Raw genomic sequence first — 72,089 nt, 5'->3', positions numbered from 1 at the left:
GTGGTGGATCTGGGGAGGACGGAGAGAAGCCTGGTGTGCTGCCGTGGGGCGTGGAGTACGTACTTCCGAGAGGCTCAGGGAGATGAGGCCTCAGAGACGCCGTGTGGAAGATGGCGTGTGCCTGTGGCACGTGTAGTTGTGGTGTAGATGGACCACCATGTGAGCCAGAATGAAATGGGTCGGTAGTAAATGGGAGGTGGAGAAGAGGCGATGAAAACTGTAATTAATGTTTTTGAAAACTTTGGTTTTGAAAAGGAGGGATAAAACCACTGTTGTAGGGAGTAGTTTTGTTTTTATTTTTAAAAATGGCAGATACTAAGCTTGATTTAAATGTTGATAGAAAGGGTCCAGTAGAGAGGGGGAAGAAATAGAGATAGAAAAACAAGAGAGGATAATTACCACCATAAGGAAATACAGAGAGAATGGGATTTAAAATAGTTATGTTTCTTTAAAATATTACACGTCAATCTGGAAAAATATTCTACTCCATGCTAGCTCATGGAACGTCTCTTTGTAGTTCTCTCTCTTCTAATATTAATTAATTTAATTTTAATATTTAATCATTTAATCATTTGTTAACTATGCTTTGTCCTGAAACTATTTGTAACACTTTTTACTAGTAGTCTCTTATATTAACTTAGCATTCCCCTATTACAAATAAATTTCTAGATCATATCAGCTCATATGACTAATAAAATTTTGATTTAATTGGCAACTTTCAATAGTAGGTATCTATTCTCAGGTGGATCCTTGTTCTTGGGACTGAAGGAACTTATGCTGTACATTAGAGTATATCTCTTGATCCTCTGAATCTGGAGGGAAAATAAAGAATAGAGGCAGAGAAAGGGAAGATGGCCGCTCCATCCAATCACCAGGTGTGGCTACTGGGACCAAAGAGAGTGCAGGGAGGGAGCCAGGAGCAAATAAAGCCAAGGGCTCCTCTGGGTACTGAGCTAAGGCAAACCAAAGAAACAGTGTCAAAGAGCTCTGAGTGACAGTCCTAGAGGGAGCTCAGAAAAGAGCTTTTCTGATCCATGAAAAGCAAAGATGGTATCTGATCATTTTGAGGAAGGTCATGCTAATCTTCCAGAAACACGAAGAAGTCACAGGATCTGAATAGATAATCAGAGTCCTGTGTACCCTTGACATCAGAACATCAGAGGATGTTCACCTTTGAATCTGAAGTATTAAAGCAAAAAAAAAAATCAATTAAATTCTTATGTAACAGCAATCGATATCTAGAATGTATAAATTTAAAATACTTCATTGGCAGAAGCAGGAGAAGAGCAGCAGGAGGAAGAGGAAGGATGGGGGAGGGAACAGGAGAAAAACTTAATTTCACTCTTAATGATGACTCGAGCCCTGCCTCTCGATTGATGAATCCACGGAACCTGTAGGATCTTATCTGGAATTGACATTCTCTATTGTGATTTTGCTTCAGTTTGTTTTAAAATTTTCTTTTTGCTTCACTGGAAAGGAAAGATGATGTTCAGTTTAAACATGTAAAGTATACAAGTTGCTTTGTTGAAATAATACTAAGTGTGTACACACACAGAGAATTTATCACAAACCTTTATTGAGATATATTAAAGAAGACTCGAATATATGGTAAGCTAAAACATACCTTGGATAGGAAAATTCTGGTGAATGTTTTGGAAATAAAAGTTGAATTTATACAGATCCTGTGACCCAGCGGTTCTGTTTCTGGATATGTGGGTCAGGGAAACTCTAATACACATGAACAGAAAGGGAAGGCGTCATTATCAGCATCATTGCTATCATCACAGTGAACATTTACTGAGTACCGTGCAGTTACAATATTGAACGTGAGCTATATGGAATAGTACCTCACGTGAGTTTGTACCATATGAAAATGCTGATATTTGACTCTCCTTGGCCTACAGAAATCACAATTACATATGCTTCAAGCTAATATTCATCTCGATATTCTTATGAAGTAGATTTCTCTCCATTTTAAAATGGGAAACTGAGGCATGGAGAGATTAAATAACTTTGCCAAGGTTGCGTAGCTATTGAACGGACTGCCATGTGTCGAACTCATGCAGCCTGGCAGTGGAGTCCACTGCTATGTTATACTGCCTCTCAACTTGAAAAGAATATTCAAACTAAGGATGTACTTACTGTATGGTGACTAACATAACATAATAAAAAATTATAAATAATAAAAAAAAAGAAAAGAATATTCAGGGCAATGTATCTCCGGATAGCAAAAAAACTGAAAACAATACCAATGTCCGTTAACGGCAATAGATAAACAGCAGGCACGTTCGTAGACTAGCGTCCTACAAAATAGCAAACTTGAGTAAGCGAGAGTTACTCCTATCCGATTGAGCGACAAAAAGAGAAGTTCCAGAAAAATATATAAAGTATGATTATTTGTATGAAGGTGAGAAACATGTAAAACTGTATACGTTGTTAAGGGACAAAGATGTATATGACATGTGGTTAAAGATATTTATGGGAGTGACAAACACCAAATTACGATGGTGGTTAGCACGTGGCGGAAGGAGAGGAGGAGATATCAGCTGTGTTGTGATTTCTTAGTTTTAGTGACGTTGCTTGCAGTCTCATTCTTAAGGCAATTCTGCAGTCAAAGGAAGACTCACAAAAGCAACGCTAGGCAAACGATTTGAAGGATAAAAAGATAAGAGCACTTACGAAGGCATCATAAAAAAAGACAACATTAAAAATTTCCAAGATGTGAACAGGAACTGTGATATGATCCCATTTTATCCCATTGAATGTAAATTTAATCTACATTTGCATATATGTTCAAAAGAGGGACATGAAATAGGAATGCCAAGATCTTAACAATGGTTGTCTCAGTGTGATAAGATGTCAGAGTCATTTATACACGCGCAATTTTCAGATGTTTCACAGTGTACTTGCACACAGACAAATACACAGCATTGCAGACAAATGATAAAACACAAGGTCTAGTCCACACGTACCTTCCCTTCCGGCTACAGGCGAATGCAGTTTCTGCTCTCATTTAGGGTGATTAGCAATCAGTATCTCCCACCAAGTTCACGCGTCAGGTTCGAAGTCCAGGTCTGGCAGGTCAGTCTAATTAATTATTTAATTAGGCCCCGTGGAATGGTTGGGCTGAGACCCTGTCTTCTTCCAGGATATGCTTACATCTTTGACACGCTGGAAGCCATTGATTTTAACTAGAATGGTTGGGGGAGGGAGAAGCAGCTTTGGTAACTGGGAGAAAGAAAGAATTTTAAATTCCAAGTTGGGAATATATTTTAGGAGGATGAATAAATAGCATGGGAAACAGGTTATTAAGAATACAACATGAGAGGGGAGACTTGAAGTTCTATGTGGGGGGGACAATTTAGGACAACAGGAGGCCCTATCCCTCCCTCATGGAAAGGGGTCTGTTCCACACACGCCCCGTGAACTGTGAGTGAGCCTTGAGTTACCCCAGAGAGGACCAGAACTTGGCAGTGCTCTTTTTCATGAAGAATTCAGATGAGCATAGATGCGAAACTGCCTCATTGCCCAGATAGAGAAGTAGAGAGTTTGTCAGAGAGGAAGCCGTTGTCCCTGCCTCTACTGGGAATCTGGAGGTTTGTTGTGCCACAAGGCTGGGATTTCAGCCGCATCTGGAGTCAGCGTCTTGCAGGGTCAGTGACCTTCTCCAGAAGGGCAGATGACAGGTAAAGCTGTCCAGACGGCTTCCCGGGGAGCCAGAGCAGAAGTGCAAGTAAAGTGTCTGGGAGGCTTGGGGTCTCCTGCTGACAGCCCAGGTTGTAAGCAATTGCTTCGAGTACTCCTAAAAATTCCTGGAAGACTTGACGAAGCTAATTTTTGGTAACGGAAAGATGGATGTTCATTACTAGTGAATATATCTTGTTGTGTGAGACCACGGTTACCAGGAGAAATATGGTTACACTTACTCTGTGGAATTCGAAACTGTGTGTGGTATATACTAAAGCACGTTAGCGGCGCTCTTCAGTGTTGTGAAGGATGACTTTTTACAAAGTTACTAGAAATTTCTCATTTGGTTTGTTTGTTTGTTTATTTATTTATTTTTGTGATCACAGAGTGAGAGAGAAAGAGCAATAGAGTGTGAGGGAAGAAAGCCAGAGAGAGGGGCGGAGGAAAGAAGGCAGACGAAAGAAAGAACTTGAGTTAGACCCCGGAGCAGAGAGGATGGGGACGAGGCACGGAGACCGCTGATCACTCTTCCATCTGTTTTTATAGAAGTAAACAGTCGTTCGGAGTGAAGACACAGGCCTGAAACTTGAAAGCTGAAAAGGGCTTTAGATTTCATAAATTCCAAAAAAGCTCGTTATACTGATGAGGAGACACATCTAAAGTCTTCCTCAGAAGAAGAGTATCCGAGTGAACAGATGCCCGTCGAATGTCATGTGTTAACGGAAGGCTTAATATATGTATTGTTAGCATTTTCTGAATTGAGTTTCCAGCAAATTAGTGGCAAATGAATCATCCATAATTACCCGCGTTGGATTAAAGGAGAATGTTTTCCTACTTAAAAGGTAGGCTGGGGTCAGTTTTATGGCAGCATTATTGATGTTTGTGCACACAGACACCTGGTGGCCTGAAATTCCCATTTCCACGTCCATTCCTTTAATGGTTTCACAGGTTTGTACATGTTGAACAGACATGTCTGCTCCCTGCTAAATCCATTAGAAACCGATACAAGGGTGAGAAGAAAGGAAGCATCGGAGCAGGTAAGCTATTAGAATTTAAAACAACGCACAATAACAGACCAGACTGTGGCAAACAGGGGTGACGAGAATTCGTATCCTCGAAATGGAGAAACGAAGGCACCAAAGTCAACTCGGCTGCACGGCCTCCCGGTTAGCAGGGCGCCCCACAGGTGGATGTGAAATAGCGTCGCGTGGGAGCGCCCGCTCGCGGCCCTCTGATTGCTGCGGAGGCCGACCGTGTTGTCCCGTGTTAGCCATCAGTGGTGCTTCCTTAACTGACGTGCTCTTATTCATATCTTTTGCCAATTGTGATGTAATTTGTCATTTTTAAATTTATTTGTAAGAATTCTTTATACGTTCTTCCTACAAAACCTTTGCATTTGTTTTGCAAATGCATTCTTCCTACTTGTCCACTTGCTTTTTTATTATTATTTTTAAGATTTTATTTTATTTATTTGAGAGCGAGAGCATGTGTGGGGGGGGAGGGGCAGAGGGAGAGAGAGACTCTCCAGCAGACTCCCCGCTGAGCCCAGAGCCCCATGTGGGGCTCCATCCCAAGACAGTGGGATCACCACCTGAGCCGAAACCAGGAGTCAGAAGCTCAATGGACTGCGCCTCCCAGGCACCCCTTGTCCACTCACTTTTTAATGAGTTCTTTTGATGGCCAGAAGTCCTTTATTTTCGTGTAGTGAAATTATCGATCTTCCTTTTATGGGTAGTTCTTTCGTGCCTTTTTTAAAAAGCTCTATCTTAAGGTCATTAAAATATTCCTTATGTGATCTTTTAAAAGTTTGCCATTTTGCCTGAAATATTTAATTCTGTTATTTACCTTAAAGTCATACATGTAGAGGATGTGAAGTTGAAATGCAATTTTCATTATTTTGTATCTAAAACTAAACATGCTCGTGCCATTTATAGACAGTTCCTCCTTTCACCCTTGAGCTTCAAGCCCCACTTCATTAATTATCGAATTTCTCTATGTGTGGGTTTGTATCTGGAGTTTCTATTCTGTTTCCTTGGCCCGTTTGTCTATCTCCAGACAAATCTCGTGCTATCTTAATTATCTGTGTGTTACAGTAAGTTTCGATATATCTGATAATAAGCTCCGATTTGCTTGGCCCTTTACTATTCAAGTCTTAGAATCAGCTTGTCAAATTATGTGAAAAAATATTTTAGGCTTTTTATTGGCATTGTACTGAATCTGTAGATAAATTTGGGGAGAATGGATATTTTTATGATTTCAGGTTTTCAAAGTCTACTTGTAGTTTCTGATGGGAAAGACAATATTTTCCTAGGCCAATAAGAATAATTTTTTAAATTATTGACAGTAGTTTATAGCTGAAACAAAACTTAATAATCCTGAATTTAAGGGGCGCCTGGGTGGCTCAGTGGGTTAAGCATTTGCCTTTGGCTCAGGTCATGATCTCAGGTCCTAGGATCGAGTCCCACATCGGACTCCCTGCTCAGTAAGGAGTCTGCTTCTCCCTTTCCCTCTGCCCCTCCCTCTGCTTATGTGTGGTCACATACTCTCTTTCTCTCTCAAATAAATAAAATCTTTAAAAAAAAACCTGAATTTAAAACAGGATTAGTATTTATAAAAGTCTGAAGTGCTTCTCCAATACTAGAAGTTTACAAAAACTGAGAAACATTTCTCTAGAGCACTTGTTACCTGAGACACTTGTTCTTTGTAAAACTCACTAAGTTATAAGAAGAGAAAATCAGTTTTTGTAATTTTAAAGAGCTTAATTCATCTTTGAGTTCACGGATATTAAAATAATGTAAAAAGTATTTCTATAGACTGCTAGAAGTTTAAGCTCTTTTGAATTATAGTTATAATTCCTATATGGAATTACTTTTTTTAATGCCACATTTTTCCCACAAATAATTGCTTTTTTAATAAGTCTCCTCAAATATTCTCTTATTTATGCATTTCTGATTTTTATGCTTTCCCTCTCACAGTGAGCTTAACAAGCAACTGAGCTTAAAAGGGTCAAAACTTGGGAAGCCTTTTTTTTTTTTCATGTGGGGCTCAACATTCACTTATAGGCTCAAAACTGACCCAAAGTTTTTATTTTTATGATCCATATGTTTACATAAATGAAACTTCCTGTTCCGTCCCACAGATAGAAAGCAGTTCTTCCAGCTGGGGGGCTGTGGTTGGCTGACCTCGGAGTATGTCGGCTAGACGTCCTATTCAGCAAGGATGGTAAGTAGACACAGGGGTGTGGGCAGTGTGGCTGAGTTGGCTGCGCTGAAGGGGTCCCGGCTCAGGTGAATGTAGGGAAGGGCAATGCAATTGGGAAGAGAGTTGGACCTTCCCTCACACCATGGACAAAGACCCAAACTCTCTTACACATCAGAAGGTCAGGAAATAGAAGTCAGCCCACAGCACGAGTACTCAGGAAAGGAAAGAGAGAGGATGGAAGGACGTTAAGCTTGTCTTGAGGGGAAAGTTCCCACTCCTGTTACCAAAATAGATCCTTGGTGGGGAAGAGAAAATAAGAAGAGAGAGTAAGAATAGGGTAGAAGTTCTCAGCCTCAAAACCACCTGCTTAGAACCCTGTATCTAGATCAGACTAAGTCCTTCTTCCTTGTGCACACCTGAACTTGACCGCCAAGTCTACACCCAGAGCGTGTGACAGCATTTGCTAGTTTATATCTGCGTCAGTTCTTCTCACGGCTACTTGTGCGGCAGACGAGACTTTCAGTTTGTACTGTAATCAGTGCGATGTGTCTTATCTTCTCCAGTAGACTGAACGTTCTCCAAGGACATGGCTCATGCCTCGTACATGGGTTTCTTCCCCTGCAATAAAACACTGCAGTGTCTTGTGAAGAATCATGGTCTCCGGGGCGCCCTGCACAGAAGTCCATGTGCAGGTCTGTGGACTACCACATCCTAAGGGAAGTGAGATAATGGCAAACAAAAATAGAGTTCAAAATAATATCACCATCCTGAAAGGGAAACATAGATCCGAGGATCTAGTGCTATTGTTCTCTCACTTAATGTGCATGAAATGTACGGACAGGATAAGGCTATCGGAAAAAAAATAAATAACAAAGCAAATGGAACTAAGGCGCACACAAGCATATCTTTGTGGTATAGAAGGTATAGGGTATTTCTGCTTGTCACGAATACTACGTGCTGTCGGTGAATGGGGACTCCGAAGGATGCAGCACAGTTTCATGCAGCACATTCGGAGTCCTGCGGCTTCCACGACTAGAGGCACACCGGTCGTCAGGGAGACCACCACCACCTGAGTCAATGCCTTGAGCGTAAGGCAACTGCATTCTTAGCACTGATGCCGAATCCATGACCAGTTTCAAATGCTACCTGAACTCGTGAGATGCTTGGTGTTTTCTTATACAGAAATCGCCTCGGGCACTGGAAGAAACTAAGAAAATTACGCATGCACTTACTTGAAACATTTGTGCTTATACATGTAGGAAGTTTTCAGAGCTCTCAGGACTGGAGACCCACAGCGGTAAAGGAGACGAAGAGGAAACGCTGACCACGGGATCATGATGTGTGGATGTAGTAGCTAGAGGAAAACGTGCTTTACTTGTGCGTAGTAGAGGCACCAAAAATACTTAACCAACAGCCAACCTTCGGAATTTTATTTCTATAGGAACCCAACTCGGAATTTTCAGAAAACCATTGAAAAACATAGAGATATAAAGAAGTGAAGAGAGTTTTATTTCTTACATTATGTTTTCCTTTCCTCTTTGATTGTCCTCATCAATTTTGAATTTGGATTTCCAGAATTCGATTTATGGAAGCTCATTTTTCCCCTCTGGCTTTACAGCTACAATACGTCCCACAAGCAGAAACCTCGGATTACGACTTTATGGTTCTACCAACTGCATATCCGTGGCTGGAATTGCTAGATCTGAGAGCCTTTATCTTGTATTGCATTCAATTAAGCTTCTTCTATGAAACATCATTATTTACTAAAGTAGTAAATATAAAATGCTAATCAATCTTAAATTATTTGCTCGAAACAAATGGACGGAACATAAGATAAACAAATATCTGTATTTAAGTTAATTACATCTTTTGCAATGAACATGAAATTATTTATTTCACTATTTTATCCAACCCTAAAATTCCTTAAAAATTAAAGAAAACCATTTAATTTTTTCTCATTCTTCAGGTATCAACAGTTCTAGAGACTTGGGATATAATAAAACTTCTTGAGTGCTCATGAATTTTGCCTGCTTCAAATAAGTGAGATTTCACCGCAGTGTAATGATATTTCGTGGTCTTATCCGAAAGATGATTTTGAGTTGCCCAACTGACACTCCTGTTGAGCTCTGGCATGTTCTACTTACCCCTTTTCAGCAAGAGGACCAAAACTGCCTCTCCCCACCTTTTCCTGCTTATTGCATTATTTGTCTGCTTCCTTTCATTTCGGAACAAAACTAGGAAAATCAAAACGGCAACAACAAAAACAAAGCAAACACAAAAAACCATAACATCCTAACTATTCAAGCATGTCCCTAAATCATAATCCTTTATCTATTTTTGTAGTTGTTGTTTTTATCACAATCAGCAGATTTTTATTCCTGACACCCAAGGTACCATATCACTTGCTCTAATTAAGGGCTTAGGCCTTTCATATGCTCTACTTCAATAATTAAGATTATGAAACAAGCAGCCTAGGAGATTCATAACATATATTTAAATTTGATTCTTAATAGAACTCTGCATTTTTCTCTCTCTGGCCATTGTAAAATTCAGTCCAACAGAAGTACTTATAAATGTTCTTCTCAGAGAGTTTCCTCTGTTCTCTCACTCTGCTTTAGGACCTCACTTGATATGCCTAATTTTCTTATTTCCTTCATCGAATAGAAAAAATAGCCAACTTTGTAGTCCAGAAAATATTAATGGTACTTTTTAAAGGTTAAATGATAGCCACACAGAATTATAAGTTACAGGTAGGTGTGATGCGACTGAGCAGATTATTTCAAGAAACGACTTTGGCTTTAACATTCTATCAATTGCTAAAGTAGAAAAAAAATAATTTTTGGCTCTTTAGTTGTAGAAAAACAATTTTATATGAACCACTATTACTTCTTAAGAAAACATTTTTCTGTCACAGATCAACAGCAAAACAGAACGTATGGCAGCATTATCACTATTTTTTAGCAAAATGTACTTTTCAAAATCTAAAGTTTATGTTGCCTTTTTTTTTTTTTTTAATGATAATGAAGTGGCTCCTAGGTCCTGGAAGAAACCCTCTTCAAATGGTCTATACTTTCAGAAATACTGTAAAACATCAGTATTCTTTGCAGAAGTCCGATCTTTAAAAACTGAAAATTGGAAAGGCATAGCAAACATCGTGATGGTCAAACTTTAGGAAAAATGAAAAAGTTAGGGTAAGCATATTGTAGTACAGACCCAACAATGGTGTTTTTGATCCTTATGTTCCATAAAGACAACTCTTTTTAAAAACTAAAAGATACAATATTTTTGATGAGAAATAAAGTTCTAAGGCACATATTTATCTTTCCCACAGGGAGACATTGTGAAAATAAGAAAGAAAAATATTCATGAGTTCGGTCTAACACTGAACTATACCCACCAGGGGTCTCAAAAATGGAGAGATATTTAACATGACAATTCTCCTTGTTTGTTTTCTCTCATTTAGTTGCATCATTGTTTTTTAAAAAGTGAAATAATCTGAGTCCACAATGTCTTCCCTAACCTTTAGAACTCTGACACGTATGTCCATTTCGGCAGGTTTTGAATGCAGGACACATGATTTGCCTTCATATGACCAATCTTCTTCTTTTTCATATACCAGTCTTTTTGTGATGGCAAAATTGGGAGTTATCTGTCTTTTGTATTTTAGTTTCATCATCTAAGTAGCTTTAGTCTGGATGCGTAGAAACCATCATGTTGTCCCCGCCGCCATCTGATGTAATGATCTTTCCAGGGAAGCCTGTCCCCCGCTCCTGCCCCAGAGCATGCCAGTGCTGGTGGAGAATGGGAAAATGTTACTGTCGTGAAAATAGGAGGCTCTTTATTCCCCTATTATTCAAGATAAAGTGCGGGTGCCCTACTATTTCAAAGTGTATACTTGCCTTTTGGGGTATAATTTCCAGCCCTGGCACATTCCTAACTCTCTGGAGACCAAACATTCCGGTTTGTCCAGGACTGTCCCAACATAATTATTAATACTGCCCCTTCCACTTTCAGAAGTGTCTCCATTTGGAGAATAATTTATATGGCTGCCTTATGTACAGATCTATACTTCTATTCAACGTTTACAAAAGAGCAAGTGGGTTGAGGAGAAAGACATTGATCTGGGGGTTTGTGGGGCTTGAAATTAAAAGAGTGAAACCGAATAAAGGAAACCTCATTTTAAATGGAAATGGAAGTCCAAAAGGGGGCGCTCTCCTGCACTACCACTCCTCATAGCCCCGGGCAGAACCCGCGGGAAGGAGCCTATACTTTACTCCCCAGCAGGGGGGAGAAAGCTTTTCTGCACCTGTAAGGGTCCAGCCAATGAGAAGCCACTACACATGGCGTCCCAGCTTACTCTTGTTTTGTTTACAGCAGCCACTCCCAGCCCCCTCCCTCCAACCTTCCTCTGTAAGAGAGTGTTCCTGTCCTTTATTCTCTGGACTAGCCTGTGGTTTTCCCGGAGCTTACATAGCCCGAACTGCAATTCTCCACTATTCCTGAATAAACCCATTTTGCTGGTGTAGTAACTGGCAGTTTTATTAATGTTGACAAGAGTGCATGAGATGCGAGGAGAGAATCATAGCTGGAGGGGAAGATAGGATCTTTCACAATGAATCAAAGCAATTCAGACTCAATATTTCCAAAATAAACCTCACCACTTCCTCCCCCACCTTATCCTACTAGCAGCTTGAAACAGTTTTCTTTCTTGAATCTCTTATCTCTCTTTGCCGCCACCCCCCAGCCCACCCCCACCAGTATCTACCCAGGCTGTGCCTAGAATCTGCACCTACCTCTCTGACTCCCCACGTACAACTACTGTTCTACTTCTCTATGGTCCAACTCTCGTCATAAAATCTGAGTCAGAGACTCTCATTGGTCTTGCCACTGTTTGGATCATTGTCACACCTTCTGATCAACGGGTTTCTCCTCCCTTCTAATTCATCTTCCACACAATTGACAGACTACTACTTCCTGGGAAAATATTTATCCTGTCCCAGCCTCCTTTACAACTTCTGTGTGCTTCCTGTTGACAATAAGGTAAAGGTCAAGCTGCTCAACAGGCAGTGGGAGATCTTTCACATCTAATCCCGTGGTAGGTTTTCCATGGTTGTCCTTGCCCTTTGCTCCCTGAAGTGAAACTCCGGCGGTGCTAACCTCTCTTAGTTCCCAAAGACACAGGTCCTTTCTTCTGTTTCTCTATTTCTTTTGCTAGAATGTTCTCTTCTTTCTCATTCCACCCCACCCTCTTCTATGCCTCATAAATGTCCATGTAGCCTTCAGGGTCCAACTCAAATACCATCTTCTATCCAAAGCTTTTTCCAACTTTTTTTTAAGCAGAAGGTTGTCTTACCTTCCTTTTGTCCCAATGCACTTTTAAAAATGCCTGCATTCCACCACTTACAGTGTAGGCCCTCCTGGGTAAGTGACTATCTTACTTTTAATTGTCAAACCTTTCAGGGCAGTGGCCAAGCTTTATTTGTCTCTATAGTGAGAAAACTTAACAAATTCTAGTACATAATTAGTACTCACTATGTATTTGTTGATAAAGATGAAGACTTGCCATAAATTTCACCCTTGAGAGTTCTCTGTGTTTATTTTCTGCTTTTCATTAGAAAACATGTATTCACTTTAATTTTTATTTTATATGAATTCTGATTCCCTTCAGTCTTATTTATTTTTTTGTTTCTCAAACTTAAGAATTTGCAGGGTCCTGAGATAATCTTAAGGGTTCTGCTGATCCCGTTCAGAGAAATATAACATTTTAAATGAATTTTGCTATTTTTGGTGATTACTTAGTAATACAGAGGTAACATACAACAATACTTATTGTGGGTACTGAAATTTTACAGCAATGCCCAAGCATAAAGTGGTCATCCAGATGGTTGAGAAAATGCTTGTATGAATTTTCAAACTATTTTATCAAAACTGAAACAAAAAATAGAAGAGTCATGCAGAGAATTCCCTAGACCTCTAACAGATCCCCTGATGCCATTTTGAGAACCACTGCTGTGTGGATAATTCACTTCCTTTGTGCATTGTCAGTTAATTATCCAGAGAACCCATCAAGGGCCACAAAAAAAAAAAAAAAAAAAAAATACCATGGCTGTTTGCCCGTGAAGGGATCTTGCACCAGCCTCACAGTCATACCTCACCACAGAAGAAAAAGAGTTTGACCATGGGATGGAGCTAAGACTAGAAGGGAAGGAGGATGGAGAGGAGATGAGCATGAGTGAGAGAAGAGAAGCCATAACAACAAAGCAAAGAAGCGAACTGGCTTGGGCAGAGGCTAAGCACTTGCCCATCTTCACAGATTCATTGGGGGCATAATGCACCTAGGATCTTATCTTCCTCGAACAACCTGCCATGGCATTTCTGCAATTAGAAATTTCAATGGTTAATGTAAGAGTCCATTTCTTGCTTTGGGTAAGAAAACGGTCTCCAGAAATTCTCTGAAAAAATACGCTTGTATTACAGGAAGAAACCAACCAAACAAAACTCAAAGTATTCTGTTTAATTTTCTACAGTGATTTGTTAGTATAGACTGATTTCTTTTCAGCCACCTGGGATCTTCAGAGGGATGAGTAACTGAGGCCGCGACCCGTAACAACAGCTACAGCAAGTATAATGATACATACCATTTGTTAGCAGCTTGAGTGACGTAGGGGGTTCTACATATCTCCCATGTATGAAATCATTTAGCCCATAAAATTGCCGTATGAATTAGGTGCTATTGTAACCATCATTTTAGAGATGGGGAAACTGCCAAACATCACATCTATTGATTTTGCATTATGTTCATCTAGTCTTCTTTCCCAGAAAACCTCAGTTGTGAACAGGGCTAAAGGGAAGGACAAGGTGACGCAGAAGAGACGCATCTGTACAGCTAGAAGTAAATTTTGAGCAAATACCTAATGGAATATGAGTATTTTTAATTAATTTGACCAAAATAAATATTCATTCAGTGTAAATGTGTTAAGCTCAAACTTACAGGCATGGAGCTGGGAGCTGAGAAAAGATAGATATAATATAAATAAAAATTGAGAAATATATATGAAAACACCTTATATATGGAAAGCAATCTATCTTCAAAGAGCAATATTTTATGTATAAAACTTTCAGGACTATGCTATTCCCCAGGCTTTTAGTGTATTCTTTCTAGCCCCATCAAAGAATTTACCAAGCAAAAGCATTTTTACTTCAAAATAGGTTCTTTCTACTCCTTGTGTCTGAAGATCAAAATAGGTATTGCCTGCCCTTTGATAGAATTGACCAGAGAATATTGCACTGTATTTATTTATTTTACAGATTTTATTTATTTGAGAGAGAGAGAGAGAGGGAGCATGTGAACCTGGGTGTGCAGGGGCTGGGGGGTGGGGCGGAGAAGAAGAGAGGGAGGAAGAGAAATAGGGAGAGACTCTCCAGCAGACTCCACACTGAGCTAGAAGCCTGACACGGGGCCCAATCCGTGACCCTGAGATCATGACCTGAGCCGAATCTGAAAGTCGGCTCCTTAATCGACTGAGCCACCCAGATGCCCTTGAACTGTATTTAGATAAGACTCTAGTTTGTATACTCAGAAATTTTTGTTGAGTATCTTCTCCCTGCAGGAAACTGATAGGTGCCATTTAAGACAGCAGTGAACAGGATAGAAATGGTTCTGAGTCTCGTGGACTTTACTGCTGAGTGTGGGCTTTGGTGGGCGACAGCTAAGTGAAAAAACACCTGCTATAAATCAACAAAGTTATTTACTCAAATTGCCGGCAGTAAGGTGGCATACCTCCAGTGATTTATTGTGCAGGGATCCCCCTTGCTGTGCATGTTCCTGCAAAGTCTCATTAAGACCTTTAAACTAAAAATATCTGATCCAGCTAAATTTTGGAAAAGGAAACTCTTATTTGAGGAATGCATGTTCAGCGGCTGAGTGCCTCAGGAAGTTAGTAATGCCCTGTGGAGCTTCAGGCCTCTGGTCCTCTCATTTGGAACCAGCAGAGGCTGGAACCGTTCTTAGTTATTAACATCTAATGGCTGTTTTGTGACTTCTCAAGTGCGTTGGACTCCTCCTTCCAAGTCCCAGGGAATGGAAAGATACTTATTTGAATTTAATTAACTCAGAGGAGATTCAGCCTAAAGGATAGCGGTTGAATACACTGAGTACTAAATGTTCCTACATCGTCCCTAAAACTTTATGATGGATTTGTTGGACTCCTAATTGCCAGGAGTTTGTGGAATAGAAACCCCGCCTAGAAGTAAAGCCCAGGGTAGGAAGGGACTGTCACCACTGCTCTCCCTTGGTGCCGCATTATGTCCTCACCTCCGGCTGCATGCGCAGACAGCCTCCTTGTGGGCCAGGGAAAAGCTCTGCCAAACACAGGTGAATGGCGACCAGTGAGACTTCCATCTTGGCTTTCACTTGGTGGGAATTCTCAGTATACCTTTCTCTCCTAAATGTGCATGCACAAATGTCACTCTGTTAACCTAAAAAAAATACTTCCATTTTGGGAGGAGTCTTAAAACTCCCTCTCTGCCCCCCAAATTTGTAGTTAGACTGCAGAGTTGCTACAGGTAGACACAATGTGATTTTGGAGATTCTGTGAAAGCCTGTAAAAGTAATTCATCTTCATATTCATTCATTCTCAAATATTCTTAAGTGTTTGTTGCAACCCGCTGCGTATCAGATATCATGTTAGGTATTGTAGACCTAACACAGAACAAGAAAGATAGAATTACGGCTCTTAGGGGGTTTACAAATTCAGACATATACTTATTTACTCACTTATTTAACTAGTATGTATCGTGTGCTAGGTGTTGTTTAAGGGATCATGGAAAATCCCAAAGTAAAGAGGAAATCATTCTAAGGAAGAAGGGCAGGTTCCCTGGACTAGGAGAAGAGCAGTGGGATCAGAAAGGGGGAGATGAGTCTTGGGGGATAGTTTGGAGGTAGAATCCACACTGGATGAATTCTGGGAAGCTGACGAAGGGTAGGTGTTGATGTGGGGGAGGAATTAAAATTACTTCACAGTTTCTACCAAAGGTATTTGGGAGGATTGTTGGTGCTGCTAACCCAAATTAGAAGAGGGAGGGCCAGAAGCAGGTGGCGGGCAGGTGGCGGGCAGAGAGAGAATAACAATAGTGGGAGAATAAGGAAGACATCGAGCGAGTTTGAATTTGAGACGATGTACCCACCCTGTCCTTTACATTCGGCAAGAGACTGTGGGCTGCTCTCATCTCAAGAGAGAACGGAACTGTTTCACCAGATACACGCATTACATATTATTTGTTTTTATTCTAGATCTTGCTCCCCAAGGATATTTGGTAGCTTAAAAAGCCACCACAGAATAAAGTGGGATAAAATGGAAATGAGGACATCAGGGCTGTGGTGAATGTTCCTATGAAATTTATCTTCCTCACAAAATAAAAATCATTAGCTTTTGCTGTTTCTGTACGCGGAGCTTCTTGGATCCATTCTATCCAAAGTCTGGTTGTTTGACTTTTCCTTCAGTTCTGTGAGATAATCTAGACCTTTTTCAATTTTTTGACCCTTTCAGTCAGCCAGAGAGGGTTTTTCTGGCCTTGAACCCAAGGACCCCTAACCTGGTGTTTTAAAAAGTTCCTAGAAGCAAGGTCTTGCAAATCGCGGAATCCCAACGGCATCACCAGCTGAGATGGAGTGACATGAGGCACCGTGAGAACCCTCTCCTGGACCGACAGCTGGAAATCCTGTGACAGAGCAAAGTGGTTGGCTAATCTCCATGTCTTGTGCCTTGGCAATCGGTGCACATACTTCTGGGCTGGACACTAGTATTTGGTAGAAAAATAGCAGAGTCTGGCATGTGTTGACTAATTTCCAACAATTCTATTAAAGGAGACTACTTCAGCTACAACGTGATCATGTTAAAGCAAAAAGAAAAAGTAAAAATATTTTGTGTTTTGTTTTATTTTGTCTATTCATGAGCCTTTACTGGTCTGTGGCTAGAAATTTGTGATAGCTAAGGGATTGGAGTCTTGGAAGGTGCGAAACTAGGCTTGATGAGCTGAGCTACGGTCAGTGCCCAAAAAGCAGTGAGATAAGAAATAGAGTAGAGGATGAGATAAGAAGATAAATATGGCAGGCCCACCCAAGCACCTCCTAGTAGAGGTCTTCATCCGTAAGAAGCCAAGACTGAAAATGAAGCCTGAGGGCAAAGGACAGGTCACTTTGGACCCCCTACGGGAGGCTTCTGTTTCAACACTCTGCTGGAGCCCACATGAGCTCAACACTAGCCAACGTAGAGTAGCCCCAACGGAGAATTCTGCTGAGGCCGTCTCAGACGTGCCTGCGGAAGTAAATAGAGAAGATCCTCACAGAAAGAAGACTCGGCAAAGACAGGTTGGTGAACCAGGAAACTCACTCTGCTCGGAGGACTACAGTTCTTATTTGCTATGGACCTGAGACCATTCTGCTGGGTTTGGTTGGCTTCTTTTCAAAAGAGGAGTAGGAATTTGTTTTGTTTTATAATTATGCTTTTTTACTTCCACCACTGTATATAATGTCTATTAGGGATGGCTAATATATCATTTAAATATATTTAAATATATCCTTTAACCGTAGGTTGCTCCAGCAGTAGAGGTTAATCTGGATTTGACCTAGACACATTCCCATCACTCAAAATCCTGACCTTGGATCTGGAGGCAGAGCCTTCTCTGGAGGACAAGGTTTTATGATCTCTTTCCTTGGAGAGGAATTGAGTGGATTGTAGAGGAATATTTAATATATGTGTTAAATTTGGTGTGGATATTTTTTAAATTTATGTTTAAAAAGAAGAACCGATGTGCATGTCGGAGTGAGATGAGTAGTTATTGTGAGCATCTGTTGTTTTGCCTATTTTATCAGTCAGTTTAGGCTAAGACTTTGTGTTCAACCCAGTATTCAGTGGCTTACGACAACAAAGGCTTATTTCTTGCTCACATTTGATGTTCTTATGCCAGGACCCACATGGATGGAGCTGCTCTGATCTGGAGCCCTGCAGTGGGATGAGAGAGGACGGCAGAGCACACCCAGGTTCTTAAAACCTTCACTTAGAAATGACACATACCACTTCCGCTCACGGGTCATTTGCCAAAGCAAGTCACAGGACAATGCTGACAACTTTGGAGTAGGGATGGATAATCTTCTCAAGAGGAAAGGCATTATTAGGAAGGATTCTCAGTATTTTTCCTTTTTCTGGTAATAGTCACCCAATCTTCTCTTGAAGAATAATCCCTACCCAAGTCTCAGCCAATGTGGGTTTGACAGAGTTGACCCAGGTCCAGAGAGAGCATGAGAGCTCGGTTTACCTCACCAGAGCTTTCCATTCTCCTGGCCAAAGCAAATCCAATGAAATTCAGTTCCTGGATGGAAAAATTCTTTTTGTGTTGAAGTTGCTAAGAAGATAGCCTGTCGTCCTGGAGTTATAAGGAGTCATCTAAGTGGAGACAGAATCTAAGAATAAAATCATCATAGAGGCAAGTAAAACTGAGAAAGAGAATAGATAAACTGAGGTCTGATGTCAGTATTTGAGTTCCTGTATATACCCACACCATAGGGAAAGGTCTAAACCCGGAATTTCTAATTATGTAAGTCTATCTTTTTTTTCTTAAGCCAGTCGACTTAGGTTTTTGTTTCTTATAACTTTAAAATTCCATACTTACAAAGGGGGGAAGTTAGTGCTGAAAATATGTTCCTTATAAATGGTTCTGTATACTTTGTTTTGGGAGTGGGGCACAATTTTGGTTATAAGCTTCCTGGCTCTCAACTCAAAAGAAAAAAAATCTGAAGGGGCACCTGGGTGGCTCAGTCGTTAAGCATCTGCCTTCAGCTCAGGTCATGATCTCAGGGTCCTGGGATTGAGCGCCCTGTCAGGCTCCCTGCTCAGGGGAGAGTCTGCTTCTCCCTCTTCCTTTGCCCCTTCTCCCCCACATGTACATACTCCCTCTCAAAAAAAAAAAATAAAATCTTAAAAAAAGAAAAGTCTGATTATAGTGTACCATTGCTATACCATATCTGTTATTACAAGAAATTGTAGTGATGTATGTTAAAAAATGATTAAACGTTGGAAATTTCATATGGTCTAACCCAGTGCAATTCACAGTACTACATAATGAAAAAAAATTGCCAGCAATCGCAGCTTTTCTGCGAATAAATTTCTGCCATGGGGCATTGATACAGCTTGCTGTACAAAGTGTTGCCCAAAGACCAGCAACATTGTTATCACTGGGAATTTGCTATAAATCTAGAATCACGGGTCCCACCCAGACTTACTATATCAGGATGTGCACATTTACAATGCCCCCAGGTGATTTTTTGCATGTTAAATCTGAGACTCATCTATGTATAAAACTCCTTGTGAAATGCTACATATCTTCAACAGTGCCCGTATAATAAATGTACTTAAATATTTATAAGATAGTACAACATTTTTCATTATAACTTAATGGCATAATGTCAAGTAATTCTAGGAGGGTTGAAAAAAAGATCGCAGGAGGGCATCTTTGGAAGCAGCTCAGATTATGTGATCCAGGTATATATTATTGTGTTTCCAAAAACCAAAACAACAGATATGATCACCAATTAGCAGCCTCCCTAATCTCCCCATACCACAACAAAGGGAATCTAAAAACTTCATTGATTCAAGTAAAATGTGGATCGCCGTAGGCATGGTCCACTCCCCACTTCAGATCTCTTCCAGTCTGGGCTGTAGTTGATTTCACCTGATGGATTTATCCACTTGCATTTAAATACAGCTGGACACCCCGGGTCTTGTGGCTTGCTGTGACTCCCAGGGCAGCAGTAGTGAGGTTAGCTGGTGGCCCCAGTTCATCAGCCTGTCGGCCTTACCCCAGGATGATTCAGCCTGGACGGTCGGGGACTGGCTCCTCCTCCAGGCTTCCCAGACCAAGTTGCTCGCCATGTCACAGCCCAGCTGGCCCTCCTACTTTCCCTCCACCATCACGAGATAAGAATTTGTACCTTTCAGATTAAAGAACAGTCTAGGCAGAGGACAGAGCCAATCTCACATTATGTTCAAATTCGGTTATCACTGGGATGTCTTAGATTCTTATTTCAATATAGAATAATTTCACTAACAAGAAAACTAATAGGAGAGGGGCAGTTGCCTTTATTAGGGCTGAGTTCTCAATGCACAGTAGTCACTGCTGTGAGCCTCAGTGTGTCAGATTACACACAGCAAATGTTTTGCCCTTCTGTTAATCAGAGTTTGGATTATGCAGCTAACGCATGCAGAGCAGTATATGTGAGCATGGCTAACCTGCCTTCTTACGGAGTTCCCGGGCACCAGGCACCAAACAGAGGTATAAGCATCTGGTGAAAATCATTTAAAAAAATAAGTAGATTTTTAAATCTCTCTGCTTCAGCTCCTGGGATAAATTTGCAGTTGGGGAGATCTTTATATACAGACTTAAGCTTCTAATTACTGAAGGTAACATTTGGGTATATTTTACCCAGCATAAGTAAACATTCTGAGCTCTTTCATTTGAAACCATCGAAAAAATAATGTTTCTTCCTTTCTGTTGTTGCTTCTGACTTTTTTTTTTAAGGGAATTTACTTCAATATCTCTGCCATTTGAACAAAAGATGGCACTAGAGAAACTTATTTTTCTGAACTAGAATCTATTTATTTTAATTGGGACTAAAAAATAGGATGAAAATTGATAGTGCAGATATATTTTCCTCACCATTGATATGAATGAGTATTTTGGACATGTACTCAGATCCCTCTACCAATACAACAACTTAAAATCGGAGGGGCCAAATGCCAAGAGCTTGGCAAGTGTATGTGTCTCATTTTCTATTCCCTCCGCATTCATGGGTACTAAATCAGGTGATGTGCTGGTGTTGATCCGAAAGTATCCCAGGAGCAAATGTGGGTGAGCACGGTGGCCAAAAATAGATCATATCTGGGGTGATTTTGATGTAATATTTAAAAATTTTATTTTAAAAATCACTTTATCTTTACTTATATAATGAAGTGAAATTTTTCCGTATGATTAGTTTTAACTACGTTTCTTCCAAACAACTGTAAATTCTTTGACTAAGGGATTGATCTGAGAAAAGTTTATGCAAATTCTTAACTAATTAATATAGCCATTTTGGTAAGATCATTGGAAGAAACAAGACCTCATGACTATAAAAGAAAAGAGGGAATATACAAAATAGGAAGAAAAGCTTATGAGAAACACTTTATAATTTATTGAAATATAAATACAGTAATCCTATGTTTTAGAAATCAAATGTACACTTATTTTAACAGCATTTATCCTTCTTTTCTTTCTATAAGTTTTTTTTCTTTCTCATATCTTTTCCTAGAGAATACTCATAAATTAGTCTAAACAAATCACTTGAAATGTCCAAAACTCAGTGTTCTGGGGCATACCCTTAAATTTAAAGAGATAATTATTTTGATGGGACCAGTATATTAAAAGAAACAAACATACACCCCTATGTATTCAGATATGCTCATGCTCATTTTTAAAAACAAAGACTATTAATCTTTTGTGTGTGTTTTACTGAGCGAATACATCCTGTCGTGTACTTCTCCCATCCCCCCGGCTAAGTTTTATACCAACCTCTAGGAGTTAACTTCTCTTTCAAAGTCAGAGGGTCTTGGGAGGAAGGTTCCATTGGGCAGGCAATCATGACAGTGTTCCTTGATTTTCCAGACGCAGAAAAATGAACAAAGGTTCTCAAAGCAACAGATCAAGAAAGTGAAATACAGAGTTTCCAAGTAGAAAAGTAGAGACTTGAATGAAGGACTCTCTGATACTGAAGCCTATAATTCTACTGAGTACCTTTGTTTCTTAAAAGCAAAGGATGGTGTGTATTTACCTTTCCTAGTTCATGCTAGCACAGCATCTGTAAGTATTCAATAAATCTCGTGAATTTCATCTTTTAACCATATTTCCTTACTGTTCCCTCAGCTCTTTCAAACCCCAGTTCTGACATATTAGGTCATTCCCTCACGTGGACGTAGTTTGCCTGTCTCCTTTTTATCTTCAGTCAAACTTCTGCGAGATTCGCACCCTGCCTACTGGTCCAGTACCTTCTCAGAGTACCGTACACACTCTACAGTGGACTCATGGGCTACTTAGTGTTCTCTGAACACCCGTGCAAATCCTATGACAGTATTCCTCCATGACAGTATTCCTTTTTCTCTTTGCTGGAATGGCCTTGTCTACCTGAAAAAACCCTGACTTATCCTTCAAGACTCATTCTAAAGATTCCTCTGTGGGATTCTTTTGAATCTACCCAGAATTGGCCGCTGTTTTTGTTTTTGCTTGCATTGGGCCTTGTGTAAACGCTGTTACAGCAGATATTACACTGTGTTGCAATGATTTGGCCTATGTTTGTTTCCTCTAACAAACTGGAAATCTTGGAGGCAGGGAGTCTTATTTGTCAGTATATCCTTAGAACACAGGCACTTGAACTAAATAAATGTTATTTAATGAATTTTCGTTGACCAAACGGATAGATAATGCTATGCTTGAGCAATAAGATGCTAAGAAGTGCCGCCAGAAAGACATGGTTTTCCTTATTAGAGTTAATAATCTCTGACAGAGAAACTGATCTGTAGACAGAGCAGGAATTCACAGAACTCTGAGTGTCTTGAAGTGCTGGGAATAGTGCTATGACACCAAGTATCTTGGGAGATTGTGAGCAGGATGACATATTAACCTTGTACACCACCTAGAAATCCACACAGATTACCACTACATTGTCTAAAATCAACATTAGACTTCGAGCAAAAATAGTCCTCAGTGGAATGGTACGGTTAGGTCAAGAAAACAGAGTTCACATGGAAAAAAAATCTAAAAATAATGGCCTGAGAAGTTACAGTGCTTCTCTCTAAGATACAATTGATTCAGAAGGATATTTCTGACTATTGGCAAGTTGAGAATAATTTAAGAATCAATAGGTCAAGGTTGGATAAAAACATTTGAACCCCTTGATTCCAACTTCTTATTCTGGAAAGATGCTGGTCCACATTCAACTTGAACACTTCCACAGTGATGGGAATCTCATTGCTTTGGATACAACTATTTAATTTTGCATTATTTGAGTTAATTTGAAATCTGTCCTTTTATAATTTATTCTGTTGATTTTGGTTCTTTTTCTTGAAGCTACACCTAATTGTTTTTCTGTATGAAAACTTTACATGTATTTGAACCCAGCTGTCGTTTTCCCCAAAGCTTCCTTTCTCCAGGATAAGAACCACTCCACTCCATGTGATGATTTCGTATGTGATATTAGTTTAAAGCCTTTCATCTCTCTTCGGTTATACTCCAGTGCACAAGTCAAGTAGGTGCTCAAATACGAATACACAGCTTCAGACATAGCGTAAGCACTGCAACCTCTAAGGAGACATTCCTCGCTTTATATGTATATGCAACTTTATCGTAATCAAATATTGTATTTGACTCAATGAATAAATGGATCAAAATATTATTTGCCAAGAATTGTTCTTGGGGCTGGATTAGAAAGGTGAGCAAACAGAGTCTTTGCTTCAAGAAGGCCACAGCCTAACACAAACTAAAAATACCCTCTTAATAAATTCTGATATCATCTAAGTACTATTATGAGGTATAAGCAAAGTATGATCATGTGAACTCACATATTGGGTTTTTAGACAATTGAATATCTGTGTTTTATTGTTGTTTTTTTTTCCGATGGCTTGATAATCAGCAAGATCACCCTAATTCCAAACTTGTGCTGCTGATTTTTCAAAGTCTTCATGTGAGGGGTACCTGGGTGGTGTGGTTGGATAAGCGTCCTACTCTTGGCTTTGGCTCCGGTAATGATCTCAGCGTCCCCGGCTCGAGCCCCAACTAGGGCTCTGTGCTCAGTGTGGAGTCAGCTTGAGATTCTCTCTCTCCCTCTCTCTCAGCCCCTCTTGCTCGTGCCCTGTCTCTCTCTGTCTCTCTGAAATAAATAAATAAAATATTTCTCAAAAAATCTAAACATTAGATTTTATACATATCTTTCCTAATTTTATCTTGTTGATTTTGTTGTAATCCCAGCATGTCAAGGTCTTTTAAATCTTTATTCTGTCATCAAGTACATTAGTTTTCCTTTTTAAGCTTTGTGTCACCTCTAAGTCTGATAGCAACAGAGAAATTGGCTGCTCTTTACATGAACAAAATGGTCAGTGTTCTGCTTTCCCAGCAGAAATATGTGTTTGGGAATTTGGGTAATGGGAAGTGGTAAGGCGTATATTTAGAAAAGGCAGTTTATTCACCCTGGACAAATATAGACACTTGGAATTCTATCTACCATGACTCATAGAAAGCACAGAGGTTTCTCATCCTCTGGCTGCTGCACGGTGTTAGCTTGTTGGCGTATAGTGAAGTCAGGGCCTGAGAAACAGACAAAAGGATGGCACTGGCTGATTGTTTTTCACACCAGTTTCTGACCGTGTTGCAAGATGAATGGTCACCTGAATTGCAGCCATCCAATGTAGCTTACAACGTGCTTAAAATAATCAAACTTTCTTTCCATCTCTACTTGAATGCCATCGTGCTAGGGAGTCCCCGCATGACGATCTTATATGAATAGTAACATCTCTGCTTCTGCTCTCCTTGTCCCTTGCCCTGCTTCACCGTTTCCCATGGCTCTTACCACTATCTGGCATACTACCTATGTCTTCCTTGTTTCTTGTCCGGTTCTCTTCGTGCCCCCCGTCTCCATGCTCTGGAATATAAATTCTATGAAAGCATGGGTTTGGTTGACTTACTGCAGCGTCCTCACCGCTTGGAACAGTTCCTGGCACTAGAACATGTTCCCTGGTATGTGCTCGATAAATATTTGTTGAAGAAATGAATGACTGTCGTGGTAAATTGTTCATGTATTTGTCTGGCAAAAGATTAAAAAAAATAATGCCTGATAGAAACATGAGAAAGTCAAGTTTATGTGATCCTTGGAAAGATAAGGTTAATTATACAAAGAATTTTGAGCTTCTCTACATAAAAGAACTTCACATATACTTTTAGTGTTGGATGGTGTTATTTAGTAATGTGTGCATAGGGTTTATGACATAGTAATAATAGATGCCCATTTACCAAATACTGAGTAATGGGCTAACTGCTGGACATTTATTTTATGATTAAGTATCACCATATTCTCATAAAGTAGATTTTGTGCATTTTGTTGACAATAAGGCTCAAAGAAACGTAGCCACTTATCAATTACGCCACCGCTAAAGGTGCCAGAACCCCAGACGGTGCCTGTTAAAATGCCTCCCTCCTTGCAACATTTACTCACAAGTAATAAGCAAAGAAACAAATGTCTCTTCTTTTTATGAAACGTCTTAGTACAGCTGCCACCCAAACTGAGGAATTTATATCCAAGTGAGGCTTTGGTGCTACAGCTCATCAGAGGTCTGCAACGAGTATAGCTGCATGATCAAGACGGCTGTGCCTAGGAAAGTGACCCCAAAATGACACCTGCATATTTTCTACTCCCGGCTTTTCTTACAAATTGAATTTGCCAAGAAAATCAGGTGAAGTAATGTTTTTGAGGCTGTCAGCATTCTTTACATCTGAAACAAGTTATGTGTTTTCTATCACATTCATCACCCCCTCAGCAAAGATTTTATAATCCAAATGGGAGAGCTGTGTGAAGAAAAGTTTGCACTTCTCTCTTGCTGGCAATTTTGTTAGGTAAGATAAACTACAAAGCTTGCTCTTCAGACCCTATCTGAATTTTGAAACTCTCAAAGAAGCGATTTTCACCCAGGGGTTACCAGAAAGAAGTAAAGGGGCTGCTCATGAACCAGACAGATATTACCAGGAAGGGACAGAGAACAGGAGAACGCTGTGCCATGGGCCCTTTGCAGAGCTACTCTTGCAGCCTCACCCATACCAAATTGCCTAGTGTCAGCAGTGACCTTGGCTGCCCGGGCTTGTGGAAACCATTAAAGGGAGACCCTCCAGGTTTTGCACCTTGGTGCATGGCGTAGTTATTGATCCCACTCTCCTACACTTTCTTGAAATGTATGTGGTCTGCACTTCTTTTGAGGTCATCTCTTTCCCTTTTGAAAAACTCTCTCTTTCCTCGCGTGTCCAAGCATCATGTGTTTTCTGTCAGCACCACTTATACAGAAAAGTAGAAGGAAGTAGGAAAACATTTGACACTCAGCAAAGCCTACACCAAGGTGCGATTCCTAACACAATTTCTTCAGCACAGCCCTTGGAGGTCCCTTCGCTATCAACAGTTCTGGGACCGATGAGTGGATTCTCAGAGCCGCTGCTATGCCGTCCTCATCTCTGTCCGCCAACTTAAAACTGTCTGATTTAAGAAGTGTTGGGTTTCATCCCAACAGGCACCTCAGGTCTTGATCTTAATTATGACAGGGATAGGTATAGGCTACTATCCAAGAAGAGTCTTAGTCTGAGCTAATGCATGTGAAGAGCTTGTAACAGAAGAGGGTGAGCTTGTTAACATATAGATAGAGGAGAAACAAAAATAAGACCAGCATCCTTATAAGACTTCGTCCTCAGATCTCGGTCGGGTTTGGAGGTAGCCCATTCAAAGAAATGTAGACCCATCATAGACCCAGTTTTCCTAATCGAGGCAGAAGGTATAGAGAAAGGTACCCAGGAATTCTGTTTCTGAAACAGGCATTGCTCTCTTGACAGCTGTGCAGTAGACCACAGTCATGCATAAGGACTCCAAAGCCTTGATCAGTAGGCAGGGTCATCCCAGAACACTGATTCCTCCTATGCAGGGTCAGTGGGAGAAATATTCATAGTCACCTTTCCTGAACGCTACTTTCCTTTCTTCATTGCAAGATTTTAAAAAATAATAGTAACAATAGATCTGGTGAACAGACTATTTAAAAATAATAACTTTAGGGGCGCCTGAGTGGCACAGCGGTTAAGCGTCTGCCTTCGGCTCAGGGCGTGATCCTGGTGTTATGGGATCGAGCCCCACATCGGGCTCCTCTGCTGGGAGCCTGCTTCTTCCTCTCCCACTCCCCCTGCTTGTGTTCCCTCTCTCGCTGGCTGTCTCTCTCTCTGACAAATAAATAAAATCTTTAAAAAAAATAATAACTTTAAAACTCTTTCGTCATAAAAACGTTGTTAAGTATCTGCTATGTGTGGGACATTGCATAAATTTCTGGAGTTGTATAAATACAAAATAAACCCAGAACCCTCTTTCTCAAAATCTTGAATTTTTTTTGGAGGGGGGAGGTCAAAGGCAGATTTTGAAATCAGAATTGCTAAGTGATGTCTTGTCATGTCATTTCTCATCTATATTGTGAAAGTTGTCCCTGCACCCCCAGGTTCCTCTGTGACAAGGCAAGTTCTTTGTCTTGGCAAGCAAGATCATCCATGGTCTTTCTACTCCAGTCTGCTTCTCCAGCCTCATCTTCCCCTTCGTCCTACCTGGCATCCTCTGCTCCAGCATCAACAACCTGCCCACACTTTCTTCAGTGTTCCACAGAGTTTTTCATGTCTATTGCCCTCCCCCCAATCTAGAATTACTTTCTTTCATTAATCTTGAATATCTTCACATTTTTTAAAAGACTCAATTTCAGCCTCCTTCTAGAAGGAGGAGACTTGAACATTCATTGTTCAAATACCTTACGAGCCATTACTTCTACCAGAGTTTGAAAGAAACTTATTGCAAGTCACTGTCTTTATACAGAACGCGTGCTTCCTGAGATGAGCCGTGTCTATTGCCTCTGTTTCTTTAGCACGAACCCCATAACGCTTAAAAATGTTGTTGAATAGATTAACAGTGAAAAAAGTAAAGATGATGCAAAGTATTTAACAAAACAGAAAAAGAACGCTGTAAGGGAGGTGTTAAATGTAGTTGGGACGAAGGAGGGTCCATAATGTGTTAGTGACTAGTGAGGCTTGGGTTAGAGAGGTGGATTTCAGCAGTGCCTTAAAGAACAGGTAGCATTCAGGAAGGGAGGAAAGTTTTTAGGATGAAGATTCAACATGAAAGGAAGCAGAGCTGTCTAACATTCAGATGAATAAAGGCTTACAAAATAAGACAGGAGAAACAAAGTGAGGCTGTTTGTGGAGAGTTAAGTCTATAATATTATTTAGAGGGTAACTGGGAGCCACTAATGGTTCATGAGAAAGAGAATCACATAGCATAATACTTGTTTTGGGAAGGGTGGTTTAAAAATTCAACATCTAAAAAATCCAGGAAAGGACATATTTCAAAAGGAATGTTGCCTCTGTGAGACTGGATGAGAACTGAGAAAAGGCCATTTGTAGGCATGGGACCAGCAGGGGTGGAGAGGAAGAATAAACACACACCCCCAGGGGAAGGTAGGGAGACCAGGGGGACTGAGACTACATGCAAAGTGGAAGAATTAACTTTGGAAATTAGTGTAGAGTCTTTCCTCTAAGGAATGAGAGCAGGAGGAGAACATGGTTAAAGACATGGGAGAGAAGATTTAATATTGAAAATTCAGTATCGAATTAGGACATTGTTTATGTTTTCATTTAGGGAAAGGCAGGTCTTACAATGATTGTAAGGAGAGTGAGGGACGGGTTTTGAGTTTGGATAGAGTAGGAAAGGTCCAGAACAGTGGTGTCAGAAATAAGAGCAGGAGTCAGCTAGCGTTCAGTAAAGAACAGGCGAGAAAGCATGATTTTTGTTCTGTTTTTGTGGAGGTCACCACCATGGGTCCAGTCATCTACTGCTGACTAACAAACCATCCCACCTACAGTGCCTGAAATCAACGGTCATTATATCATATTCTTAATCTCTGGGTCGTAAATAAAGGCCACAGCATGCCTGGTGGATCTTCTGCTCCACATGGCATTGACTGTGGTCACTCAGTTTGTTCAGCTTGGCTGGGGGGACCCGTGGCGGGGGTGTGGTCCAAGCAGGCTTCGCTTTCCTGTCTGGCACTTCGGCGGGGTGGCTGGAAACTCGCACAGCTGCGTCCTCTGCATGTGCTCTTGGGATATTCCTCACACATCCCATCAGATGACCCAGACTTCTAATACAGCGGCTCGGGGAAGGGAGCAGCCAGGCCCTGCGGGTCTGGGACTGGAAATCAGCACAGGGCCACTTCCAAAACTGTTTCTTGGTCAAACTGAACGGAGAACTGTCTCTGGGGAGGAGAATTTCAAGGGAGGTCCTGCACCCTACTTCTTGTTGGAAGGAATGTCAGAGCACTTTGGGATACTTTTTACCTTTGTCACAGCATTAATCATTCTCTAACAGGTGTTTTCTGCTTTCTGTCATCCCCACTGGAATGTAAGTCACATAGAGCAGGGAGTTTTGTCTGTTTTGTCCCAACGGTCTGATATGTAGTAGACACTCAGTATTTGTCACATGATGATCGGAGGAGGTAGACAGAAGACTGGATAATGAGGGAATGAAGTGCCCAGGGCTGTGGTCTTCCAGGAAGACAGGGAAGAATGTCAAGAGACTACAAGGTAATGGTCCCCTGCACATACATGAAGGTGACAGTATTTCCCATCAGCAGCTGTGGCTCAGGAAGGCTGTGGTTTCCACCTCTGGGGAGAGACCATATCAGCGTCTTCAGGACACGTGCTCCAGAGTGTAGTGAATATATTTATGTTTACTCCAACTGGAGGCTCTTCCTTCAGTCGCACTGACCAGTTACCAGTTAGTCATGTGCTTAGAGGAGTCTTCATCTCAATATCGCAGACTGGCTTTGGGGTTCATGAAACCCTCCAAAACTGTGTGCACAGATGTTTCATCAGTGTCTCAAACGGTGATCTGACCCAAAAATAGTACAAAGCACTGTCAGAGTAAACTATATTTGGACTTCAGCGTTTTTGTTTGTTTGTTTGTTTTTTTTAAAGATTTTATTTATTTATTTGACAGAGAGACAGACATCTAGCGAGAGAGGGAACACAAGCAGGGGGAGTGGGAGAGGAAGAAGCAGGCTCCCAGTGGAGGAGCCTGATGTGGGGTTCGATCCCAGGACTCTGGGATCATGCCCTGAGACGAAGGCAGCCGCTTAGCGACTGAGCCACTCAGGCGCCCCTGGACTTCAGCGTTTAAATATGAAAGCTGTCCTTCAAATACTATGAAGAAAAAAAAATCACCTGAAATAGAAAAAAAAAAAAAGGCCACTTCTAACATTAACTAAGGCTACATACATAGCAAGCAAATTGATGCAATAATGTTTAATGATTCTCCAGGAGCTATGAAGTTTGATTTGGTCAGTGGCATGTGAGTCTACGGGGATTTACAGGTAAAGTTATTCTACCTACAAAGAGAAACCATAGCATTATGTCAAAAAGTCACTTAAAAAGGAAAAAAAAGTATTTGAGACTTCGACTATAAAAGGTATGTTTCTCAATTAGTGCTTAAAAGCCTCGGATCAAAATGTGGTATTTTCTTTTTTCTTTAAAAAATCTCCTAAGTATATTTTTATAATTGAGCTTGAACTAAAATTATAACTCCATTATTTGGAAATACTTTCACATACTTTCCTTTCCTTCTGCTTACATTACTCACTAAAAATAAATGTGTGGGTTTTTTGTTTTTTTTTAAGTGTGTGGTTGTCAAACTTTAAACAACAGACCAATATGATGGGGATATAGAAGGTTAAGTATTTTAAAAATTGAGTAGTTTATAAATTGAGGCTATAAAGATATTAAGTAGATTACATCTAGAAACACAAAATCTATAGATAAGATAATGTAGGCCTAAAATGGTTCATGAATATTAAAATGCAGAGGACTTTTTAAAGTTTTGTTCATTTCCTTAGTTTTAAATGTTAACTACTTAAAGGATATCACTACTAGAGTTTCTTGCTATGATCCCAGTTTTAAGCAGGCTAGAGAGTTAAAGGCTTCATCTCAGCCCCAGCCGGATTCCCTTCTCAATGCCTGCATAATGTGAGATCAACAGTCACTGCATGCGATCACCCCTGACTTCTTCCCCATCACAGAGATCTGGTACCCTCACCTTCTGAGCTGGCACCTCAGATTCTGGAGGCTTCTAGGTCATATAGCCCAGGTGGGAAATGCATAAATATGGTACAAATACACGTCTTACATAAACACACACCATCTGTATTCTGATTCAGTCCTTGTTCCCAATCCATAGCTCAAATCCTGTGTTTTCCCCCTCCGCTCAAAAGTCCACTCCCTTACTTTAGATCCTCATGATTTTCCTCCAAGATAATACCTTTACCTCGTTTTCCTGCTGCTAAACTACTTTATTTTTTCTTTCAAATACTGCTAGGACAGAACTGTAGGACAGTCCACTTTCTCTTCAAGTAGCAATAATGGCTTCTCATTGCTCAGTGAATCAATACTATGTCTGCCTCTTCTATCTTTCATGCCAACGCATAGGTGACATTACCAGTTAGATAAGGGAGAGTGAGAATAAGGTGGCAATTTATGATTGATTACTTCATAATTAAAGATCCAACAAAAGAATATAGGAAGACTTTTTTTCCCCCTAGCTTAAGATCCAAGATCCAGGAGTCAGCTATGTCAAGATACAGTATTAGCAAAATATACACAACTTGAGTCTGAGTATGGTACATGGCACGGAAATGAACTGATGTACTTTTTGGGTCACAGGAATCTGGGTCCAGGTGGCTCTGGATCTAAGAATGTGTGATGTGTGTGCAGGTGGTAGAGAGACTTGAGGGGGAGCAGCTCCCTGGTCTTAGCTAGATATTTGCATGAGAATAAGATTCATTATTTTTATTTATTTATTTTTTTTTTTTGAGAGACAGAGAGAGTATGCATGCATGGGAGGATGGGTGGGGCAGAGGGAGAGGGAGAGAATCCTAAGCAGACTTACACTGAGCACAGAGCCCTATGCAGGGCTCAGTCTCACCTCCCTGAGATCAGGACCTGAGCTGAAATCAAAAGTCGAAGCCTCAGCTGACTGAGCCACCCAGGTACCCCGAGAATAAGAGTTGTAGGAAGAAGGCGTGCAAATCCTTTGGTCAACCTATGGCCTACTAGTCACCAACATATGCTTGCTTACTCAATTGGGATAGGTTTTTTCCTTGGTCCCCTAAACAGTAAGCTTCCCTCCCAGTCTCTGTTAATGCTGTAACCCTTCGTTTGAGATATTCCTTCATATCTTCTCCACCTAGCCAAATCCTTTCATTTCACTTTGGATTTTATTTCAGGTGCTGCTGCGATGAGTTCCGATCCCATTTCAGTCGTATTGCTATCTCCAGCTGCTTCATACTGACCTGTCTCTTCTCAGAACTTCTGCACACACAGCGACTAGCGGCCACAGCACACATGCTTAGTTTCGTAAGTGGATAATAGGGAGCATGTCTTTAACTTGTTTTCTGTCTTATTTTTGTTGTTGTTTTTGTTGTTGTTTTGGGTTTTTTGTTTTGTTTTGTTTTGTTTTTTTCATTTTGTTTTGTGTCATAGGCATCCTGGCGTACTGTGAAGAGCAATAAACAGCCTTTGGGTAATTGTTTTAATCAGAGTTCAATTTCTCCAAGAAATTATTAAGCTTTGGGGATTATAACTTTTTGAAAGAGGAAGAGATAATTATATATTACAGTCATAAAACCGCAGAATGTAAGACCTCTGAGTGATGTTAGACATCATCTCTTTCAACCTGCACAATTGATGGAAGAGGAAAGGCTATGCAGAATAATTTGGTAATTTGCACAAAGCTAAGCAGTAAACTAGTGACAGATCCGAGGCCAGAACTCAGGACTCTAGCCTCATTCTAATGCTTTTCGTAAGCTGGACTATGGCATATAGTACCTTCATGAAACACAAAATTGGTCGAAAATATTTTAACTATACTTGCCTTTTGAGCTCATACTCAGGCATGCCTTCTAATAAGCTGCAACACACATAGCTTGAATACGAGTGTGGCTGACACTGTTGGCTGACTATCCAATTCCCTTTCTTCCTTTATTATTACTTTAACATATCCACAGAAACAGACACAACAGAGACAGGCATGGGTATGCTCCCAGTTGAAATCTAAAAGCTCTCAGTCCTCTTTGTGTTGAATCAGCATGTGATATGTTTTTTCATTGATAAGATACAACTGGGCATTCTCGCTCTGCTGGCCAGGACAGCCGGATGGCTGGTGCCGAGTGCAGGTGGTGCTGGAGCGGCGGCCATCGCACAGAGGTTGTGGAGCCCCTGGAAGTGTTTACGGTTGAAGAAATGATGCCTCGTATCCTACATTTGAAAGGAGCACAAAGTAGGGACTTATTTCTTAAAAACAAGACAAAAGGCTATTGGCTGGTGACAGTTCCTCATAATAGACAAATTAATTCAAACGAACCTGCCAAGCAGTTAGGTGTTGGGAGAGAAAATCTTCAGTTTGCTGACGAAACATCCATGCTAGAAAAACTAAAAGCTGGCCAAGGCTGTGCACACCCTTGGCACTCTTCTGTGATGATGGCAATGCAGAATTTGTTCTAGATTCTGCTGTTTGGAAGGTGGACATGAAAAGGTGTACTTTCATCCAATGACCAGCACTACAACCATGGGATTGAGCCCTGAAGACTTTCTCACATTTGTGAAGAAGACAAAACATGATCCCATTATACTAAACTTTGGTAAAAACAACTAATTGGCTGATGTTTAGAATACATTTATTTCTGAAAGCTGTTTTTCTTATTTGTAATTTCTAAAAAGCATTAAAACTGATGAGAATATTTTTTTAAAAATATAGAATTGAAAGTTTGCCAGGAAGTGACTACTTTTACAAAGAAAAAACAAAAGCCCTATGTGGAGAAGGTTTTTGGATCTTTATCTTTGCCTTTTTGTGTCTGGAATTCAGATGTGATACTGGGAGTATAGAAGCCATCTTGTGACCATGAGGATTGAGAACAGCATGATAGAAGGAATCCAGGTCCTTGATAACATTCATGAGAAGCTGTCTCTGTCCTGAATTAACTCCGGACTTCTTTTTTTTTTTTTTTTTTTTTAAGATTTTATTTATTTATTTGACAGAGTCAGCCAGCGAGAGAGGGAACACAAGCAGGGGGAGTGGGAGAGGAAGAAGCAGGCTCATAGCGGAAGAGCCTGATGTGGGGCTCGATCCCAGAACGCCGGGATCACGCCCTGAGCCGAAGGCAGACGCTTAACCGCTGCGCCACCCAGTCGCCCCATAACTCCAGACTTCTAAATGAGAACTCTAAATCCCTTACTTGTCTAACCCATAAGATATTAAGTCAGTCATATTATTTGACTAAGCACTGTTGCAGTGACTTTGCTGCAGTGGAACTTTTCAGTACATAAAAGCGTAACTATTTTATAAAATGGCCTAAATAGACTAAGCGTTTATTCCGAGCCCTTTAAATATGTTGCCTTATTTATTTATCATGGAGATTGTATGAGGCATGCATTGATATCTTCTTTATAAAGAACAAGGCTGAGAGTGGTCAGTGATCACACCGTAGATGTCCCTGTGATGGCAATGATCATGTTTTGTCCATCGGTCACACCACGTAATAAGCCACATGGAATGCAGTTGTTTTAATTAATGCACTGTTCTAAAGTTTAATACAGTCACCATCTCAGGGTGCTGGATCGAGCCCCACACCGGGCTCCCTGCTCAACGGGGAGACTGCTTCTCCCTCTCCCACTCCCTGCCGTTCCCCCGATCGTGCTCAATCTCTCTCTGTGTCAAATAAATAAATAAAATCTTAAAAAAATAAAATTTACTGTGGTTGACCAACACCCTTATTTTCTTCTCCAGAAATGAACTACTAAAACCATAGTAAAAACACAGAACCTGGACAATTTATGTGTCACCTAGACAGAGAATACGTTTAAGCTGTGCAATTCTGGAACTGTAACTCCATAATTTCATGAGGAGTCCATCAAAGAAATGATTGCGTTTTTTGCCCTGGCTCTTGAGCTTGGCGGTACATTGTGCTGGTCATCACGCCAGGTACAGAGGCCTGAAGCAAACAAAAATGTTACGTTCCACAGCTGTTCAGCACTTTGAGACCAGGTCCACTTAACTCAAATAGCTTCTAGACTTGCTTTCCTCTTACAATAACATCATTTAAGTTTAGATTTCAAATGGCATAAATCCCTAAATCTTTCAGGTAATTTATGGCTTCTGATCCTTTAACTCTAGGGATTGTTTTCTTCATTGTTCCCTCGGAAACAAAGGCAAGCAGGAAACATGATATAGGATGCTCCTGGTTGGAAGGATTACGTATCAATGACAATTCAAACAACGTAATTGAATGCTCACATCACTTAAATTGCCACTAATTAGAACAGCTTTTTAAAAAGGTAATTTTAAATCTAGTTTTATCTGCCTACCTGAGAAAAGTGGTATTTTAAAGTCAACTGTAAATGTACTTCAAGGTAAAAAAAAAAAAATCATTCTCTCATTAACACTAGCTAATTGAGACAAAATATTTTCTGATTTGAACTTCTTGCATATTTTCTATAGTAAAGTGGAGACACTTCATCATGGCTTTATGGATAACAGATTCAGATTCTTTATCCAATGTGCAGTGTTCTGGATGAGTCATAGTAGAAATTCCCCAAATTTGTATTTTACATGAAAACTTCTGGAAAACTTAGACTATGAACTGAATCTAATACCAATCAGATTAATTGATGGTGAGCTTGTTGTTAATGTGCTACGAGAATCCCCACTGAGAGCCCTTCCAGAAGAACTTTACCACCCTTACTGGGTTTTCGTATTTTCCCCATCATACAATTTCATTTGGCTGAACACATAACTATGTTTTATGGAGGCTCCAGTGCAATTGTTTTAGAGGTAATTCCTGCAAAGAAAAGAATCCTGTCACTAAGAACCCTCATCACTATAGCAGTCCATTCTTCTGTGTTAGGGAGATGTGAGCTGTAAGACCTCCATGAGTTAATAGCTCAGTGGAGAGACAATATTTGCAAACAAGAAAAAAGAGTAAAATAGGAAACTGGCTATATCCACAAGTTAAACTGAAGACACAGATGAGAAGTAAAGCCAGATATCGGTGGGGGGAAAAAGTCATTGCAGTCACAAATCCTGGGACTGGACATGCTGCCCTCTGAGTTTATTCACCCATGCATTCAGTACTCACTGGGTGACTCCTGTGTGCTAAGCACAGTGTTAGACTCTTAAGAACAGACTGGAACCTCGAGAAGTTTGCAATGTAGTCGAGATCGGAGGAGAAACGATGTAGATGAGTAGTCATGCTGCAATGTGAGCAAGGCCACTCTAGAGAAATGCCCAGCTTCCATGTGTTAGGGAGGGAGGGGGGCATTTCAAATGCCTTGGCAATGTGGTGAAGAAAGTGCTGAGAATAAAAGTAATTTATTAATTAAAGAAATATTGCCTTTGGATAAATGCCTGGAAGTAGAACTGCTGGATCATAGGTTAGTTCTATTTTTAATTTTTTGAAGAAACACCAACTCTTTTCCGTAATGGCTGCACCAATTTACGTTTGTACCAACAATGCAGATGGGCTCCCTTTTCTCCACATCCTCGCCATTTGTTACTCCTTGTCTTTTGATGGCAGCCATTCTAACAAAGGTACGGTGATATCTCGTTGTGGTTCTGATTTACATTTCCCTGATGATAAGGAATAGCCAGCACCTTTTCATGTACCTGTTGACCATTTATATGTTTTCTTTGGAAAAATACGTATTCAAGTATTCTGCCCATTTTTAATCAGATTTTGTTTGTTTTGCTATTGAGTTGTATAAGGAAATCCAAATAGGATTGCAAAGAAATATCTGCACTTCCATTGCAACATTATTATGATAACCAAGATATGGACACAACCTAAGTGTCCACTGATGGATGAATGGATAAACAAGATGTGGTATGCATACACAATAGAATGCTGGTCAGCCATGAGAAAGGAGATCCTGCCATTTGAGAAAACATGGATGAACTTTGAGGACATTATGCTAAGTGAAATGTCAGAAAGAAAGACTAATACTGTACAATATCACTTAAAAAAAATAGGGAGTAGTGTAGTGGTTAGCAGGGGCTAGGGACTGGGGGAGATGGGAAATGCTGGTCAGAGAGTATAAACTTCCAGTTATACGATGAAGATGTTCTGGGGACCTCATGTCCAGCATGCTGACCACAGTTAATAATATTATATACTTGGAAGTTGCTAAGAGAGTAAGTCTTAAATGTTCTCACTACAGAGAGAACAGTGTAGTGATGTGATGTGGAGAGGTGTTAGCTAAGACGATGGTGGTAATTTTGTAAAATATCAGATCAACATATTATACATCTTAAACTCACCCAATGATTTATGTCAATTACATCTCAATAAAGCTGGAAAAAATATTTATTGAGCATCTACTTTATGAATTCTTACATAGGTTTTTTAAATTTTTATTTATTTATTTTAGAGAGAGGAAGAGAACACGAGTGGGGGGAAGGAAAGAAGGAGAGGAGGAGAGAGAATCTCAAACAGACTCTGCACTGATCACGGATCCTGACATGGGGCTTGATCGCACGACCCTGAGATCCTGACCTGAGCCGAAATCAGGAGTTGAACACTTAACTGACTGAGCCATCCATGTGTCCCAATTCTTACATGGTTTTAGAGATATGTGCTACATGTTTGAATAAAATTAAGTGCTTCAGGAGTTAAAAAAAAAAAAAGGAAATTTACTATGTCTTTGGAAAAGAGGATTTCAAAAGAAGACTCCATAAGGGAGAAAACTACTGAGCTGAGTGCATTTTTTGATAAAAAAATTAAAGTAGACCATTGCAATAAGAAGCACAGCAACATAAAAGGGCGTCCGTATGAGGAACAGAGGAATTCCACCATGCCAAGACCAAAGGAGGCCAGAGTGAAGGACGAGAATGGGAGAGGAAGCAGATGAGACCGGAAAATTAGATTGGGGTCAGGTAACAGACATTGTAGGCCAGATTATGAGAGCGCTAAGTCAGCCTCCAAGAGCTTGATATGAAAGCCATGGAAATGAATGATGTCTTCAAGGAAGAAAGTACACATTAAAAGTAGAAGAGCTAAGAGTAGAGAAAGACTAATCCACTTCCTTCCATAAATTTCCTTAGGAAGGCCAGGAAGAATTGCCCACATTAAGTGCTAATTTTACTAGTCTTCACCTATGACACGAAGATTATTGATGCACTATTAGCGGGCCCCAGCTTTAGTGGTTTTCCCAGCAGTGGGGATGAATTTGCACTAAATGTCAAGATTGCCTTGTTACCACCTTTTCAAAAAGGCTGAGAGTTATTAACAGTTGTAGGCCAGGCTTTAGATTCAGACAAAATTCGGAAGTAGGCAAATTGTTTTTTAGTTCCTACCAACTTTGCAGATGGAGAGGGGTGGAGAGAGAGACAAGGAGAGAGAGGGAGAGAGATGGATGTTGAGAAAGGGTAAAAACAACATTCCTTTGGATTACAAATCTGTATATATTTCAAGGAGAATGGAACCTATTTCTAATTGAAGTAATTATAACTCAGCAAAATTTGATTTGGCAAGAAATAATGAAACACTAATTCCGTACAACTTTGTTTCTAAACCTCCTTAAATCTCTTTCGTTTGCAGTAAGAATTCATGACTTGCCAGCTCAGAATCTTGAGAGACTGGAGTTTTGTTCCTGGCAGTGGAATGGCAAACTACATTCTACCACTCCTAATTGTAAGAGAGAGAGGATTCTTGTCAGATCATTCTGAACATAAAGCAGTTATGCAGGAACGGTGATTTCTGAGAATACAAATGTGCGACTGTGAGCCAATTTCATTCTTCCGAGATGTGCGTCAGAGGGAAACACAGAACATGGAAAAAGTTTGCTAAAATAACAATGAGCAAAACCCTGTAAAACAGCTACTTTGATTCTTTTAGACTGGCTGGCTGCCTGGAAGGTGACCTTGGGCAATTTCAGAAGCAAAGAAGCAGAGATTTGAGCCAAAAGTTGATGAAGGGTATGTGAAGAGAGGGGCAAGCAGTTACGGATTTCTCAGGAGCAATTGTGAACACTCCTCGGGGACCAAGGATTGGTTGCATGATAGTCATATGTAATTTGAATATGCAGGAGTGGAACAGTTGCTCATCATAATATATGTGACATCTCAGTTTAATTTTTATTTTCCACTGATGATGTTATTTGCACCCACATTAATGAATGTTGACAATCTATTAGTTCTAAGAATGAAAATAAAAATATTTTGGCCTTACTCATCCTTAAATGAATTTATTAAAAAGCTCTTGATATTCCCTATATATTCATGTTGGGGACAACTGATTTTAATTTGTCTCTTTGAAGTCTTCTCAGAACATTCATTAAGAAAGGCAAGACTGCAAGAATTCGTACATCAACGATTTTATGCATGACAAGTTTCTTGAAAAACACTTAAGGACTGCATGATTCTTGACAACACTTACCACCAGATGATTGCAATTTGCTTACATTAAAAAAAAAGCATGTGCATTTGATTCAAGTTTAAAACAATGTTGAAATCTCCAACTTGCCAAGACATAAAGTCAGAAATGTCATCTGTAGGAAAAAGAAAAAAATCACTTTAAAATGCAATGTTTATCATTTCAGAGGAAAAAACAATCATATTCAATTTAATATAAATAAAAATATCTATGCTGTGTAGATAGTGCTGATTATTTCCATTATCCGGTCAATAGTAGAAAGAGAATCATGATGAGAAATGGATGGGAGTTGCAGTTTTCAGCAAATTTATAGTTCTATTGCATGTTAGCAGATGAACTTTAAGTGAGAGGTGGTGTTGCTTACTGGGAAGTTTTTACAAATAGATTCATTATAAATAATGCTGTGGCCTGCAGGCTCCACACCGCGCCCAGTGCCTCTTCCCATCGCACTGCTGGGACGCACTGCACATTCTCCCATTCTGCTAAAGCGTGGGACAGCTCTGGATTCCCTATCCTCACTTGCCTACTCCCAGTCTGTTATGGGCTGAATTGTGTCCCCCCCCCGAAAGGTGCTGAAGTTCTAACCCCATACCTGTGAATGCGACTTTATTTGGAAGTCGAGTATTAAAGGCTGATTAAGTTAAGATGAGGCCATCAGGACGAGCCCTGATTACATATGATTTTGTCCTTATAGACAGGGGAAATCCGGCCATAGAGGGAGAATGGTAGCCCCAAGGAGCTGTGAGCAGCCGGGAGAAGGGTCTGAACAGATTCTCCCCCAGCACCTTCAGCCGGAGTATCCGGATTTCAACTTCTAGCCTCCAGAACGATGACAGTAAATTTCCGTCGTTAAAGCCACTCAGTTTACGGTGTTCCGTGACGGCAGCCCTAGCAAACCAACGAAGTACCCCGTTCGTTCTACTCCACGGCACTCACTGTTTTTAAAACACCACGTGATTTTACCACTTCCTCAGTGATGATGGGGCTGCATGACCTCCTGCACCTAGAGCGCGTCGGACACGCAGTAGGTGCTTCTAATTATTTGTTGAAAAAAATGATAAATGACCAAATTAATTACCTCCCAAGTTAAGAAAATAACCTCATTCAAAACACTAAGAAAATACACCATCTGTCTTCAACCTGCTTTTCCAATCTTTTCCACGTCTCGTACAATACAACCCAACTTGTCTCTCGGCTGCACTTTCAAAACATTGAGTTTATGCACTTCACCAGAATATTTTCATGCTCTGTGTATCAGATGCTCTGTGATGTTTGTTTTGCACTGACTTTCTTTTATCCCCTGCTAGCTTCTTCTTCAGATTTTAACTGGTCACAGCCTACATATTTAAGGCCTGTAACCCCACCTGCTCCGTGGGCCCCATTATGATTCCCCAATTCAATGTTCGATCTGCTCTCTCTGGATCCTCCAGCACTTTGGTGACTAGTTTCAGGCCATTTATAATCTTCCTTGAGATGTGGCTGTCTGGGAACTAGGTGTAGGTCTACAAGGAAATGATAAATGATTTGAGGGCTGGGACTGTGTGGCATCAGATGAGCACGTCACATAGTAGGAGAGAAAGTAACACACACAGTAGATGCTTGGTCCATACTTTCAATTAAATTATTATAAAGTAATGAAACGTATTTAAATGTGATACCAGGACGTTTTTGCCGAATTTTGCAGGAAAAAGAGAAAAGTGGCAACAGAAACAGAAGTTGCATGAGGGCAGCCCCTCGAGACCAGAGGGGGCAAGAAGAGGGATTCTCCCCGGAAGACTCCAGGAAGCAGCTCTGCGCCCACCTTGATGCTAGTCCGGTAAATTTCATTTCAGAAATACGGCCTCAGAACCGTTGTGGTATTCATGCGTGTTGTTTTAAGCCACTTGTTTTGTGGCAATTCGTTAACAACAGCGAGAGGAAATGAATACAGAACTGAAAGTGTTACTACTGGATACACCTGAGAAATGCTGTGGAGAAAAGGGCATTGTAACCAAATATACTGGCCGTCGTGGCATATCCCTCCTGGAGATGCAAAATTCAAGTCAGCGTATTGGGCTCTGAGGAGACAAAGTAAAGAGTCTGTTCAAGCCAGCACTTAGCAAGAGTATTTGGTCATATAACCACCCCTCCCACACGCACACGTACCGACCACACAACACCTATTAGCGGCCCAAAGCACGCATTTGGGGAGTGCTAACGCAAGCAGACAAGATCAGGCAGGTGTTCCCACTGCTCCTCACTGCAGTACCACAGCGGTGTTTCCTCGGGGTGCGCTCAATCATCACCAGCCGACGTAGAAACTTCGAGTTCCCCAAGTTAAGCTTATCTAGAGCCACGCCGTGTTCATTGTGAAGGTTCCCACCGAAAGGGAGTAGAGAGCACGCCATGAGCTCTCTATTTTTAACATAGTAAAGGTATTTTTAACATTCGAAACATCAGTGCTTTCGATCTGTAGGAATTTTAAAATGGTCAGATTCTAAATTGTCCCGTTCTAGGGACAGCATCAAGAACTCCTTTGAGTTAGCCACTTATTTAAGGATCTCCGTAGGTACTCATGACGTGCTTTCCTCCACAGGTCCTTCTGATTTCCTGGAACCGAGTGGGCGCAGACAAATGGAGGTGGGAGCGCCCTGTGCCGCTAGCGAGGGAAGCTGAATGCTCTAGACGTACGGTCTGCCTCCGCAGGTGTTTTGGCCACTTGGGGTAAGTTCTCCCATTTTTTTTCCTTAAAGCTGAATTTTCTGATTCTAAATCATCAAAAACCACACCATGAAAGCAGAATACTCTGGATCATCCTGTGAGGTTGTTGTCCTATTTTCCTTAAAGCTTCATAGAGGGAGAGGTGTTATCTAAAATCCATGGTTTTCGTACTGTATGAGTGCCGACTAACTCATTTACTTTATTCAACCCAGATGTACTGATTGCCTAATATCTGCAAGTTTTGAGGGCTACCGCCGTGAGGGAAAACAAAAACAAAAACAAGATGCAAAAACCCCTATCCTTGCCTTCATGAATCTTACAGTGTAGGGGGTGGACAGGCAGACAGTAGTCTCAAAATTAAATAAATCTACTGGGCAAGCCGCAGAATAGACTGTTACTGGTAACTGAATTACAACAGCTTTCATTCAAGTACATAGTTAGGGCGCCTGGGGGGTCAGTCGCTTAAGCATCTGCCTTCAGCTCAGGTGGTGATCCCTGGGTCCTGGGATCGAGTCCGGCGTCGGGCTCCCTGCTCAGCGGGGAGTCTGCTGCTCCCTCTGCGCCTCCCCCTGCTCCTGCTCTCGCTTACTATCTCTCTCTCAAATAAATAAATAAAATCTTAAAAAAAAAAGTCAGGTCATACTCAGAATCAAAGACAAGCAGCTTTCTTTCAGAGAAAGTTTATTAGTACACATAATGTTGCTTATTTCAAAACCAGGGAACTCCTCAGGGCTTATGTCATAAAATGGATTAGGTCTCCTCACACTTTTTCAGAACTTAAGTTTTAAAAGAATCACTCACGAACATAAAGCATACACTTCCGGGTAATCACCAAAACGCAAAATGCAGAACATTGCTGCCCATCCCCTGGGGATCAAGTAACAGCTAGGGCGCAAAATGTAAGGAGTCACCAGAGAACTCAGTACTCAAGATAAAGTACTCTAAGAGGATTAACTTTTTTAAAAGATTTTTTAAATTTATTCATTTGACAGAGAGGGGTGGGTGCAGGCAGAGGGAGAGGCAGACTGCCCGCTGAGCAGGGAGCCTGATGCGTGGACTCGATGATGGTGACCTGAGCTGAAGGCAGCCGTTCAGCCGACTGAGCCACCCAGGCGCCCCCGTAAGAGGATTGATTTGGATAAAAAAGCAAAATGAGTACAAAAACACAGGATGAACAAAATACAAAACTTGAAATAAAGCTGGAATCACTGTCACCGATATCTGACTCAGCACAGCACTGGTCATTACCCTTCCTCAGCTAACCTCAGTGTGGCTGTTGCCGGTGTGTCCATCCAGATTCAGCCCCCCCCAACCCTTCTCCACAGGGTTTGTACCTCAGGAAGCTGATCTTCAGCGCCTCGCATCAGTGTTCTCTCTTGCTCTCCGCCTTCTGGTTAGGATCAGCCAGTGGAAATTTAGCGCACACTAGCAGAAGATAAAGAAGTAATGAGATAGGGGTATTTATTCCTTGGTTCCTTTTCTACTGGGTGGTGGGCTGGGCTAGGCTCCATACCAAAGGCCACAGCTCAGCTTCCCCCCTGCAGCTTACAGCCCCCTAGCCCTGCTCTTTTGAGCCAGGGAGTGCTGATGGCTTTATCTTTTTGTGAGGATGCTTCTCCATCTCTCCTGGGTCCCCGTAGCCCCATCTGCAGCTCCGTAAATAGATTCTTTATTAAACTCTCCAAGAATATCCTGTTTGAATAGGCTAAATAGTCCCTGCTGGGACCTGACAGCCTGGTACCAAGCCAGGTCGTCTGCATGCAATGCCAAAACACAAACCATGACTAAGCAGTATCTTAATTTACAGTCTATGATTAAGAACTTAGTATGATGGGCCCTTGCTCCCAAAGCAATGTCTCCTTATGATCCCTCAAGTACTGGCCTCGCTACTTTGCCCTCCCAGTCCAAATCTGGCAACTTGTTTGTTTCATAGATGTCGAGCAATTTTCTGAGTTTCTTAATGCTGGATAAAATAGTTGCATGATTAATGCAGTTGAGAAAATTTTGCAAATACATGTTGAACTTGGATGATATGAAATGTCCATTTCATCATTCAGACATTCAATGCAAATTTCCCGATTTCTAGGCCAACTGCACAAAAAACGTTTGGTTGTTTTGTTGCTTGTTTGTTCGTTTTTCACCTGATAGGTAATTAGATCTCTGATGTAATTCCGGAATGGGCCCTCAGCTGAAACAAACACAAAGGAACGATTTGGATGACTGCGTCAGTTCTCATCTCGCAAACCATGTGCTTTTCACGTTAATACTAACAAAACGGTATTCGAAACAGCCTTGTAGACAAGGCTGTAGATAAAATATTTATCTAATACCATAATTCTTTCTCATGAAGATCATAAAATTTTGGTAACTTAATTTTTTCATTGTCAGGTATGTGGCAGTAATTCAGACAATATTATACTAAATTTTCTTGTTTCCCAAATTTTAGTGAATGTTTCTAAGCTTTAATTTTCAAGTATGCATTTATAATTGCCATCTTTTATCATGAAGAAATAGGCTATTTTATTTTGTAATAGAGTAGTGAAATATAAAAGGGAGTAAAAGAAGGCGGGTATTTATATAAAGTATTAATTTTCATTACACTGTAAGGACACTGCATGTGAATGGAGATTAGTAGAAAATCTATAATGTTCTGATTGTAAAATAGATGTAGTCTACTTATTCCTATCCAACCACGTTTCCCTTTCCTTCTCATATAATACAGGTCATAATGTATTTGTGTTTACGTGGGGGCATGGGGGGCGCACAACTTATTGAAATCTGTCTTATATTCTTCAGTCTTTAAACTACTGGATGTCGTTTCAGAGCTTCATGAAAGACACTAATGTTGACATTAACTTCTGCGTATTTTACAAATATCCTCTATAAAATCAAATGTTCTGGGTCTTCGAATTTGATCAAAATTTTATTTACTCACATTATTTATTATTGCTAGAATTTTGCAAGGTTATAATATAAACCTGAGTACTGAGCCTTCAGAAGTATTCAAACAACTCAAATTCCACAAATTCTTCTCCAAATAAGTCAGAGGGCACAGGGAAAAATGGAACAAATCAGATTTTTCCTATTGAGATAAATCAGTCAGGATGTAATGAAACCAGTCTAGTTCTGGCAGCCACGAGAGCATCGTACTGAAGGCGAACAGTGTGTGTGTGTGTGTGTGTGTGTGTGTGTGTGTGTGTGTGTGTGTGCCTGAGCTGCTCATTTGAAAAAGCAAAGGAGTTTAATTAAATGTGGATTGAGACTCCCAGCCACCAAATCAGCCCCGTTCGACGATAGATGTAAGTAACTTCGTAGCTCGGACTACACACTTAATCCAACCACGGTTTCCGCTGCCAAAGATTGATTGATTGATTGATTAAATAAATAAATAAATCCATCCATCCATCCCTGCACCTTGCATTTACCTGACACCTTGCATTTTTAAGGATCAAAGTGGCAAGTCAGACGAAAAAAACCATGGCTAAGTACGTCACGGTCGAGAGGGGGCCGTGTCTTTGGGCGCCCCCCTCCAGCGCCTCCCTGGGAGATCACCCAACACCACACGCACGTGCTCGTGCTCAGCGGCATCCGTGTAGCAGAGTCTCTCAGGGCTATCACTTCACTGCCCGTACATTTTAAATGTAAATTAGAACACCTACTGGAATGGATTGAAAAGAAAATTCGTACGATCAATTTCACAGGCCAGAGGAGAGCAAACTAATAATATGGATATTCAAACAATAGAGCACATAAAACAGCAAGCAGATCAGGCAATTTGCCCAAAAATTACATACTGTGGGTGACCCAAATCCATTTGCATGTGCCGCTGTGCTACTGTTGTAGGGTTTTGTTTTTTCCTCTGGTGGTTTTAGGGCTCTGGTAAAATTCGACCTGCACGGTTTATGAAAGGCTTCTACTGGGTGCCTTCATTATCACACTGCATTGGCAGAACAGGTGTAATGGTAATCACCTCAAGGTCATGCACTTATCGCCATCATTACCAAACTCGGGGGATCAGAGGCCCCGGGCTCCACGGCCCGAGTTCCCAGTGTGCCTCTGCAGGGAACGCAAGATGGGTCATGAGAATGGCCAAGGTACAAATACCTCATTTCGTTTTGGTTTGGTTTTTCATCCTCTCTGATCACTTTGTTTTTTTTTAATCTCTGTCATTCCCAGGAACATCCATTTTTAGAATTCGGTATAAGGCAGAGAGTTTAGTGACTCTGTGCATACACTTTGGAGTTAGATGCATCTGGGTTTGAATCCTGATGGTGCCATTGGCCTGTCTCCTATTTGGGCAAGTGACGTAACACCAGTAAGCCTTTCTCGGCTGTACGTGAAAATGGAGCCTAACCGAGGGGGCTGTTGCAAGGATTAAACAGCGTCCTACTGAGAGATAGCCTAGCAAACTCCCTAGTGCTACAGAGGGAAGCTGTTTCATAAGTAGCTGCAAGTGTGCTTTTCTGCCTGCCTCTCTCCTTTTCGTCCAGTCAGTCCAGCGCACTCTTCATTTTTCTGTCCTGCTTTTCTATCTGCATCTCGCCATCCACGGCACAAAGGTGCACCAAAACTCCACATCTCCTCCGTCCTCCTTTCCAATAGCAGCTCGCATCAGTGCCGCCCACCAGCTCTGCCATCCAGACCCGCCGAGCTTCTCCTGGTCTGCGCCACGAGGGCCTTGTCTGGATCCCTGCCTTGCACGTGCTCTCTCCTCACTGCGTGAACAAACCTCGGTTCACTTCTTAGGACTCCACTTGAGTGTCGCCTCCTCATCTCCACACTTGGTTCCTTCTTTCTCTGTATCCCCATTGATCCCAACAGCCCTGATCCCCTTGTGTTGTAATTAATTGTCTATGTATTTGTGTCTTTCTCCAGATAACACTGACCAGAGATTAACCATGAGCGTCTCTGAATTTTCATTCATGTCATTTTCCTGCTCTTGTCCTAATATGCTGGCAGTCATAACACGGGAGTTCGATAGTTCTGTTGAGTGACACAGAAGCGGGCAACAGGCATCTCATTCGATGAAACTGAAAGTTGTACAGCGCAGTGACTGTCGTTAATAATACTGTATTGTGTTTCTGAGAGTTACCAAGAGTAGATCTTGAAAATTCTCATCACAAGAAGAACTGCCAACACGTGTAATGACGGATATTAACTAGGCTTACCGTGATGATCGTTTTGTAATATATACACATATTGATCATTGTGGTGAACACCTGAAACTAATATAACATTACATGTCAATTATATCTCAATAAAAAATAAAAACCTTGCTTGCCACCCCACCGGGTCCACCATATACTCACACACCATGCATGAATAAGACAGTCCTTGTCCGCTAGACAGGACACCTCTCTAGAGGACATGTTCATACTCATCTCCTTTGAGGAGAGATGAATATACAAACAGCTAATTGCCATATAATATGCAGTAGAAGGGGCCGTGGGCAGTCAGGGGAGGAGCACTTATTTAAATATGAAAAAGTTAAAAAAAAGCCATTCTGAGTTGAAACCTGTGCTTCTAAAGAACATCTCTAAAGCATTATCAATTATTGTTTATTGTCATCATTTATTTTCAGATTTTATAAGGACAGCAAATTCAAAACTTGTGACCCATGTGAACATCTATGAACTTAATATTCTGGTTAACATAAGCAACTATATGTAGGGATTATTAGTCCTGTGCAATAATTTCAAATTATTCATATTAACATATTCTTAGCACTAAAATTAAATTAACCATAATTGCATCTTTGATGATTCAGAAGACACATTAGAATCCAGCAGTGACTCAAGGTCAGTGTGAAATTAGCTCCTACTGCATGAAGCAAATGGTTATTTGAACATTGTTTGAAATATCTGTAAGTAAGCATTTGCTGAAACATTTAGAATTTTGCCACTCAATATGTAGGAGTACATAGTTGATACTCAAAAGGCCATTGGCTGTCATAAATAACATAATAACATACTCTTATTCTCTCTCTTCATTCCTCTTCTCCAAATCTAAGAATACAACTCTGGCGTGCCTGGGTGGCTCAGTCGGTTAAGTGTCCAACTCTTGGTTTCCACTCAGGTCGTGATCTTGCAGTCATGAGATCGAGCCCCATGTGGGGCTCTGCACTGAGCTAAGCATGGAGCCTGATTGGGATTCTTTCTCTCCTCTCTCTCTGCCCCTCCCTCCCTGTTCATGTGCTCACCTCGCTCACTCTCTCAAAAATGAATAGATAAATAATTTTTTTAAAAGAATACAACCCTACAGGACTAGATGTGTAGATAGACATGAGTAATTTATGCAAAATTAAAGAGATGGCCATTTTATTAAGGTTCATCAAATTCTTTTAAAATTTTTATTTAATTGGCACAGATTTCCAAGTGAGCGCTGGGGTGGTGAGTCAGCTGGAATAAACATCCATTAAGAACTGCACTTAGGTCCTTTTTAATGTGAGTCTTGATGGGTTAGTAATTCCATGAGAACTCTTTCATATTGAAATGTCATTCATTTTCAGAGAAGACAATTCCTAATCACTCTTCTTTGCACTTTTTCTGCCTACTTAATCCAGTCAACAAATTTAAACGAAATATCGTATCTTGGGACTTACACTTTGTCCTAAAAAGTTTGGAACGGATTATACAGAAATTCTTAGGCTAGAACCCCATTACCCATATCTGTAAGAGTATTTAGAGCCATGAAATATAAGTTGAAAAACAGCAGTAACAATAGCGTTTATAGTTTTTGATGTATGTATGGATTATGGATCATATATATTTTACTTTTGCACACACGTATTAGTCAAAGCTATTATGGATAGATTATTCGCCGAAATGAGAGTGGGTATATGAAAAATAAACTAAGGAAATTACAGATCGTTGTATAAAGCTAACCAAATATCCGACTGGCTGCTTCTCACCTGTGTTGCGCGGCTGGCGTTGCTGTCTTCCTGCTGGAATGCGGCCAGCCTCACGAGCTGGTCAGGGATAGGGATTATGCGTATGATTACACAGCACACGAGAACACCGAGTATCCCACAAAACAGACTGATTTCCCTGCATTAGTGTCATCCCTTCCAAAAACCACATCAGCCCCCGCGGAGCATGAGCGCAAAGGAGCCGAGGGCACCAGCGCTGCCGCTTTGTGTCTGCGGCTCCGGGTGCACCTGCGGGCGTCTGCGGGCACCGGCGGCTCCCCGATCGCAGCTGAAGCTCCCCAAAACAGCTGTGGATGGGAAGAAGTTTTAATTCTGAGTGCATACAAAAGGACTCTTCTAAAAACATTCATTGTACAGCACGGGGTAGCCGGGCGAAAATAGCAGCGCTCCTTTTATTCTCTCATTCTCATAAAAATGAAGAGAGTGATTGGACAATACACGGGGCCAAGCTTGATTTCCCCTTTCTCTCTTAGTCTGCTTCATGAGAGGAAAGACGGAGGAGAAGAGCTCCGCTTCTACTGTGTTTATGTTTTGTGTTGCTTTTATAAGATAAAAAAGAATTCAAGTTTTGTAAAAATTCTTTGTATAGGCAATGTAGTCCTATGGTTTAAAAATCAAAATGATGTATAAATAATATGACGGAAAATAACCAGGATTTTGAGTTTCTCTTGTATCCTTCCATGTTCCTTTATATATACGGATTTATCTCTCCCGTTTCTTACTGAAAGGTTGCATACGACAAAGATTGTTCTATACTTTTTTTTTTTTGCTTACAGTGTATCCTGAAAATTTCTTCCATAGCAATATAAAAAATTATTTAAAGAATCTTTTTTACAGGAGCATAGTGTAGAAGTGCCACTGCTTATGCATTAATTACTTTTGAAGTTTAGGAAAATGCAAGCTATAAATTTCATCCCCTTCTTTAAAAATGCAAGCTTTTAAATGAGATAATATTTTAGGCCAAAGGCGAAAAAGAGTTTAAATCCAGTGTTCTAAGATCTTCAATGACTGTCACAGCCACAAATCAGGAGCTGATAGTTTCATGTTCATATTGCAAAATATTATTGGTTCTGGACAGACAAGGTAATTACACGTATATAAAACAAGGTAAAAACACACTACATAAAAAACAGTTTATGCATCAGTATAATAGCTGCTATCTCTAAATACAAAGATCATTCAAAAAACTGGCCACAAATGCAGTTATTTAAAGATTTATTGAGATTATACTTTGCCTAATAATACCGTATTATTTTCAATGACTCGGTATGTATGTTAATAGTTGTTTTTTCCTTTTAAGTAAATAAACTTCTTCCCCTCTATTCCCCGTCTATTGTAAAAATAGGACAGAGCTGAGGTGTTGGGGAATTGCAAATGAGCTTAGTCTATTGTAGCAGTGAATACTTGTTCTCAGGATTTTAAAGCTATACCGTGTTATTTTCAGGACATTCTTTTGGATTATCTTAATCACTAGTTCTCTCTGCTGAGTCAGTAAATTAAAACCAGTGATATCCACATAATTCTCACAGAGACTTGATGATATCCATCCATAAATAGAGAAATGCAAATAAGAAAAGAACCTTCTGGAATCTCTGTCATTTTACAGACAGTTCAACCAAGTGCAGAGAAGTTAAGCAAAGTTGTCCATGATTGTACAGCTGACCAGAATTTGATTTCGAGAAAGTTGATTCCGACTGGTCCTCTTGGTCCTAAGAGACACTGCTTTATCAATAAATATCCATGTGTGTATGCAATGTATTATGGACAGAAAGAGATGAAGAAAAGAATAGGATCTCTTTTTGTAAGGATATGAAAGTGCCAAACTTAGCAGAAGGTTAACTTTAATGCAAAATCACTTTTACATTTTCAAGGCATTTTAAAAGTGAGTTATCAAATTCCTGGCAATTGTTATATGCACAGTGTAGTGTTTGCCTCATTCCTAGGGCGAGGTCAAGTCCTATGTGTTTTCTGGGTGGTTTCAGAGCAGGTGGAGCCATAGAAGGAGGTAGGCAGCCTCTCAGGCATTTTTGGCCTTTGGGTCTGGTAACTGAAAAGCTACTTAGTTACTGTCTCAGACAATCATTTCTGGAAGAAGAGGCATCAGGGATTCAGACAGGTGAAGTTAATTAATAATTATTGAGCACCTACCATATGCTATGGACTATTCTATATTCTGAGAGCATAGTGGTCCTATCTGCCTTGGGGGAAGGACATACTTTTACTAGAAAATGACAGGTGCCGTAAAAAAGGATGATAGAGAGTGGATGGGGTTGTAATTTGAAGCAGGTGGTCAGGGAAGGTGTTGGGGTTGAACCGTGTCCCTTCCCAAATGCATACGTTAAAGTCCTGACCCCCAGCACCTCCAGTGTGACTTTATTTGGCGATAGAGTTCTTACGGAGATAATCAAGTTAAAATGAAGTTGTTAGGTTGGGCCCCAATCTAATATGATTTATAGAAAAGGGGAAATGTGGACACAGAGATACACACAGGGAAGATGATGTGAAGATACAGGGAAATGCCCTGTGAACATGAAGATGGGCGTCTCTAAGCCAAGGAGAGGGCCTGGAACATCATCTTCCCTCACAGCCCTCAGAAGGAACCAATTTGAAAGTGATGAGAAAGTTGGCTCTGAAGCTATTTGTGGAAACACCATTCCAGGCAGAGAGCAAAGAACAGGCCTGAAGCTTGAAGCTCTGTAGTGTGTTGGCGGAACAGCAGGAGGCTGGTGCGGCTGGCGCAGGGGGGGCCGATGGGCGAGCAGCCGCGGTGGGGTCAGAGAGGGAGGGTTCAAGAGAGGGACAGATGTTTGGTGCCTTGTAAGCCATTGTCAGGATTTTAGCTTTGACTCCGAGGGACGTAGGAAGCTCCTGGAGGGTTTTGAGCAGAGGAGGGTTATATGGCTATTACTTCACAAGATCATTTTGCTACAGTGTTGAGCCCAAACCCTGTGAGTGCTGGGGCCGGTAGAAGCTGGAAGAGCATGTTGGTCATACCCGAGCGAGAGATGGTGGTGGTTTGCACCCGGTTAACGAGCTTGAGAAAGGGTTGCATCGCAGACCTCTTTTGAAGGTAGAGCAAACTGGATTGTCTGATGGTCTGGAGGTGGAGTGTGAGAAAAAGAAAGAAGTCAAGACTAACTTGACTTGTCATTGGTGACCCTGATCAGAGCAGCAAAGCAAACGGACTGGAGTGAATTTAAGAGAGAATACGAAAAGAAGGATCTGATACAACGAACACAAACATTTTCAAAGCAATTTCCTGTAAAGAGCAGGGAAACGGGAGAACTAGACAAAAGGCGAGGGGGGGTAAGAGATATTTTGGGGGAAGACTGAAAGTATGTTTGCACGGTCATGGGAATGATCCAGTAACGGGGGAAATTGCTGGCGTTGGTGCTACAGTGCAGGGGGAAGAACTGAGGGAGCAATGACCTTGCACAAAGGAGAAGGGCTGGAATGGAACGCACACTCAGAAGGGCTGCAGGAGCAGCAGTGTTTGCAGGGAGAGCCGAAATTCGCTAGAGCCGCAGAGCAAAGGCACTTCTCTTCCAGCTCCCTTTAGAAAAGTCTCAAAAAAAATAATTTTAAATCGGCCTCACTGGGGCACATGTCCCACCATGGCCAGTTGTGTCCAGGGGGGTAAGGTACTGAAATTGGTAATATTTACTGGCACTTCGTTTCTCTTGGAAGACTTGACCATTAAAACCCTTAAAAAGAGTGAAATTAAAGCAGGCAAAGTAACAGGACACAAAATAGCTTCTTATTTTAAGGAAAATATTTAAAATAATATAGTCTGTAATACTATAATGAACGTGAACGTACTGTGTGTTTCAAACTGGGAACAATGCATCATTATGTTGCTTGGGAGTCTGGGGACAGGAAAGAGGGAAAGAAGTGAGCCAACATAGCAAGAACAGTAAAAACCCTGAATATAAAATTCATAAATCCTGTGTTCCCTGACTTTCTTTTTTTATTCTTTTCTCATTGACTCACTGCTGTACTCTCTTACTTTTAAATTGGGAGAGTTCATCACTGTAGACATTCTCTGAAAGGTGCCTCCTTTGAGATTACGGAAGCAATAGGTTCAGAGGAAGTACTTTGTAAAGTAGGCCGTTGTAGCTTGTTTCAAATCTGTATCACTTAAGTGAAGCAGAGGGGTGAACAGAATTGCTCGGTGGATATTTTGAAAAAAAAACAAAAACAAAAACAAAACTTAGTTGGTCAGGTTAGGCTATTATCGGCCTCCCCGAAGAACTGGGGATCTGATTCCGACGCGTAATTATTCTGCTTCCCTGTTCACTTGAATATATACACACAGTTTTAGTGATGAGCTTCTGGATAAGAGAGGGGCGACTTGGAAGAGCTAGAAAAAGTGGATGTCTATTAATGCGATTCACAACTCAAACACCTAGAGTGAAACCAGACCCAGATGGGAAGGAGCAAAGCTAACAAAGGATTCCAGCTCCTTGACCTGGAACGGAAACCTCAGTATTCGCCAGATGCAAGGAGTTACACTCCAAGAATCCCTAGACATATTTTTAAATGCCTATTCAGCAGAAGCCTTAAATTTGAGTATAGCCTTGATTCTCATCGAGCTACCTGGTTAACTTGGACCAAGCCACTTACCATCTTTGAGCGTTGGCGAATAAATTTCAAAAATCGTAAACTGATGTGAAGCATTAATCACTGTTTATTATGATACTCAACTACATGTGGTTATAGCAATAGGATATCTGCATTATAGGCATATGTATCTATTCTATATATATTACATATATGTGATACGAGCTGGGGATGATTTATTTTATTTTATTTCGGGTCTGTGTTTTGCTGATAAACTGCAGGGACTTAGGCACCATGCTTAGCCTTCATGTCTCCTCATTCATACCTTTGCCCAGTTGTTTTGAGGGTCACATGCAATTTTATATAGCTTGTGGGCACCTAAAACTATAAAGTATTAATATAATTATTTTCGTCCGTGTTCATATTCCACAGCTTTAAATGTTTCCACACACGTTGAAGACTCATAATTATTCTATCTCCACCTTCTATGTCTCATTTTTTGTTCCAAAACCAAAAGAGGAATGATACCATATACATTTCTACTGTTGTGTATCATTATCCCTATACTTCTAGCACTGGATGCAATAGACGTTGAGCTTATTGGAAAAAAAAATGTGACTACATAGAAATGAGTCATACCGAGAACTTCTCGGAAACGTGTGCTATGAGAACGGTTGGTTACACTTCTGCAGCAACAGATCACTGGGCTTGAGGGAGCGTGCTCTTACAACATCAGTGATTTTTCTAAGTACATCAGGATGTCTTGTCAATTGTGAAAGAGACCATCTTTAACTTTGCTCACCATCATGTCTGGCAGAAAAACGTGGAAGGACTCGGTGATCTCATTTTAGGTTCCTTTAAAACTTACAGAAATTGGATCAGTAAACAGGTGCCAAGCTCACGATTGTACATTTAAATAAATAATGATAGATTTAAAACAAATATAAATACTACTATATATAATTCAAGTATTTTTCTGATGTAATTTTTAAAAATTTGACAGAGAGAGAGCATGAGCAAAGGGAGAGGCAGAGGGAGAAGCAGGCTTCCCACTGAGCAGGGAGCCCAGTGTGAGACCCGATCCCAGGACCCTGGGATCATGACCCCAGCCAAAGGCAGACGCTTCACTGACTAAGCCACCCAGGAGCCCTTATTCTGATGTAATTTTAATACAAAACTATGTGTTCATACTTTAATTTCCATTGCATTTTTGTGTACATTTTTATCATCTTCATTGTTCTATAATTGACACACAATAAAATTAACCATTTGAAATTTGCAATTCAGTGGTTTTTCGTATATTCACAGAGTTGTATAGTCATCACCACAATCTAACTCTGGAATATTTTTATCAACCCAAGAATAAACCCATATCCATTAACATTTACTCCATAACCCTTCCTCCCTCATATCCCCCAGCCCTAGGCTAATATACTTTCTGTCTTTATAAGATTCACCTATTCTGAACATTTTTTGTAAGTGGAGTCATGGAGCGGGGCCTGGGTGGCTCAGTCAGTTATGAGTCCTATTCTTGGTTTCAGCTCAGGTCATGACCTCAGGGTCCTGGGATTGAGCCCTGCCTTGGGCTCTGTGCTCAGTGCAGAGTCTGCTTGTCCCTCTCCCTCTGTTCCTCCCCCTGCTTGTGCTCTCTCACTTTCTCTCTCTAAATAAATAAATAAAAGCTTTAAAAATTTGAAATCATGGAATATGTGGCCCTTTTTAACGAGCTCCTTTCACTTACCATAGTGTTTTCAAGATCCATCCATACTGTAGCACGTATCGGTACCTTATTCCTTTTTATTGTCAAATAACATTCCACTATATAGGTACACCACACCTCATCTATCTATTCGTTAAGGGACGTCTGTGATATTTCCATTTTTTTTTTCTATTTTGGATGGTGCTCCTGTGAATATTCATGTGCAAATTTTCGTGTGGACATATATTTTATTTACCTTAGGTATACACCTAGAATGGAAATGCTGGGCCATATGGTAACTACTTAATATTTTGAGGAACTGCCCAAATATTTGCAAAGTGGCTGTGCCATTTTATATTCTTACCAGCAGTGAATGAGGATTCAAACTTCTCCACATCATTGTCAACACTCATTACTATCTTTTTGATTATAACCATCCTAGTGGGTGCAAATTAGTATCTTGTGTGGTTTTAAGTTGCATTTTCCTAATGATCACTGATGTTAAACATTTCTTTATGTGTTTCTGGTCCATCTGTATATCTTCTTTGGAGGAGTGGCTACTCAAGTTCTTTGCCCATTTTTAAATTCAGTCATCTTTTTAGTATTGAGTTGTAAGGAATCTTTATATATTGTAGATGTATAAAAGTCCATGATCAGATATGTGATTTTCAAATAGTTTCTTTTATTCTCTGGCTTGTTTTCTAACTTTCTTGTTGGTATCATTCGCAGCATAAAGTTTTAAATTTTAATATAGTCTAATTTATCTTTTTTGTTGCCGTTGCTTGTGCTTTCGATATTAGAAACCACTGTCTAAACCAAGGCACAGAGATTCACACCTACGGTTTTTCTCTAAGCCTTTTATACTTTTGCTCTTACAGTAAGTCTATACTATATTTTGAGTGGATTTTTGTGAATCATGTGAGGTAGAAGGTCCAAATTTATTCTTTTGCATGTGGATATTCAGTTGTCTGAAGACTATTGGTTGAAAATTATTCTTTACCCATTGATTGGCCTTCACACCCTTGTCAGAAATCAACCGATTATAAATGTATGGGTTATTTATTAATTCTCAGTTCTATTCATTCATCTATAAATTTATCTTTATGCCAGGATTACTGTGGCTTTATAGTCAAGATTTGAATTCAGGACTCGTTCTTGTTTTTAACGGTTATTTTGGCATCCGACGTCCCTTGCATTTCCATATAGATGTTTTGAATTAGCTTGTCAGTTTCTACAAGAAGTCTGGAGGCGCAGTGGTGATTCGCTGTGGCCCTTCCTCCCAGAGTGGCCACCTCTTCCTGCCCAAGCTGCTCTGCCACTTGCGCTGCTCTGGGGAAAACATGGCATCCGCCCTCAATATGTGAATAGTGTTAGGTCTCCGCTCAAAGGCAAAAGATTCAACTTTGTGAATTGATCAATAAGAATAGGGAACTTTTTGCAACTTTTTGTAATTCGTCGTACCTGGACAATATGTTTGGGGCTCAGGATGTCCTAGAACATTTCTTGGGTGTCCTTGGCCTTTTGTTTGTGACGTTTTCTATGCCCAGCATTTCTGGTTTCCAAATATGATTCTTAAAGGTGTAGCTTTTCATTAGTACTTATAATGGGGAGTATATTCAATATGCAACAAATAATTTCACTGGGCTTTGCTGTCAGTTAACAAATGCACTTGTGGAAGCAAATAGCCCTTGGGAGGAATTGGCATCCTTAAAGTAGCAACGGACAAGCTTCAGATGAATACAAACTAACTAACTTCAATACATGCTGATCTTTGCCAGTTTTGCTTCCAGCAAAAATGCTTTCAGTGTGCCCTTCCTTATCTTGACATAGATATGATGGGAATCTGTAAAGAGAATAGAGCTCTACTAATCATGGTTTTTGTTTTCTGTATTTTATGATGTTTTGACAATTTGGGGGGCCCTGTGGACCTGGGGAGGGGTTAGCTAATTCCTACAGACAGCTAACAACTTGCTTGTGCGCAGGCATCTGACACACAAACCAATCAATCCCTCAGCTGTACCTCTGTTTCATTTTCAGACTCCTGAAGTCCAGAACATTATCCCCCTGACCTAAATCACCCCAGATCCAGGTACGGGACAACTAGTGATCACTGCTATAACCCAGAGCCTACCAAAATTATTCAAACTATCCATTGCTAAGCTTGCTTAGCTTGCCTGATTTCCCTTGCCTGTTTCTTCCTTCAAACACCAAAATAAAGGCTTTGAGCCGCACTTCGTCCTTGCTCCCTCTGCCACCTGATTGGACCATGGTGCTTCCCCTGTGGCCCTGTGTGGAGTGGTGTGGGTGTGTCTCTTGGGAACTATTTAACAACAATATTTTCTTTTTTTTTTTTAAAGATTTTATTTATTTGAGAGAAAGCAAGAGAGAGAGAGAACGAGTAGGAGGGAGGATCAGAGGGAGAGGGAGGAACAGACCCCACCGAACAGGGAGCCCAATGTGGGGCTCGATCCAGGACCCTGGGATCTTGACCTGAGCTGAAGGCAGAAGGTTTAAACGACTGAGCCACCCAGCCGCCTGCAACGGTATTTTCTATGGCAATTATTCCTTGATCTATTGGCCTCTCTATATCTGGGGAAAAAAAAAAATCTCAGGTGCATTTTAGAACAGGAGCCCATGATACAAAGCCCTTTCTACTATACTGTTACATGAAAGAATAATGATTGCAGACTAAAGAGCTCTTTACTTCTCCGGACAGGCTAACCCCACGCCTGCCATGGTGATTAGTCATATGCTGGAATCACGTAAAAAACGTATTCTAGCTTCTCTGATACCACTTGGCAGGGTACAATAGCTACCGAAACATAATCTCAGATTATGGGTAGATTCATTAAGTCCCTTAGCAATGTTTACCATGAGTTAGCACAAATGTATTCAACCAATTAACCTTTCAGAACTTTGAAACCTGGTAAACAATTACAGTGAAATTTTTACTTGGGTTAACATCATAGGACTGGAGAAGGAAAACTTGTCTCTCTTTAAAAGAATATTGAAAGGCTTGCAAAGACTTTTTAAACAGTACTGTTATGCGATATGGCAAGTTGTATAGAATCTGGACCTCAAGAGATGGAAGAATATCTACTGCACGTGATAGAAGATGGTGACATTTTTGCAAGTATTGCAAGTATTACTCAAAAGAATCAGTAAACAAGCCATCCAGTTACTCTTGAAACTAATATGCATCCTAATTAAACAAAGGGGAAAGAAATCATCACCCGGGCCAGTGGTTCATGTTGTTCTTGCATTAAATCTACCTTTTTTTATTTTAGATGAAAAATAAAACTTCCGATTTTGGTATGGATTGCATTGACTGTGTGGACGGATTTGAAGAGTATATAGTCTCCGACTGCTGCTATTACACAAACACAGTGGTTGAGTACAGCACAAGGTTATTTTCTTATCGTCCTGGAGGTCAGAAACCCAAAATAAGTGTCACTTAGCTTAAGTCATGATATCCACAGGGCTGCTTCCTTCTGGAAGCAATGAGGGGAGAGTCTGTTTCCTTGCCGTTTCAGTGTCTGGTGGCTGCCTCTGTTCCTTGGCTTATGGCCCCTTCCTCAGTCGTCAAAGTTCATTACTCCAATCTGTGCTTCAGCAAATTCATTGTCTTTTGACTCTGACTCTTCTTGTGTCCTTCTTATAAGGACCATATGATTATACCATGTGTATCTGGATAATCCAGTATAATTTCTCCTTGTCAAAATCTTTAATTAAACCACATCTGCAAAATCTCTTTTGCCACACAAGGGGTCATTCACAGGTTCCAGAGATTAGAATGTGGACGTATTTGGGGCAGGGCATTATTACCACTCAGAGTATTTCCATCTTAACAATATGAAGTCTTCTGACTCACGACCATGGGATGTGTTTTCATTTATTTAGAGCTTCTTTAATTTCCTTCAACAGTGCTTTGTCATTTTCACTGTATAAATTTTTCACTTCTTCTGTTAAACTGATACCTGCGTATTTTATTCTCATTGATCTATTATAAACGGAATTGCTTGCTTAACTTCATTTTACAAATGATTAATCTAGTATCTGGAAATGCAATTGATTTTTGTATTTTAATATTGTATTCTGCAATCGTATTGACTCATGTATGAGTTCTAATGGCTTTCTAGTGGATTACTTAGGATATTCTGTATTCAAGACCATGCCATCTGAAATGGAGATTATTTTGTTTCTTCTTTTGCGATCTAGATGACTTTTATTTCATTTTCTTGCCTACTTGCCCTGGATGGAACTTTCAGTAAAATATTGAATAGAAATGGTGAGATCAGACATCCTTGTCTCCATTGCATATTTATTATAAATGAAATCTCAAACTAAATTTAGAAAAAAATCAGAATTTACAGGTAGGTAAAGTGTCAGAAAATAAAATCATCCGTATTTCTGCATTTGGATGGAGTCGTTTGTGACAGATCAAGCTACTACTAAGAACAAGAGGGGGAAAAAGAGCCAAATGAAATGTAAATTGTATAAGAAAATGATCATTTTTTATCACATTGGAAAGTTGTGGAAGCAGCATGTACTAGAGGAACTATGGTTCAGGATCGTCTTGAATCTTGGAAAGGTGAGCTGATTATCTGCAAATACGTTTTTTGGGAAGCATCTGCAATTTTGGATGTGGCTTAACGTCTGAGAATATGAGCTTGGCCTGTGTCAAGAGCTTTAGAGGCAAAGGGCCAACATAAGAAATGAAGCAGAGACTGGGTCCTAATAAAACTGAAACCTAAGCTTTATTCAGCTCAGTTTTAAGGTGATCAGCCCCCTTCTCTGTCTACATTTAAAAATTTACAATTTTTTGGTTATAAAAATATTGTTATATTTGCCAATATAAAGGAATATATAATTGAATACAGAGAGAGAATAAAACTACAATAAAAACACACCTATAGAAACTCAAGTGTTAAAAGTCATCAGAACAAAATAACCTTAATTAATATATTCAAGGAAAAAAAGAAAAAGAGAAAAAGATGAAAAGATGTAAAATTAAGCAGATAACTGGAGTCTATAAAATGAATAAATGGAAATATTAAGATGGATAATTTTATACTGACAATTCTATGAATGAATTTAACACAATAATACAAAAATCAAATGCCAAAATATACAACTAAAATTTTTCCATACTCTTGAATGTTAGATCATGTATTTCTAAAAATTCCATGGGTCAAAAGAAGAAATTAAACAATATTTATATTGAATACCATAGAATACATAACCCATTAAACTTGCTAGATGCACGCAGTCAATGAAGATTTTAGAAAGAAAATTACTACCTAAGTGCAAATATTAGAAAATGAAAACATAAAAAGAAAATCAGTGATCTAAACTTGATCTCACCAAGGAAAAGAAATCTAACCTACATAATGTAGAATGATGCATATAAATAAGATAAAAACATAAGTCAACAACATAGAATGTAAAATATGCAATAGAGATAACAAAGCCACAATTTGGTTCTTTGGAAAAATTAATAAAAGTGATAAACTGCTATCAAGACAAATCAATAGAAAGAAAGAAAACACACATTACCAATACCAAGAAAGAAAAAGAGGATTTTTTTTTTTTTCTTTTGAGAGAGAGGGGTTGGGAATGAGTGGGGAGGAGCAGAGGGAGAAGGAAAGAGAGAATCCTAAACAGGCTCCCTGCTCAGCGTTGAGCCCCACACGGGATTCGGTCTCACAGCCCTGAGATCATGACCTGAGTCAAAATTAAGAGTTGGATACTTAACCAACTGAGCCACCCAGGTGCCCAGAAAAAAAGAGGATTTTAATGTAAAAACTAGATGCAATAAAAAGAGAATGAGACTATGTTTTGAAAGAAGTAAGTCCATGATCTAATTAGAAAGTACCTTGAGTCTTGTCATTTTTCTTTTCAAAAATCTTTCGAAATCTTCCTGTTGCCCTGAGGATGAACAAAGGCCAGTGTGAGCTGCTGCTTGTGCACAGATTGAACTCATCTGCTGGTGCTGGACCTGCTCTCCCTTCCCTAAGCTACAGCCACGCTGGCTACTGGCTTCCTTCAGCCCCTCATGCATACAGAGTTCTAACCAGTATCAGGATTTTCACAAATGCTGTCAACTAGGTGAGTCAAAGAATCTTTAATAGGGCTGCTTACTCTTGAGAGTCCTTGAAAGCATACTCTGCAATCTTGGTTTAACATGATATGATTTCTCGGGCTATGAAAAGGTCCAGAGCATAATCTCCAAATAGATTATTGCAGTGAACTCTGTAATTTATTTTTCGTGAATTTAAAAAATAGTGATTAAAAGATAGTCCACAAATACATAAAAACAGAAAAGAGAAAAAAAGCGATCTAATTTCCAATCTTCCAAAAGAAAAGTATTGTTAACATTGTTGAGTAGAGTTTTATATTTTATTTACATGTAACGAAATTGTATGTAACTTTCCACATTATACTTTTTATGAGTTTATAATATTCCATTATATGGATTACATCATAAATAATCATTTCTTTTTGATGGAAAATTAACTTCTGATTCTTCTCTATTGTAAATAATGCTTTCATAAATATGTTTTTTTTCATAAAGCCTTTATTGATTTTAGGGTTATTTCCTTAGACCATATTTCCTAATTGTGTCACCATTAGGTCAAAGAGTATGCATGATTTCGGAGTGATGACTACATAATGCCAAAGTACTATGTAAAGCAAAATGCTACTGCTCACTTCATTAGAAGAGTATGACAGCGCCCACTCCTTTAAGCTCTTCCTGAGACTGGATTTTCTCAATTTTTAATCTATTTTCAAACTGGGTAACAGATACAATGTTTATTTTAAAGACAAATTTCTATTTATTTCATTACAACTGCTTTCTATAGAGGTTCGTGGTTCAGTTGCGTTTTCCCTGTTTGTACATGTTTTACTCCTTTTCTTATTGCAAGAATATTGTCATTAGGATGATAACTTTTCAGACCACTTGAAATCATCAGCAGTAAAGTTACACAGCCCACATATATGGAACAGAAAACAATGTATAGAGGACTTTAAGAAGAAAAGCGGGTGTTAGTTTTCTTGAAAAGTACTTGAATTGACCTTCAAACCATTCATTACACAGTTTATAGAAACTAACCATTCCTCAATTTGTTGTTTTTTACTACTCCTTGCAAAGCACTATACTAGACATAGTTAAAAGCACAAAGTTCCTAAGGCATACCTGCTCTGTATTGGAGAGAGTTTGCTGAGAAAATTGTTAATTAGCAATTTATCAAGATACCCATGTCATTGTGTATCGTAAAATGCCCATGGGCCAAATGTAAATTATTCATAAATTACCATAGGAAAAGCAACTAGATCAGCAAGTTGAAGGTCATATCTACCGGATACACTGAAATGCTAATCAACCCATAATTATTAAAGATGAATATAGGTAGGAATAAGCATTTCTGAACAAAAACTACACATTATCATGTACATTAACTCACTTAATAAAACTTCCAAATTAAATTTATAAAATTGTTAAAAGTCGGTCTCGATTCCTCTTTAATAAATGTAAAATTTTTCTAGTGAAACCTGTACAATGTAGACACCCAGAGCACCATCATTGGCGTTAGGGGAAACCTCACAGAATTTATTTTCTGCTAAGAACAGAGCAAAGGCATTTTTTTCTGATTTTTAAATGCTAGCTTACACCTACTTGGCAAGCAACTCAAAGTGTCTGTACGACGGTACAGACAATCCGTCACTCTTGCTTAGTTCCGTTTCCAGTACGGGTTCATCTTAATGCTACATGATAGGAAATAATGTTTGTGTGCACCTCAGATTTTCTGCTATCGTAAACAATTTTATTATCAAGTTGGTCACGTCATTTCAAGTTACGAAATACCCCTTGAGCCCTACGTGTTTACAGCACTTTTAGCTGCTAGCTTTATCATGGTGAAGACAGCCCAGGTCCTGCTTTCAGTGACGTTGCAGTAATGGGTACGTTTCTGACGGAACTGGGATTTCGGTTGTTACTAACAGCTCACCACCACCAGAACTGTCCGCATAGCTCAGCTCCAGGGAGTTGACCAACGTACGAAAGACCCTCAAAGGGGTGCAAATCAAGATCTAACAAAAAATAGTATAATTTATTTGTTGACCATTTTTTATGTGGTATAGCTAATGAGGAAATTTTTATATATATCTCCTGGGGAATTCTTTATACATATGCAATTTTTTTTGCTTTATCCTTTATGACAATATATAAAAAAGCTAATGTTATGAGAATCACTTTACAGATGAGGAAACTAAGGCCGGGGGGCGGGTTGATAATTTCACCAGGATCCCATAACTAGTGGCAAGTGTCACCGAGCCAGCTCTGACCCCACAGCCCGTGGTCCTCACCATGCTGTATGTAAAGTGTTCGAGAATGTGGTCTTTGGCCAAGCCATTGACTCCAGAGCCACTTTACTCTTACAACAAGATACCACATGTTTTGCATATTGCTGTCTATACAGAGAGTAAAGAAATAACCTGGCCTCCTCCAGGAGCCTCCTGACTCCATTTCTGATCTACAAAGCTGTAGGAATCTTTCTGCTGCTTTGCACTCTGATTACCATTTCCTTTCTGTTGCACAATCAACTTCGGTCTGGTGCCCTTTAGAGAACGAGGAAGAAGCTTTGTGCCAAAATTTCTAAATACTTTTAATCGAATGCGAATAAAATGATCAAACTCTGGGAAAATGAAATCCAAGGTAATAATGCCAACGTTAACAGTTCCACATATTGCAGATGCTCAATGTTCAAAGATTCCTATAACCTGTTGATGCAATCATACTTCTAAGGGAATGAGTCTGTGCTCCTATTTTTCCAAGTTTTAATGAGCATTCACAATGTTAAAGCAATTTGCTTATTCCTCCTTAATTTATTTGTGTTCAATAGAGCTCATTCAGCCACCAGGAAATGTGCTCAGCCTTGTGATAGCTAAAACACAGAAGTTTGTGAACACTTTTGAGAAAATGAAGGTTGTTTGGAGAAAAAACAGAAGAGGAAGAAATCATGGGCTTTGAGGATATTACAAAGTAAGCAAGTCTGGTAACCAAGAAACACAGACAGAAAGGGGGCGTTGAAAGAAACCAGCCTTTCCAGAGAAACACTTGGCCCGGGAGCGTCAGGAGGGTCAGATGGGGAGAACACATCACTTCTGAGGCCTCTTGTGGTGTACAAAAATCCTCTGGTCCGGGAGCGCTGACCCATGCCTTCACAACTGTTGTAAATAGACCGGCTGTGCGGACACTTCGCAGGCACGTCAGCAAAGCCTTCTGTGCAATTCCTCGTCTTCAGGTGCGAGACGCCGAGTGAGGCACGGCTTCCTGGGAAGGCTTGGGCAGGCCCGGAACCCACTGCCTGTTCCCTCCACGTTTACTGACCAGGGAGAGTTACAGAGGTGAAAAGCGGGAGATTATGTTTTTAATGCTTTATAAAAATGTACAAGTTATTCTTTTTCAAAGTGTTATAAACTCTATTTTTTTAACTTTTACAGATATGTAAGCAATTTTTCTAAACTGCTGCTCCTTGTGTTCTTGAGTGTCGAAGGAAACCGTTGTGTCTCACCCGCAGACCACGGAGGGACGGATCAATGCAATCGGTGTGCCTTTGGTAAACCAATCTTGTGCTTTGGGGTGAAGATTTTGGTAATTTTTCAATTATTTAAAAAAGTTTGATGTTTCAGGAAGTTCTAGAATTCATTTGTATTGAAACCCAAAAATGGGCCTATGATGGAGATGATTTGCTGGTATCTTTGGTGGTGATGGGCCGTTGAGAGTTTCAAATGAGATCGTGACAAATGCTTTGGAAACTGGAATGCACGGCACAGCGTGAAGGCGTAATTTTGATTTGGCGTTAAAAAAAAACAACAGCAACAGCACATATTTGTGTTTTTGTCTTGTCGGAAGAAATGCACAGCTGTCCTGGGTTGTGTTGAAAACGAAGAGTGAAGAAACACCCAAATGAGGACAAATATGAAGCCAAGCTTAATATTCTTTCAACAGCAAGTGTGTGTCATGCTTCCTCTTGCTTCAAGGCTTTGCCGCGTGGAGTTTCCTTTCCTCTGCTTGGACACCCCGACCCGAAACCTCTTTACTTGGTTAACCCCTTTAGTCTCAGCTTAGGCATGACTTGGGAAGATGAGTCGATGAGATTCTTGCAGAGCTCGAAGGGGAAGCTCTGTTTCATGTCTGGTTTGTCACGTGTTCAATGAGCCGTGTGTGAAACTCTTCACCAAATAAACTAACTCAAATGAAGGAGTAGTTCAAGACAGGAATCACCATGAAAATGCCGTCCTTGCCTCCTTGCTCACATTCCCTTTACCAGCCTGAAAGTTAGAAAACTGTGGTAGAGGGCTTGGTCATCTCCAGTGCTTCGGAGGGGGCTCGAGCCAACGTTATGTGGACACCAGGGGCTGGGAAGCGTCAGCTGACATCTGGAAGACGCGAGCGCAACAGGAAGAGTGTAGCCTGTTGTCAGGAGGTTATTCGCTAGACAGCTGGGGGCAAACGAAGAGAAGAGAATGATCGCTTTCATCTATGCTTCATCTCAGTAGGGACAGAGGTCTGCGTCTTGTTCAGGTGATTCATTGATCCGTCCTGTCCATCTACCTCTCTGGGTCATAGATTCACAGCGTTATATGTTTGTCAGCTCTGCTGAGCTCCTAGCAGGAGCCTCTTTTATGGGGGAAAGGCGAATTTATAGACAAAAGGACAAATAGCATGCCTCGAGATAGCATCTTACAGCCCTAGTAATCTTCCTAGAAAATTCAAATCTACAAAGACCTTTTCACGATGTGCCAACAACACAGAACAGATGATATGATATCCAGATGATTGAAGGGCTCACAGAATAAAACCGTGGCACCTACAATCCAGTAAAAGTGTTTGGATATGTTGTTGCCCTTATTAGCTTTTGTTTTAGGAGAGATTTGACCAATGTTTGTGGAAAAAAGAAGTTGTCGGTAAATGAATGCATTTGGTAGGTTTGTTCTCTCCCTAAACATGGCCAGTGTCTCTATAAGTGATTTAATGGTCCATAAAAGACCTTTTTTAAAATAATTTTAAGAAATGTAATTTATTTAAACTATGATATTTATCATAAAATCTTGAATAAAGAAACAATACAGAAGGCAAAATATCGTGATTGTAGATACTTATACCAAATAGTTCAGAAAAGTTCACTTAGTAAAATCTATCGACCTCCCGATACTAGGTTCCAGTTGGACATTCCTCCTCGGTTGGTGGGCAGTTAGAAAGGAGTTTGGGGTAAGGACTGTGAGGATGAGGACATGCCCGTGGCTATTTAGTCATGAGTGAGCATCTTCAGCTGGCAAAATATTAATGTGTTATGACATTTGAAACAATTGCCAGAATTTATGAAATTATAACATTAGAAGTTGGTTAAGGACTCTTACTGTCAACAGGTAGGAAGAAATCATGGTCTAGACCATGGTATTTGTCCCTTAAATCCTGCAACTAAGGGAGTCTTTGTAACAGGGTCAAATTAACACATGGTACACCTGTGTTAACAGAATTCAACTAGAGTCCTGAGAACCACCCTTTTTGAAGAATAGCAGTATTGACCTTAGCAAATAATCCTCACAATAACCATTTTGTGTATGGGCTTTGAAGTCACAAGAGCAGGGCTTCGATACTGGCCCCACTCCTCAGTAATTGAGTGACTCTGGGCATCAATTAACCTCTCTGTGTCTCTGTTACTTCACCTGTAATGTGGGGATAATCATCGTATCGACCTCATCTATATGTGCAGGGATAATAACAGTATCTACCTCAGAGGTGTTTGGAGACTTAAGGTAATAAATGTAAAGCATTTACAACAGTATATACTTAGCAAGGTCTCAATAGTAGCAGCTATTAATATCTTTTCAATATCCTAAAGTTATAAATGAGAAAGCTGAAGCTCAGAGAGCCTCTGTGCGTACTGCAAACGGTGTCTGCAGACAGCGACAGAGCAGGGACTCGGGCCCAGGCCTGATTACAGAGCGCGTGTTCCGTCCCACATCGTCATATTCCGGGGCTGAATAGAGGCCAAATAAAAGAGTAAAGACAAGCCGGGCATCAGTTTGGTTAGGTCAGGGGGAGAGGGAAAGGGAGGCCGACTGTGGGAAGGTGAGTTTAAGACTCAGCAGTAAGATGATTCGAGCTGGTGACTTGGTCCAGGGTAGGACTGTGGGCATGACTTCAGAAAACGAAATAAAGTGGTTGTAGTTTGAAGCTATCCAAAACTTTATCCTACCGGGAGTATGCGATATTTGTAAACAAATCTCTTCGTGTTCCGTGTCTTAGTTCTGCAACTTGTATCATAAAAAGAACAGACCAAATCATCTTTTATTTCCCTTTCACATGGAAGTCTTTGACTCAGTGACGCAATCAGCGTTCGTTTTCGTCTGACCTCAACTTCCATCTTTCACATTATAAATGACCGTTTAAGCGAACCGTATCTTATCATGAATAAATATTCGTTGAGTCCTTCCTAAGCATATGAAGCATGACAACTGTTGTAGGAGTTAAAGAGAGACAGCCAGTGTTGATCCTGTTCTCACGGAATCCCTCCCTCTGCCCTCGTCCCGCGGCAAGAGCAGCGCATGCACGCTGTAAGCAGAAAGCAGGTGTTTCTCTTTCAAACATGAAAGTACAATGCTACTGACATTCAAACCTTGGAAGGTGTGAGCAGGGCCTAGAATTTGAACGTGCAGAATAGAGGAGAACAGAGATACTTGGATTAAGTTTAGAGAACATGAAATACTTACATGAACCAAAACAGCCTTTGCTGGAGTATAGTGAGTGTGAATGAAGAAACAGAGGTGAGGGACAACTTCTTTCTTACTTTGTATGTATGTATTAGAGAGAGAGAGAGCATTTATTTATTTTTTAGAGAGAGAGAGAGAGAGAGAGAGAGAGAGAGCATGACTGAGCAGGAAAGACAGCGGGAGAGAGAGAGAATATTAGGCAGGCTCCAGGCCCAGTGCAGAGCCTGACTCCGGGCTCGATCTCAGGACCCAAGATCAGGACCTGAGTTGGAACCAAGAGTCAGAGGCTTCCTGGATGAGCCACCCAGGTACCCTGCGGTACAACTTCTTAATAGGTACAAGTGCCATAACCAGGAGCTGTGGGGTCAGGGTAAGTGTTTGTCAGCAGCCCGGGGCCAGTAAGGAACCACTTAAAATTTTAAGCAGAAGATGACTAGATTAGAGCCATAGTATTTTGGAAGGACTCTGACAGCAGATGGTTTGGCAGGAAAGGAAACTGAAAGAAGGTCAGCCGGTAAGGGATTGCCCTGTTAGTCTGCATCATGAAACGAACGGACAAATATCTGTCTTTGACTGGAGATCTGGGTTAGCCGGTTGGTAGCCCATTAATATGCTTTTTGAATGGATAAATAATGGTTTAAGGTTAGAAAAAAAATGCGAAAATGCTCTGCTGACCCATAATAAAATCCAGTAGACTAGAGCTGACGAGGATTAAGGTAATCCTGACAAACATAGAATAGCATTATAGAAAGCAGATTAAAGAACAGGGGGTTTTGTGCACACGACCAAAAATACAATCTAATACATTAAAATGTCCATGTTATTTGCAGAATGGCTCTGTTCGATATTTTATTTTCACTCATTTCCATATATGCAATCAAAACTCCAATATATTTCACATCCAAGCGTGTGCTATGAGATAGGGTAGTCTGGTCAAACAATGTTGTAATTATTCAGCCTCAAAAAATTTAAACAGATCTTTCAAAGAAAGAGTTTCCTCCACAATCTGGTAGTCACTCAGTTGGTGAGTCCCTTTGCAACATTTTCGCCCCTTCAGGTCAGTTTTGGGAACGTGCGTGGAGGGCCTGAATGAAATAAAACTGGGTGAGGTGAGTCACTTAAATGTTAATCGCCACAAGTCTTCATTGATGGCTAGACAGAAGCCTAGAAAATACGATGACTATTGGACGGGTCCTCTCCTTAAACAGTTTTCTGATATTACTACTATGTGTAAAAGATATTATTTTCTATTGATCCTGGACGCTTGGCAAATATAACTTACAAGCTTACTCTAGAGCTTACAAAATTATCAGCTTTTATATAGTTGACTGCTACTGCAATTTTTTTTTGTCTGCCTAGGTGTCTTAGTAATTTTCTTATCTTTTCTTATACGACCAACTGTCTTGGAAAGACGGGAAGCCATGTACCCCAGCCTCCCCCCTTAGTACCAAAGAGACATAGCCTTTCTTAGAGAAGTGCTTCTCCCGTCCCATTTTTACCTGCCTTTTTCCTTTTTATTCTGAGTCACAGCCTTTATGCAAAAGAAAGGGAAGGTTAAGTAGGTGATTGCTATGGACTGTCTTGGACAGTGAGTGTCTGGAAATAAATGCCAGTGTTGTACAGCTGCTCACAGAGCTTCTCCATGGCCATTTAAATGCATGTGGAGACCCAGAAGGACTCCAGTGAAAGAGGTAGGCTGTGTTCTCTTACCTGATTTAACTTAGTATTCTGCTAACTGGTTATCTGAAAAAGTTAGTAAATGGGGGTCATAAAACAGGATACTTATATGGCTGAGTACTTTATCCATCTATCCATGTAATTGGTAATTTTTGATAGGAGGCTAGACTCATTTTTAAATACAGGTTTACAGATCGGGGATGTGACTGTATGTATTTATTTATTTTCTCGATCACATTCATAATGCATCCTTGCCGTCGCAGAATTATGGCTTCTTGACAATGAGTTAGAACTTCATGAAAACCAGACAATACAGGTGCAGTAGCCTCTGGGACTTTCTCTTCCGCATCCGTCTGTTTCGGTGGTCTCGCTCACGCACAAACAGCAGCATATGTAACAGTCCATGTTGATAAGCCTTCAAGCAAAGTTGTATTAATTTAAAAAGAAATGACAGCTCTTCTTTTCTGCACTCGTATTTCCTCACTTTATTAAGCAGCTAATTAAAATGTATCATTATAATGAAAGCAAGCCTGCCCTAAACAGGTTTGGGAAAAAACACCAGCAGCCCTTGCTACACATAGGGCTCATCTCCTGGGGGGAGAATTGCCCGGGCCAGTGGCCTAGCTCGGGCCCCCCGCTCAGCCTCAGGGTGCTGCGGCAGAGGGTCGAGCCTAAGAAATGGAGACCACCAGTTAACGCTTGACTTAGTTAAGGGGGGATTGATTAAACACGCTTATTCCTCCCCGCTTTGTCAGGACCTGGGCTCTCACCGAATCTCTAAAGCCGTTGCTTATGTCGGGCACATGTAATACAGCCGAGATAGCTGGATCCCGTATAATTCCCCCAAATCCAGTTTCTTTTGCCGTTAAAGAGTAGGTACTTTTCATAGCAGACTAAGCTGGGGCCCCGAACTACCAATCATTATCAAGCATTCAACCGTGAGCGGGTACTGTGCTCAGTATTTTTAATCAATTATTTTATTGAATCTTTTTATCAACCCTGCGAGTGTGAAACCTGTGTTATCAGCATGAGCGATGAGAAAACAGAGGCTCAAAAGGGAAACGGGATCTCTCAGAACTCTCATAAGTAACAGGCTCCGGCTGCAGATTAAAATTCATATCCCTCTGGGCACAAAGCTGAAGCATTTAGCCATTATGCTGTCTTTTACTATTGTCTCATTTCTTTATTCATTAAAAAAAATACATGCTGGGGCTCCATTGACTGGATTATGAAGGTTTCTCAACCTCGATTGCTTTGTTATTAGTCTTTCCCAAAGGGGCGCCTGGGAGGCTCAGTCCACTGAGTGTCTGACTCTTGGTTTCGGCTCAGGTCGTGATCTCAGGATCATGAGATGGGGCCCCTCGAGCCCGTGTGGAGCTCCGCGTTGAGCACAGTCTGCTTGAAATTCCCTCTCCCTCTGCCCTCCCCCCCGCTTGTGCACGCACACTCTCTCTCTTAAATAAACAAATCTTTGAAAAAAGATATTAATCTTTAATGTCTCTGTCTAGTGTTAATGCTAATTTCAAGTGATCTAAACTCATTCGAACTATTTATGACAATATTTTCATCATTCTTATTTTCTAAGGTTTGAAGAGTCCTTTAATCTCTATTCTTCGTCCCATCTTCCCTTTGCTTTTTCCTAAACACAGTGCATATTATGGTTTTCATTCATGTCATAACTGGGCCCTCCGGCTTCCACCTTAGCCCCCAGCAGTCTGTGCACAGCTCGGTAGCCAGGGTGATTCTACTAAAATGTGAGTCAGACCACATCAGTTCTCTCCTCTGACCTTCCAGCAGCTTCCTGACTTACCAAGCATGCAAACCAAAATCCCCAAAGACATTCGGGGCCTTAACGGATTTGCTTCTCCATCTTCTCACCTTACAGACTTCACCTCCTTCCATTCCTCCCTCCCTCTGTTCTAGCCACCAGTCTCCTTGCTTATTATGAACCACCAGACGTGCTCCTGCCTCAGGGCTTCTGCATTTGTCAGTCCCTTTCCTGGAACCCAGTTCTCTCAGATGTCTACTCCCCCGCTACACTAACGTTTTTTTTCCAACTGTTACATTTCATTGAGACCTTTTGTTGCCCATCCCACTTAATATTATACATCACAGCATTTCCTGTTCCCCTTTCTCCCTTACTATCCTTTTCTCCATAATACTCATCACCTTCTAGGAGTATATATATTTGACTCATTTTTGTTGTGTCGCAATGCCTGGTATCCATCTGGGTAAAATGTCTGTTTTGTTCGACTGCTGGGTCCCCAGAGCCTAGATCAGTGCTCAGCACAGAATAATACTCTACGTTGTGTTGGATGAATGACTGAAGAATGAATGACTATTTCAATAAAAATATCTTATAAGTCATAATGGATGTGGGTAGGAATGTGAAAATGTTTAAAAGCATTAGTGAAACAGTAGGCAGTTTGAAGATCAGCTATTTAGACTTAACATTTAAGAGAGGAAGAAGAATAAATTCGTGATACAATAGATTTTTATTTTGACAATGCAAAATTGTTATTTAATC

At 40.4% G+C, this 72,089-nt stretch overlaps 2 pseudogenes; both read left to right on the top strand.

Moving 5' to 3' along the window:
• Positions 1-16,993: 16,993 nt before the first annotated feature.
• On the top strand, positions 16,994-33,448 carry LOC123784545 (prolyl-tRNA synthetase associated domain-containing protein 1 pseudogene; annotated as a pseudogene).
• A 4,227-nt stretch (positions 33,449-37,675) lies between these two features.
• LOC123784563 (COP9 signalosome complex subunit 3-like) lies at positions 37,676-58,371 on the top strand (annotated as a pseudogene).
• The last annotated feature ends 13,718 nt before the right edge of the window (positions 58,372-72,089 follow it).

This window comes from Ursus americanus, chromosome 27, assembly GCF_024610735.1.
Source record: "Ursus americanus isolate L20-20 chromosome 27, mUrsAme1.1.p, whole genome shotgun sequence".
In the NCBI taxonomy this organism is placed as follows: Eukaryota; Metazoa; Chordata; class Mammalia; order Carnivora; family Ursidae; genus Ursus; species Ursus americanus.
This window is presented reverse-complemented; position numbering and strand designations above follow the sequence as displayed.